Genomic DNA, 72089 nt, shown 5'->3' with positions numbered 1-72089 from the left:
AAAAATTAAATGTTAAAAATATCTTACCATAATGGAATGTTTAGACGTCTTAGAATGATGTCAAATTAAAATAAAACAAATATAATGGAATACAAATGTAAAATATAAACGAATAAACGAGTATTAAGTAAAACAGTGAGACACCAACGGAAAACGACTAACTATTAGTTTTACACAATAACGTGCTTGTGTTGATTGATCGGCAAGCCGCGAATGCAATAGTTATATCCAAAATAAACTTTGAATTCAGACAATGATATCGCCTTTATCTCAGTTATCGGGATCAGGCGACCGATTTAGAATCAACCGTTGTAGAAAACCTAAATAATATGTTCCCAAGCAAAAATTATTAAGTTATTATATTATTATGACTTGTGTTTGTGTGCAGCGAGTGTTTAATACGTTTATAGTGTTTATACAAACTATTAATATGATTTCCAAGTCAAAATTCTAAAATATAAAAATGTTAAAGATTAACCGTGTTTCACGTAAAAGTTGATTTACTATCTTAGGTTATGGGGGGGAGGGTTCTGACCCCCAAACCCCCCCATGGATACGCCACTGAGCCGCGTAATATATATATATATATATATATGATACGCAATAGCGATAATCAAGTTGTGCGATAAATATCGTTATACAATTAATGATGCGAATAGTATGTAAGTAGACGCGTGTTCGTTCGTTCTGGCCGAGATTGCGTCTGTGCGATCGCGTATTGAGCACCACGAACAATATTTGTATACGGCATTGGTTTTTGTTCAGCATTGCTCCGCGTAAAAACAAACATTATTAACTAAAGCGTTTTCGATATACAGTATCGAACGACTGGAAAACTTTAACGATTTGTTTGTTGACGTTTATTGGCGCGGTAGGCACTAAAGCACGAGAAGGGTTGACGGTTGTAGTGTTATCCCATCGGTTTACCGTGTCAGGGCGAAAATCGGTGTCCACACATTCCGATCCGCGTGAATCATTTGAACGGTTTTCGTCGTCTGTTATGTAGGTAACATTTACCGACATCACGTTTTAGCAGAATTTCTTTCGGACGTGCGCATACGATTTGCATAAAAAAATAAGCATAAAGGTAGACATGGATAATTGCGCATGGTACCTACCCAAATAAGTACGCTAAGTGTCCATTTTTTTCGTATTTCGTTTTCGTTTCCAAACAAAGTCGCACAACAATTATACAGAAAAGTCCATCATATTTAAGGTCCACTGCGTCACGGATGGAACTTCAAGCGTGTTGAATTGATGTTTTATCAAAAAACTGTAGAGGTGAAAACTTTTAGACTTTCTATTTTTCGATAAAAACGGTCTCTTCTTATAGCCACAATATGTCGCCGCACTTTTTCACCGATAATGACGGGGCTTCGCAGATCATATATATTTCACGGGTCAGGACGAGAACAGGACTGGATAAGTTATGGGGATGAATACAAGCACGGTCGATCATGTCAACCAGGACTGACGGTACGAATGTATTCGATTGCCTGCGACTAAATTTTCGTACTTTAATAGACACAACCATCGGCTTATTTACTTATATTGAATATATGCGGACACCGTATAGGTTAGGATAACATACAAATCGCATTGTAAAAGTTTTTAATTTAAATACAAAAATTAACTTTACAATAAAATAAATAAAAGAACATTTCATTAATATAATACAATTAAAAAAGGTAGATGGTGGTAGAAAAATAATTTTAATAAAAACTGAAAGTATTACATATGATTATCGAAATGGTTTAAAATAAAAATTTTGTTAGAGGGAATCGGATAAAACGACAACGAGTTTCTAGGGTCGCTTATTCCAAGACTGATCGAAGGCAGCGTGTTCGGGAAATTCAACAACGTCAGATGGCGATTTGCATAGTTGATTTTTAGTTGAGTACGATGCACTCGTTCGGGCCAATCAGTCGAGCACTTAGGGTCAAGGGCTCGCTGCAATAACCGCGTACTATTGACACGTTACTTGTCGGAGTACGATATGAATAATGTTCTGTGGTGTTCGGGTAAAGGGGGTTATGATTTTTCAACATAACTATTTGAAAATTTTCTTCAAATATTGAAATAAAGTATGAAAATAAATTTAATAATAAATATGTTTTTTCCAATACCGATTAGACAAAAAAATTTTCTTAGAAAATTTTCAAAGTTTCAAATTCATTTTTCCATAAGTGATTTACACTTATTTACTCTACCCGACCGTCACAGAATTATGCGTGCAGAAATGGCACATGGCACAGAAATGATTTATGCTACTTTTTCCGTCCGCTGAACGATACCGTTAGTATATAATGTTCATTAAATTCACCGACGTCGGTACACGTAGTTCACTGGGCGAGCAATAACTGTAATAGCATACGGTGCAGGCGGTGAACGCGTTCTACCGTCTCGCAGTTGCTGTGTTGTAAACAGCAGTTTAATTAAATATGTTTTGTTAGCAAAACACAATATGAATAAAAAAACCATTCGCGTAATAATAACATACGAAAACGCACAAAAATGTGTTGTCGTCATTTCTCCATAATAGATCCTAGTCGAAAAAAGCAATCGTTTCCAACCCTTTTACATTTGTTCGAACTAAAATGAAATCATCAATCATTCCTCATTCCGCGCGCGCGCGCGTTTTTCGTATACGCGAGTCCCCTATTTTTTTTGTAATGTCGCGTGATAGTTACTTTTGGCCGGCAGTCAATTGTCGATTAAAAAAAAAAAAAAAAGCTGACTGCTCCGCTTACAGATCCTAAGGTCAGATATGTGTATACTGCCCCCTACGTGCTATTAATCCGTTCCCCAAATAATATTAATGTATAAGTACAACAACACCATATATACCTACTATTGCGTAAAATAATAATAACAAGAAGGATAAATGACGTGAAGCGAAATCGGCAAATAAATAAAAGTTAATCCGATCGCCACCGAGTACATACTGCAGTGCGGTACAGTAATAGTGATATTATTGTCAAAGTAGTATAATATAATGTACGTATGTGTATTAATATGTTTGGTAGACATCGTGTGCACGTTGACAAGAAAAACGAACGGTTTTTGGTCGTGAGAACCGAATCCTTCCGATGGATATAACCTCTCGCGTTGTAAACCGTTCGCTGCATAGCATTCGTCGATCGTAATGATTGAAACATTTACTTACATACGACTGGGATTCAAACGTTTAAAACAAAAACTTTATACAACGTTGAATACATATATATATATATATATATATATATATATATATATATATATGATTTTTCATATTGAACATATAATGTGAATGCATTGACATTCGAAAATAAATGATTGAAAATTAATGAAAATTTAAAATTCTATAAATGTCTAACGCTTAATTCAATGTTTAAAAATGTACACGACGAATAGATGTAAAACAATTGTCAAATATTTCGATATTTATTTAGTATCGAATTAACATGTCTTTGTGCTACACGAGTCATGTTCTTTCGCGAGAAGCAAATCACATGGCATCGGTACAACTCGTCGACCGACTGGATCAAAGGATATCGTATCTCCGTGTCCGAGAACGTGCAGCGTGAAACTGTCGATAAAAAAATAGTTTGTCCTGTTGATCCATCTGCTGGCACACTGTGCGAATTTTGTACGGTGTGGATTGAAATTCTTCGAAACGCGCGCAAATTCTACCAAAATCGTTTCGACCCTTTAAAACACGGTTTTCGGAAAATACTCTCTTGATGCACTTACGCAGCAATGAGCACACTCCCTCGACATTTCACCGATACGGTAGTTTTGGCTATAAGCTGTTCGGCGAAACGACAGTGTGGTATTTGAATTTTTTACGCGAATTTTATTTAACAGCGGATTCACAGGCGCTTTCGATTCGGTCTCGACACTCCTCTACCATCCTGTTGCCCGTTGGTTCAAAATGCTTTGCGAGAAATAAAAGAGACCGTTCTCCTTTTAGTCACCGAAATAATCACACAACACGGCATTCATTTCTATACGTACGCGTTGCGTTTCGTCTGCCCGAAAACGAAATAATATTTTCAGTTCCCGCGTATATATATATAAATGCATTGGTACATTGCGCGTACAAAAAATATATAATAACTAACACAATCGTCTTGCACCTGTTCGGGGTCATTCCTTATTACGTCCCGGGTCATTAGAAACGTCGTACCCGCGCAAGGTGGGCAGCGGTGGTGGCGGCGGCGGCTGCGGGGTTAAACGAGGGAAAACGATCGATTGCCGGCCGGGAGACTCGACTGTAGATCGTAATTCGGACGAAATTACCCTACGTAATTACGATGCACGTTGCTCGACGATTTTCGATTTCGAGCGTCTCGGACGCGGTGCTTCAGACGCATAATAACGTAATATATTACGGTCTCATCGGTAATTTCGCCCCAAAACGGACGATACGGTGTGCGCGCAGTCGTCACGTCGCCGACGAAAAACAAAAAGAAAGGAAAAAAAAAACACGTCATTATTCAAACCGAAAACGTCGATAATGTAAATGTACGTAAGATATCGTCATGTGGTATCACGATTTACTCGTCGGGTTCAAGAACGATCCGTGATGTAATGATCGAAACGTCCGTGGCGATCACCGTAAATACGTGTGTGCTTGCCTCGTAGTTGTGCGTGCGCGTGCGTGAAGGATATTTTAAAAGTCGTGCGATAACGGTGTCGTCCAAAGGCTGTGCTAACGTTCTCCGCGTTATGGTTTACCGAACCACCGAAATGTTAGGGTTTAAATGTCGTTTCGAATAGACTTGCTTTTGCACTTGGGCGTAGTATTGATAGTTGTTTTGATAGTCGAATAACTGTAAAAAAATAATAGGCAGTATAAAATCATAGACACGATATGGCTGGCTTTGTTTAACGGTGTTACAATAAAAATATAGTTTCGGTTTCGTCGTCCATTGCTTGTATACGGAGGTATTGTATATCATTTGAAACAAAAAAAAAAAAAAGAAAACCAAACTTTTCCGTCGTATGCGAAGTCACCGAAAGGTGTTTTTGAATTAGAATTGAACGATTTCAAACGCCTGTTAAATGTGACGTTTTTAAATTTGTCGGTCAAAAAAAACGTATTTAAACTCAAACATTTTTCCGCCCGTGGCCTTGGTCGCACGTGTTTGAGCCGTAGACTGAGATAACACGCGCGCCCTAGGCACGTGAAACGTTCTCCAGGATGAATTCTTCGTGCGACGAACATTCATTAGTCAAATCCGAATATTGAAAACATTCGAATGTCTTTCAACTGAAATATCATTTAACGAATACGCCGTGAAAATGTTAAGATTTTCCCGTAACCGACCGCGTGAGTTAGGAATGGACGTTGAAACATTTCACTTAGGTCCTGCGTGCTTCCAACAGACGGCTTCGATGAACGCATCGCTTCGGGCGGATTCTTTTTTCCGTTATGTGTTCGTCTACTTGAACTTGTTCCTCCACGAACGGTCGCGAGCATGATGTTTTTGCCAAGCGTGTGTCGGCTCACACGTAATGATGTTATAACACTCGCTGTCAGCGCACCGAGAGCATCGTGATTCGATTATTCCGTTTAAAACGTTTAATGTGCACGACGGCAGTTTGCGTAGCCGCGAGACGACGGTGGGTCGAACTGCGACGTGATGATGCAAAAATTTGAGGGTCGGGGGTTGAATGCGGCTCTCTTCCTCGATGACGCCACTGCTGATAATAATTACTACGAACAAATTGCTGAACGCGGTTTTACTCTACGATGAGACGGCACTTTCGATTTTGACATGTTCCGTTCACCAAGGGTCGATGGGGACGTGCGCTAGAAATAGGTTGTGAATGCGTTTTCAGTGATTTTTTTTTTATTATCTTACGTTTAAAACACACTGGGTACAGTTTGTTTTGAAATTAAATCACTGAACACTATAAACTACGACGGAAGTAAACATTTGTTCGCAAGATCCCTAAGATATTACGTTGTTCTGTTAAAAAAAAATCCGGATAAATTTTAAATTACAGTATCGAGACGCGGATCTTGTTCCAACAGTCAGATTTTTCGTGTTACGTGCGGTACACAAACGAAAAACGGAAGAAATCGAATCATCGAATAGATCCGTTAAAATGAGACTTCTTATAATTTTTAAATGTGCCGACTTAAGGTCGTTGTAAATTTTAGACTGAGGTAAATGTCCAAATTTCCCCCTCCCCCCAAATTACGCCACTGAGCAGCATTCTATCCTTCGGTTGACCACGGGCGTATGGTAAATAATACATATATATAATACATAATAAATTGTATTATATATATATATATATATATTTTATTATATGATACGGTGTCCGTTTCCTGTGCCGCGTGTCGTACCCAAATTACGTGAGTTCAGTCACGGTTTCTTGTCCGACATCTGTTTCGAACAACATAAATATGTACCACACATTCGTAGTGTTTATTACGTTTTTTTTTTCTCTCGCGCACAGACGTATTTGTATACTGTGTTGTGAAACGTGTTCTGTTCGGCTTGCAACAATAATACGATGCGTGGGCGTGCGTGTTTGTTCGTGTCCGAGTTTATGACAGATAAAACGTACAGGAAACGCGTACCGAACATACGGTCGTCGGTGGAATTCGTCGACTCGCTTAACCGTGTAATAGCTGCAGGTGGATCATTACACTTGATCGAGAGGATTCGTAAATGCACGCGTTACCGCCGTTTCTATACCGCTGTGAGCGGTAAAAATGTTCTACAGTGAAAAATAATTATAGCATTAGAGTGTTTAAGTTTAGATCTTGGGAATCAAGACTTAGACAGTGGACAGAGATAGTGATTAGCAGTGAACCTTGAACGAACGATGAAACAGGAATCTAGATAGCGATCAAAGGATTAGAGTACGTGGAAGGTGATTAGCGAAAAGGTTGAATGTGTCGGAATGCTAAAGTTGAAGAAGGAGATTAATTAAGGAAAACCAACAATGTTAGAAGAAGGATTAGAAATAAAGGAAATATTTGGTTGATGTCTACGGTCAGCAGGGCTGGGGATGAGTTGGAGAGCTTGTGAACAGGAGAGTAATCGTGTGGTAAGTAGGCAGTAATGAGACGGAATACCGCTAGACGTAGACATTTTATTTGAATTATTCTTAGTTCGATGCATATATCTGTTAGTAACGATGTTTTCGTGTAACGTTCAATTTTGAAAATCTACCAACAACGCTTATGTAAATAAATATGCGAGTACGTTTGAATTAATGATTTTTAAAGATAGAATTCTGAAAAAAGTTTATGGATTATGGTTTTTTTTTTATGTATTTATTGAAATTTTATTTTATTTTGATACCTTATTAATGCATTTACTCGTGGATAAAACCACAAATAGAACAAACATAGATAATATAATAATGTAGACAACAATAGATTATAATTTTTATGGAAGTTAATCATAATAATGATTATAAAAATGTACATATAACATGTAAAGCTAATATGATTACATTTTTAATTAAATTTGAAGGATGAAATCAAGAAGTGGTTTGATTAAGATTATATTATTAGAGGAAAGAGCATTAATATATAGATGGTTGATTTAGATGTTATACTCTTAATTGTTAAATAAAGGGATAAATGAGTAGACGCCGAAAATTACCCGTGGTTCCAATGGATTATGTTCTTGATGATAAAAAGTGAACACCGAATTTTAATATTTTACCGAATCGTAATAATATTGTACGTAACAAGTTCGTAATAATGACTAGAAATGACGTTATAGTAAAAGTGTAAGACGTTAAAATATAATTTGTTTAATACCACAAAATAAAATTTAATATATGGTATAATGTACAATAGCATGGTGTCGCAGAAATTCTGTAAAGGATGTGCGTATAGAGTAAATGTGCAGCAATTTAATGATACATAACAATCAATATTAAAAAAAAAAAAAGAAAAAAATTATAAACTTAGATGAGAAAACGATCGAGATACTCGGCGGTAGTGAATCACGAGCAGAAATAGTGGCGTTGACGCACACAAGAACGAGGGTGGGTTAGCACGAACTAAACCGTTTGCTCAAGAACAGGGACTTGTAGGTACGTGACGTCGAATGTCGTTTAATGTATGATCATCTTTTGTACGGCCCGGGGAGAGGAGAGAAAGAAAGAACACCATTAAATTCATACATCATACATGAACTCCGGGAGCGCGAACCCCAGTTCCACGGAGCCGTCTACAAAAGCGTCCGTTGTACGATGTTTTTTACCGTTTTTGTGTGCGTATATTGTTTTTTTTACGGGTGCGATAAAAAATTAAATCGTCACCGAAACTTCGGCGTGACGCCCTCGCGATATACGTGTCATAAATGTACCGAGTTAAGCGCTGCTACACATGAAGACATTGCATTACGATACGCAGAATACAACGAACGTGTACAAAAGGTACGGCCGTAACGCATACGGTTTATTGTTGTTATTGTATGTCCGCAACACCGTTATCGGCGTACGCAGTGGCGTATTTGAGGGGGTTAAGGACGATTGCTCCCCCTTATTGCCCTAGTTATTTTTATATTTTATAAATCATAAAGCATATATATAAAAAAAATATTGTACTTAACAAGTGTATCATGCTCGTAAATTTAGTGACCCCTCCCACCCCATAAAATTAAGCCAAATACGCCATTGAGCATACGGTGGATTCCTACAGACAACAATTTCTCGTCCGACCAGAGTAACATTGTATCTGCGTATAAGAGATGTGTGTGCGTCGGTTGATCGTCACCAAACCGATTATAGCCACACTCATAATGATCGTTCGCAGAATAGATGAAAAATATTTAAAATATGCAATAAGAAAACCGAGAGAGAAAAACAAGAGAGTATTTAAGCGTTCGAATAGCGAGAAAATAAAACCCTAAAATATTAGATTACTATTATAATATTCTGGTACTACTCATATGACACGAATTTTATTTTCGAGTTTCGAGTGAAACGAGGAGCCCGACGCGTCGGTTTTACTATGATTTGTGCGTTCTGTTTAGTTTTATGTTTAGCGTCAAGATTCCGACCAGAAGAGTTGCTTAGATTGTCACAATCATGGGGGGGAGGTCCGGATTTCAAAATTTTGTCCAGTTGGTACTTTATTTGGGGAAAGACAGGGGGTGGTTTTACACAGATCTGACGAAAAGATTCGACAAAATCGATTTTATTTTTCCATTCACGCGCCCTATCGTATCGCTCGCCAGATTTACGTAACCCCCAACCAATCCGATGACCAATTTTTCCCCATTAACATTATTATTATTATTACTATCGTGTACCTGATTACCTACTAATAATGTTATTATGATTTTTCACAGTTGACAGTACGAAACATTTAAGATCACCGTTTTAATTTTTGTGACGGAAGTTTTTCGTTTTTAACAATGTAATATTGTACTGCACATCTCCAAAACGAACCGACCAGTGCAAATATTTTTCCATCATCACCCATTATTTTCGCACACCACCTTTCTTAAGCGGACAAGATGGAATCGCTGCGGCCGTGGAACGAAATCGACGCGCAGCGCTCCGTACGATTACTGCGACGGTTGTACAAAACGGTAAACGAGAAACAATAAAAGTGTAATGAACGGTGCACGGCAATCGTCCAAGAAGGACACGGATCTTTATGCAATCGAATATTTTTCGCATTTTCGGTTGTTTGTCGGTAGGTAATCTCTACGAATAGTAACAGTACGAAATGCTAGTGCGAAATGCATTTTCTGCGTATTCGATTGGTCATTGCATAATATTTGTGGACACTCACGTTGAAAGCGATTCCGAGCGAAAATTTGAAGAAGAAAAAAATGTATAAAAATCGAACATGTCGTCGTGTAGAAAATACAAATATAAATTATCAGTTATTTTAATGATATATGATGTCTGATGTGGTTTCGTACGATTTCAATACCGCATAAATGTGTGGTGAACACTAACGATACGACGATTATCAATCGAAAATTGAGCATTTATTTCTCACCATGTTAAACGATTCAAAACGTTGTTCTCACATATTTTAGCGATTTCGACTGCACCGCATATTGACGATAACAATACGCGTATTCGATACCCGTTCCACGCGTGAATAAATAATCGTTGCTCTAAATTTAAGATAGATAATAATTATAGATACGAATATAGATTAGACAGTAATATAGATATATGTTTGAAGTAATTAATTCCTGTGCTTTAAATGTGTGTGCAAACGCAAACAAAATTTATTTTTTTGAATAGCTGAGAATTTTAACATGTTATGTGTATCTAGTATATGGTGAAGTTGAGTAATTTTTAACAGCAGTCTATTAAAGTTAAAAAATCTAAAAAATATCTTACAAGTGCAAGAAAAAAAAATGAATTAAAATGTGAATAAATATATTTGTCACTAATTTTAAAGAGCATGAACTCTAAATTAATTATATTAAAATATTAAAAAAAAAAAAATTCAATCGAGAAAAAAATAGACGAAAAAAGTAAATATTTCAATAAAATAACGATTTTACTGTAAAAAGAGTAAAAAAAAAAGCTGTAAGTCCCTTTAATTTATACATAGGAACTTCAAATTTCGTATTAAGGTTTATAACATTCATCATAAAGAAATAAAAAAATATATGAAAAAATTAACATTTCGAACACAGGGTTTTTGCTGTCTAAATTCAGGTTTCAGACTACTGTGCGCCGCAAAAACAGGACAGGACGATGCATTGATAGTGTTGATGTAATGCACGCACACACATATTATAGCATCCCGTACAATATCATACTACGGTGTATGTGTGTGTGTGTGTGTGTGTGTGTGTGTGTGTGTGTGTGATATCACGTGGCGTATTATAGTTATGGCTCTGATGACGACGGTCGTTGCAGGTGGACATCGACCAGACTCGTGAGAATACGATGCGAAGGGACACAATGATACTACGACATTCAGCGCATAATACCGTGGGCACTCCGGCCGTATTGGGTACATTAGCGAGCGAGCGCGAGAACGTTCCGTTTGCGTACACGTATTGTTGTAGGCACACGGTTATTTTTTATGTTCGTTTTTTTTTTTTAATTTTTTTATATATTTACGTTACGAATGCGAACGATATGCGCCGGCGGTGCAGCGGTTATAATGGTGAACGTAACATATGTTTAACGCGATACGTGTGTTATGCGGACGGTGGAGTACAAGGAGGATCGAGGCGAGGAAGAAGAAAGGAAAAAAAATCGACGGGACGGCGGGAGGGGTGGAGGGAAGGACCCGTTCGTCTCAAAAAGCTCGGTTCACGGAAAGAGTTGAACGCGTCGCGTTATGGTTGGCGAGCCCTTGCAGCGAATTACGCGCCGGGGGATGTGTTCCGGTTGGAACGAAGACTGCATCGCGGGCACTTAAATGTCCGGTGGCAGGGTGTGCAGAAAGTCACATAAAAAAAAAAAAAGGGGTAAGAGTGCGAAGGACTCGGCGTTTTGTGCAGACTACGCGCACCGTCGGGACAACGACGTCGGCACCCGTGAGGATATGCGCTACGTCGTTACGAGTGTGGCCTTTTTTTCTTACCGTCAGTGTTTTGTATAGTCGTTTCGGTGATGAACGCAATCTAACGCAACGAAAGCGCACACATTATAACAACGGCTATTTAATTTAATTTTTTTATATTTCTTCCGGTAATTTTCAGTGCGCGTTTGCAAATAAATGTACGTTTCGCAGCACGTTAAAGCGTTTTGCTGTTTTTCGTGCGTATATATCAGTTGTCCAAATTTTTCCGCCGTCGTAGTGTTGGCTAAACATCGGAAAGTCACGCATTATTCTCGACCTCGGCTCGAATTACTCACGACCGCGTAAAATATACATTATATACGATATTATTATAATATTACACGTCTCGTGTGTGTGCGTAATATAATATACCTGCGCGTTGCCAACTCAATAGAATCTTACACGCATAACATGTCCATCGCTGCCGTCGACTGCACAGGGTTAGGTTATTACAACGATGATCGCGGTAGCGGTTTGACAATATTCATGTTTCAACGAACTGACGGAAACCGCGAACACATATCGTTTGTATTGCGCTCTAAAAAACCAGAAGGACCGGAAAAAAATATCTAATTATAACTAGAACATGAAGCGAAAAAGTGTCACCGGTGGGCACTACAAATCAAGTGAACCGAACGTCACATATGCTTTGCGTAAAACAATAAATAATACATTTCAATAAATAGTACATTTCCCATAAAGATAAATAAAATATAATATATATATATATATTCTACAATACATACCATTTACTAGATATGGAAGATTACATACGTTAGTATGCGTCATCGAGTATTTCGTAAACTCATTTTTCGTACGTTATGGGTTGAAGTGTTCTTTTTAGAAAATATGTACATTTCATGATAAACGTTTGTTTTAAAACGCTAACTGTGTTTACAAAATCTAAAATGAAATTCAAATGACACGGTTCTACTGCTATTGGTCAACTTTGTGTCGTCACTGATTTTTAAAATGTTCGATAATTATTTACAGATACACTGGATAAACGGTAGTGTTGGTTTGTTTAAAAACATTGAAAATCAAACAAATACTTGTCAGTGTAACGGACAAGAAGATGATTATTATTTAAAAATATTTAATTTATTTTTATCGTTCAAGTATTCAAACGTATTCAATTGTATTTGAATCGCTCGTGAAAATAATATTTTTAAATAGGTTTTTCGATAGCCAACAGAATACATCTCATAATATCCGCAGGCGTATGGTATTACAGATCGCCAACGTGGGGTTATGCATTATTTGCATTCGTTTCGTGTCGATTTCAGTTTTTCAAAATATTTTCAACGACCGCGTGATGAGTTCTGCAAACCGATCCGTCCGCCGCAGTGCGGGTGTTTATTTTTCAAGTGTACGCTTTCCATTCGAAAAAAAAAAAATAAAAATAACCGTCGCCCACGACAAATAGTTGCACGCGTACGCCACTGATCCGTCGGACCCGCTATAAAACGCGCGTCGTCGGAACACCACGTGTGTACAAGCGTAAGTGCGCGCGTCGCTGTATCCTTTGATCCTGCGCCCGGAAGGCCGCCCTAACTGCGCGACCGAGTCCATAGCATTTCTCGGATCGGCGGGCGCGTAGGCTGTGCAAACAGAACGCGGTTCGCACGAAGACTCGTATCGGGCGCGGCGACCGTTAATAATATAATCTGGTGCGCGCGCGGTCCGACGACGGGCTTACACGCGCAACTGTGCTATACACGGTTTTTCCATTTCGGGCGTTCAGAAGACGCGATCAAACACAAGTGCGAAACGCTCTCACAGTGCATTTTTAATCCCCTACCGCAGACGTGCACCGTCAACGCGCGATTCCCAACGCGTGTTCGCGGCGTCCGAAGAGAGTCCGAAGAGACGAGGGAAAAAACCGTGACCCGCACCAAACCATGGTCGTCTTCCACTGGAAGACTCGTGTTGTTAACACGCGATCGCGAAGTTCGTTTCCCGCAGGCCTGTATAATCGTTGGATTTTTGACAAAACGTTTTCGTTTGTTTCACTTCTTTCTAATTTATACGCGCACGTACGCGGTTCCGTTCGATTTCGAACTCATCGTGCGTTTCGGTATGCGTACTCCGTGTGTAACACCAGCGAGTACGTATGATGCCGTTCCTCGAAGTCAAAAATTGACAGTTGTGTGCTTCATACCGTTAGTCATATTGTTTCGCGTGACGAGCTCGCTTGTTTTTAGCAGAACGCGCTCGATATTTCGAGACCGAACCGCTGGCACGAGACTTTTGAGCGCTAAGACAATATTGCGGAGCGATTATCAATATAATTCTTAATTGATTTTCCGTAATCGACGACGATCAATGTGTCCACGTCAATATTGATTATTATCCATTCGTCACAGCGTTACAAATCCTGCCGATTATCGAGCTTACTCGTTATGAAAGGATTGACGAGATTTTTACGGTTTCTACTTTTACATTTTATTCTTCCTAAGAGTTTTCCTTTTGACTAACACCTATTGTGTCATAATAATAACACGTACGACTGTGCACCGCGCTCAAACGTTCCAATTTTCCCGGCCCGAACGTATCGCACACCGTTGTCCGTTGTATTACGTTTTGTTGTATAAATACAATAATTTCTGTACACCGGACGATCGAGACGCGAACATTTAGCGAACGACGACGATGCGTGTGTCGCGGACGGACCAACGCGTACGTAAATCTCGATGCGAATTACCGTGTACACAATAATATATGTATATTCACGTGCGAGTGTTTTATGTATCGTTCGTATGCCTATAAAAAACGTACACGGAGACGTGTAGTCATGTGTACGAGATATTTGACGCGAGAAGAGGGACTCGATACGCGCGCGCGCGTTGTTTATTATTATTATGTAACAAAGCCCCGCGATAATACCTATATCATTTGTGTTGACGCGAAACGGCGCAGAGTCCTTCTCGTATCGTATTGTCGCATGCAACGGGTCGGGGAGAAGGAGAACTGCGTTACGGCCGGACAAAGGACATCGTCGTCGCGATGACACCCTCGAAACGAAAATATTTACGCAGAACCCGTCGTCTCACTTCTTCGTCGTCGGAACACTTCTCTCCTACACACTCTGCGTCGCGCATTCACATAGGATACAGTATACATTACATAATACACGTATACAAAGCGAGTGTATCGCATTATTTGAATTTTTTTTTTTTTTGTTGATTCTTCTTTTTTTCTCGCATTATCGTCGTATTATTATTTTACGTTTTATTTCCACCGGTTTGTGTGTGTGTGTGTGTGTTAGTTAGAGTATGCTGATTGTGTGTGCGAGCGCTCGCGGGATCAGAAACCAGAGGAAAACGTATATCACCACGCGGTCTCGATATCAAACACGTATTATTATCACGCGTTATTGGTTCCCCGAAAACTCGCGTACATCTCTCAACGCCTACACATCCGAGACGAGAACAAACGCGCGGAATGACACGTCGTTGTACTATTATCCCGAACACATTGTACGAACATAATAATAATATAACAATATCGTACGACGGGTACATTCGAATCGACTTTTGCCGCCGTCGCTGCGCTACGGGGAGTCGTCCTGTCACGGCCCTGCAGAGCACCGCCGGCGGACTTGGCGTTTTGATGCGGCCGTGCGACGGGGGAAGGGTAACAGGATACTGTTCTGTCAGACCATTAGTAGTCCTTAGTAAACGAAAATCGCCTATTGAAAAGGCACCACCGACGTCCCTTTCATCGCTAAACAAGACAACTTCGTGTTTTTATATTTTAAAATCAATTATTAATTACGGTACTGTTATAATATTGTAAAACATAACATTAGTGATATTACTCGTATGTATATTAGTATAATTAGTATTAGTAATTAGTAAATTAAATTAATTTTAACTATATATTCATATCTTTTGACATTTAATATAATAACAACTATATCAAAAATAAATAATTGTCTAAAGCGGCATCAATAAACTATTGGATAGTTATATTATCATTATTTGATAAACATTTTTTCATTTATATCACCTCCATATTCTTAATTGATGTCGGTTAACATCACACAAAATAATCAAACAAATGTCAAAAGATAACACCATAAATATTACATTATAAGTATCAGGACATTTTCTGAAATGTTTTCTGACATTTTTCCCTGTTTTACTTTTGCAATTTACTAATGCTATTAGACGTTCATTTACATCTTCTGAAACATACCGAATTATTATAGACAGTTGGTCGTATACATTTATATCCTGGGTTGAGTCTATCTGAATTGTGAAAAAACTGTTTTATGTGTTTTGCAATTGGTTTTTTCATTAAACGTCCTAATTATTTATTATTTATATATATAAATGTGAGTGTAGTGTGTAAAATCCGTAGAATTAGATTAGAAGATTAGATAGTGGCAGTCGACGGACCTGTAGTTCGATCGCCGTTCGCCGTGACATGCCGTTTAACAAAAATGTTTCTTTTAAGATTTTTAATATTTGAAAAACTAAACATCATATTGAAATTCTGATACTTGTATCGTCTTAAACACATAAAACCACACAGTTATACGCAAATTAAATTTCAAAAATAAAATGTTTAGGTTGGGAAATCGTTGTGTAAAGCGAAGAACTTTTACACATATAAGATAGGCAATTACGATGAATAGGGCCCAGTGACGTCACGCGGCTATTCTACATTTCTTAATATCTCTCAGAATGATCATTTTTTTTAAATCGGATTTTAAGCAAATCATTTCATATAGCAGTAGCAACAATAGTTTAACATTTAAAAAAAATGTAAAGAATATTTTTTTTTTCATCGAGTGCTCCTTTAAGTATTCGAGATAATATTATACGTTATTTTTTCGGCTATTAATTATTGTGATATAGCCAATATATAAGTAAACCATAAAGATCGTAATGTTGCAAATTATATTATATGTACGTGCATTGAGATTTGTGGCCTTTTTCTCCTATCGGCCGTATATTTTAGGGGCCCCTCGAGATTTCTCGAACACTCGACTGGCCTATCCGGGCTTGGTTGTAAACGATAGTTCTTAGTTCACGTTGTGTCACCGTCTGACTGTCAACTATAGATTGCCGACTTCCGTGTTCTTGTAAAATGACTAAAATAACTTACCTAACCAGTATTAGTCCTTTGTATAAATCCGCAGATCTTTTAGAACGGATTTTAAATACCAGAGGACTTGGTCCTCAGGACACAAGTCAACGAATTTCCTCCTTTAACCTGACCAGACTTAGTCCGCTGGTGGATTTGATCCGTGATAAGTAGCGGACTTTTATTTTCACGTTAGTGGACACAACTGACATAACCTAGTCCGACGGACTGAATTTGTCGAGTACCTGAGGACCTAATGCCGCCGGCACTCGTTGTACACGGTCAGAACGACCCCGGATCTCTGTACGCGTGTACGTGTGCGACGAACTCTCGTTTTTGTTTGTGTCTCGACGTGACAGCGAGAAAAAAAGAGGAAAAAAGAAAAAATAAGGGCTATATTGTTATAAACATACAGGTAACACGTTTTGTGATGATATATTATTTATTTATACGTATTTATATTGTATTGGTAGGTGTTGTACAAACAATCAATAAATAATAAAAGAAAAAAAAACACGAATCTTATAATCATGATAGTAATAATATGTAATAGGTATATAATGAGTACTTATATATATTATACACGATTCGCGAATGATTAAAATAATTTTTTTTTTCTAATGCCAACGAAAATATACAACGAAAAAAAAGGAATTAAAAAATAGGAAATGCGAGTGAAAGAAAAGGAAAAACAACATGTTAAAAAAAATAATAATAATAAAAACAAAGGACTAAAAATTATTAAATCTCTTGTTGACGTCCATATCGGGCATGTTAACGCGTTCTTGGTGTCTGTACGCTCGCGACTTGTCCTGGTGGTCTTTTATGCGGTTGTTGTACCTCTCGATTTGTTCTTGCAGTATTTGATGTTCGACCTGCAGCAGATTAAAAATGTCATCGGTCAACAAGCGTTTTTTATCATTGCGTGTTCTATGGTCTCCTTAGTACCCCACCCCCTAACGCGTTTTATCGAATCGTATGCGAAATCACTCGGAACCACTGAGCTAAAATCTCCCGCTCGAACGAAAACGTATTTGTTTTTATTTGTTTGTTCGCTAGATAAAATGATAGCGGAAAGACTAAGCGCGGAACAGATTTTCGTACACCTCCCATCGGATTTGCATTTCCGTTGGAGGTGTACTTCTGGTTTGTAGCAATGGTATTTTTGCACGGCGGTCGACCGGTATAAGAATGAAAACAGATAAAATCCTAGAGAAAAATAATCGATAACATAGTAGAAACAATAGAAAATAAAAATGTGACGACAACGGCCTTCGATGCTTTTCTAAACGCGTTATGGCACACGCGTTTTATTGCGATATCGCCCTGGGACTTTGCTCGAATACATTCATCGCGTCTTCATCGCGATAAACCGTGTTCTACGTTCAAATGTCGTTGTTCACGCGCAGTCCATACGTACCATTGCCCGTTCTTCGTCGAATTCCAAGCACCCGATGCCGTCTAACTTTTCTAAACTGATCCGACCTTTCCATTGCACGCAAACTCCGTTCATTATGAACGGCGACAAAATGTGAACCTGCGAAATATAGGATACGATTAGCTGTGTGATTTTGTGCACCGGTAAAACCGGTAGTGTAAATTGTGTACGTAATCGGTAAACAAGTAAATGCTTTTAAATTGTAAACGTATGCACCGGTCATTTTTGGAAGTTTTGAACGACAGTACTAAACTGACATCTAGTATTTTTATTCAAGTCACCAAATCGCGTATGAAATAATAACCGTAAGCTACGGTTCAATTGCCATGGCACAGAGGGAATGTTTTTGTCTTGCTGGCTCGTTGTGAACCCTTATTACTAGAATGATTACGTCTACGGCCGTGATATGTACTATGATACATGTGGTATTACGCTTGTGATTATCATCGTGAAGTGAAAACACGCGCGCGTATGAGTCACACAATAAACGCAGACAAATGCTGTTACGTGGTGTACATGAGAAGTACAAGTTGCGGTGTTTCGGTCATGCAGCTGTAACGTCACCTCTTATACGGTAAGAATAAGGTCATGGTGAGGTATGCGCGATAATCGTTACACGGTTTCGCGTCCAACAACTGTTGGTCGGATAAACGTATTCGACGAGTACACTTGTGAGTAAAACGAAAAATGTTGACAAGTATTTTTCGCTACAGATGTTGTCTTCTCCGAATTGGGCGGCGACCAAATGTTGTTCGTCGGATAAAACCTATATTGATCCGTGGGAGAAGGGTACTGAATAACTTGTACGTGATTTATTTGTCGAACAACACCATATACCGACGGTTTACTTACGATCGAAACGTTGGGAAACAGAGAATCGACAAATTTTTGTTGTTCGGCAAACAAAATCGATCGATAACCCGCAGACTCCCGAAATCGGTTATTGTTATCAATTGATTTACACTGGGAGCATCCTGTAGTGTAACAGATATGGGACAGGGTGCAACGCCTGCCGTGCCGTGCAACATTTGGACGTACGCGTGTACACGGGGGTGGCGAACCGCGGGAGAAAAGAGTTATGGTTCCTTAGAGTATCGTCTAAATGTGACGTGTGCACGCGGAGCTCGAGGTTTAAGGGGACAATCCCTTTGGCGCGAGAGGTCTACAACAGGTTATTTAGGCGGTGACGTCTCCGTGCATAAACCGTTTGAAAAAAAATACGTCCCACACACGCATGTGTATAAATAGTTTCTCCCGCAGCGCGATTTCGACGTATTTATGCGTTTATATGTTCATTTACTGTTTCTGTGGCGATCATAGGCATCTAAGTGTCGTGAAACGTGGATTGTCGGCGACGAGTAACGACGACGACGAACACGCGTTTGAATGTCTACCTGTGTTGTAATGTGACGAAAAATTCAATCATTGGGAAGAGAAATTATCTATGAGAGGGAGGAGGTGAAGGCAAAACGAAAGTATTCAATACCCACCGAACGAAAAAAAATTTGTCGCTGCGCTTGGGTAATACGTAACCACGTAAGTGGTATACGTTTATCGATGTATGGTTATCGTTATGTTCGAAAATTAACCATCCACCTAACCAAAGTAAGGGGGAGCAAATTCTCCTTTTCCTCGGCTACCCTAGTTTTGCGCCTCCACGCTCAAGGTGTACCGTAAATCCTTTCGCCGAGGATAACGCACGAGTCGGACACTAAGGATCATCACGATACGTGGCAAGATCCTGTTGGTAGAAAAAATAAATCGTTATAGGGCTCGCGAAACGATATCGAATCGACGAGTCGCATCGAGAACGGTGCGTGCGAATCCGAAGGGATCCAAAGAACACACGTCACCATCCGATCGATAGTATCGTCAGAGAACTTTTCGCGGAACTGCGAAGCAAACCCGCCGCGATCCTCCCCGGGAGGTTAAGTCGGACGTATTTAATGTAAACGGACCGCTGCGCGTTGTTATAGTTGTCGCGATCAACCCCGCCGATCCACGTGTATTACGCCCAATGACAGAGGTGCTTTAAGAGACCTCTAAAACCAATATCTAAAATTTAAATCGCTTTTTTTTTTTTTTTCGCGTTCTTTTTCCACACCCGTCCGTTGTTTGTCCATTTAATAACTTTTTAAAAGGGTAAATTCTTAAATTCTAAATGTCCATACGTGCGTTCGACAGTGGCGCGCAGAAAAACGGGAAAAAGAAGTTACTCGTCACAAAAAAGAAACGTCCTCATAAAGGGCGCGTCCCGCGTGCCGTGGTCGCGCGTTCGGACGTGTACCAGGTTACCGCGGGGGACCGTTGCGAAAAGGCGCGAGCACAATGGATGGAGCCCAGCAAGGGGCAGGGGGCGGGTTGAAAAAAGGGTTCGAGCGCCGGGCGTTGGCTGGCCGCGGTGGGCAATGAAACCCTTTCCGAACGAATGTCGTCGATTTGATACATGGTCAGCCCTTATGCGCGTTGTCTGTCGCGCGATTTATGACGCGTGTAACTCGCGTGTGGTGTCGAATGCGCGTGAAATCGGTGAAACTGTGACGACTCGTTCACCAACTCGGCCCGTTAGTCCTACGAACGGTATACGACCATCGCGATGAAAACGTGTGTACTCATCGGTAAGAAAGTTTCGTCAAATGGAGTTCGATTGTACCGCACTTTCGTCTCTATATATTATACCCGTTGAAACCGTGGGCAGTTACAACTCTCTTCGACCGTTGTTTCAGGATCGCACAAAATTTCGTGTATTTGTGCACTTCGTCTTGATTTTTGTTTTTAAATTGTGTTATTTTTCAGGTTTTTAACGAAAACACGTACGCGCCGTAGGGACGGACCGACACAGGTCCTGGTAATTTGTTTGAAATCGTCCCTGTTTTTTTTTTTTTTTTTTTATTAATTAAAAGACCCGACTTCGTTCGATGCATTTATTTACCAACATACACTTAAACATCAACCTAATACCGATAACAACGCGGTCTGTAGAGCTATTATTAATAATAATATTATAAATATAATGTTAAATTAATTAAAATTAATGTAACTACAAACTTCCGAGTTCGTGCTATTATAGACGTATCAAACGGCACGGTACAATAATAGCGGTATACCTACAGCACTACAGCTGCGTATATGTCAGTATTGCTACTGTTATTATGAATATTTGTAAAAAAAAAAAAAAACACCGCATCAGCGCACACGTTTACGTTTTACGGGTGTTTCGCGGGTCGTTCAATTGGTCTTAGCGTCGCGTGGAATACACGAATTACGATGACGCACATGTCGTGGCGCGCGACGGACGCGAAAACGGAACTCGACCTACAACACAACGGGGAGAGCAGAGGAGACGATGCGAAAATGGAATTGTTTTCACGGTCAAAAACGCGTGACCGGAGTTTGTACGGACGCGATGCACCGCAGTGCAGGGTGGCCCGTTTTAAAAGCCACTCGGCCGGAAAGGAAAATATCTTATTTTTTTTTTTTTTTGCGGTTCTCAATTGAAACCGATCTCTGCGATTCGCAAGACGTGCACGACGGGTATCGCACACACTGTGCGGAGAGTGGGAAGGTTTCTTGACCAGTGACCCGTGGCGTCCTCGGGGGATCCTAATCGCGGAATGGTCGCGCCGCAGAGTTGTATTCGCAAAAACAAAACCGTCCGATCGCCAAAACGATCTGTAGTTCATTCTCGTTAACATTAACGGAAAAGTTTCTACGTCGATTTTTGGGGAAAAAATGTACACAAATAATAAATCGCATGGCTATCGTATATTCACCGAACTCTTGCGCAAAATCTGCGACGGTTCACCTCGACCCGTAATGTTTTCGAGACCAGTGGCCATCACAGAATAAGAATAAATCCGTCGATAATTATAGTGTGCTCATTGCACAAAAAAAAAAAAACCCCACGTTACGCGTTATATATTGTAATATTTTTCATATGCAATACTCGAAGGCAGTCAGGCGTATTACGTGCATCGACCATTACACTACCGGTACCGCAAGTACTACTACTACCGCTGCTGCTGTTGCTGCTGTTGCTCTTGCTGACAACGACCGACGTTATGGAAGTAATACGCTCGTTGCGGGCTAGGACCACCCAGGACACCGGTCGGCGATACCCTGCAGCCTTGACCCGAGGGAACGAGGCATGTACGTGTGTTTCGTCGTGTGACGTGTTGTGTATTATATACCTGTTGCACACGGATAAAACGGACATCGGACATCGGGCCCGCGCGTGCGTGCGCGCACTGATAATATGTCTCTTCGCTTTTACGTTACAACGTACACGGGCTACACGGGAGCGCGATACAACAATGCCCACCCGTGCGGGGTATTTACTTGCGAATGACCGGTATGGTCTTGCACCCTAAATCAGTAGTGACCGTTCGAAGGCGCGTGGGTGCCTATGTAATATGCCTCCGAATAACAATGCATAAATAAATATATGGCGAGACCTCCCATTAACGTAAACCCAAAGTAACATACCGTGTGTGTGAATCAAAACAATTTAAAATGTTCACAGAGCTATACACGAAAGTTATTCGTATTATTAATTATTATATTCGCGTATTATCTACACGCAAGGATTGAAACTATTGTACAGATAGCGATTCAGGTAGGTACACCATTGTGTAACTTATCAACTTGTCCTTCCTCTATCATAAATACATTTGTTGATAATTCGAATCGGTCACTTGGCGAGTGCGTGTTACAATATATTACGTGTGGTTTGTTTTTTTTAGCGTACGAAACATGTATAGTTATAGAACAATAATAGCGCTTATAATATACTTTAATATACTTGTCACCGAATATGATATAACGTAACGAGTACAACATCTAGGTACTTTGAATAATGAAAATACACTTTGATAATCGTTTTGTTTCCAAATGGTATAATATAATAATTAAATTATAATGTTGGTTGTAAAGACTTTGTTCGGCACATCGTTTTCATATCCTAGTCGGTCGGTGTGCGTCACACACATAACGTATATACGGACGTGTGCATTATAATAATATTATGCAATAGTGGGCGATGAAATCCGACACGTAAATTCGATATGACATCGTATTATAATAATTATTATCATAATTATTGTACGTTCGATAGCTGTTGAGTATACTCCCGGATAGCACCCGGGCAAGTTGTATGTATAGGTAGTCGGTTGACCGGAGGAATGCAGTTTTTCCATCCTAGTCGCGGCGCAGGATCATGTGTCCTCGCGCGTGTGTTATAATAAATATTGTAATGCACATCGGCCAACACGACACATGTTGTTGTAACTCGAAATGTGCATGGTAACTACGTTGTTATTGTCACGGAGTCATCGACGATGCGCTTAGAACGATGTGCGTCTAAAAATATCTCGTTGTTTATTTTATTTTTCTGGTGAGAACAATCGTTAGCGGCCACGCAAGGTCTTTTTTTATAAATAGATACATGTTTTTATTAAATATCATATTAACTCTAATACAAATAATCATTTTTTAAATGATTAATATATTATATACAATATTCGTAAGCGTAAAGTTTATACGATTAAACATCGATTCGTAAGCAGATACAATTAAATCATGAATGTGAATTCACTGTATAACATAAAGTTGGTAGATTATGCGTGAAAAAAAAAATAGTAATTCAATCAGTTCAGTATATATTTTATACTCCTTCGGATCTGAATGCGTGTATCCATATCGATTTGGTCGTCGACCATCTGAAACGCAACTGAAACTGTATAACTGCATAAGTAAATACGGTCAATGCCTTTTTTATTCTAAGGGCACGTGGAGTACGAATCCGGGGCCTCCGATCGACGGAAAATATAATTTATAATGTATAATTTACAACTTAACGTTACAACACATATTGGCGCAACCTATTTCAACAAAATATTTGACTGTATTAGGTTATAGTTAAAAAATAATATCAAATAATATTTAACTTAAAATAAGACGATTATTTCTTTAGCTATAAATTTGATTAACAAGTTATCGACGTACAGCGACAGATGACTACAAAGTTATATTTCATTATATTTCCGTGATAAAATAATAACGTTGATACGTTATTTAACAAAGAGGTTAATCTGAAAAAATCGTTTCGAATTCCAAACGTTTATTATGATTTGGAAATTCATTGATAACGTGAAATAATAATCGTATGTTTGCTTCTAAAAGGGCCTCTGCATGACCAAAGACGACTCCGAATATGGTAATCGAATCGATTTACAGCTGTATGTATTATAATATATTTATATAGGTATGTCGAATGTTATTTTAAATGAAGAGTTTTGTCAGCGCGAAGGGTCGTTAATTATCACCAGACGTCGTGCAACGGAGGGGTAAAATGTTATTAGTACACACATACGCCTATATGACAGTGGGTGGCGAAATCTGTTTTAGGCGAACAAGCAGACAGATGTCTGTTAATAAACTTATCAACAAGGGTTTGTGAGTGTAAAAAAAAAAAAAATTTAAAAAAAACACAGAGAACAATAATTGAAAAAAAAAAAATCGGTAAATTTTGCAAGTGCATGCGCTAAACATAAAGGTGTTGAAATGTGAAAAAAAAAAAACATTTTTCGGTTTCAAGCTGTGATAGTCAAAGAGTTACTAATGCTGTAACAAAACATTATTGCTATTTTTTATGGACGGGGACTGCGAGAAAGTATACGCACTGCAGAATTCTCAGTCGGGGTTGTGTAAATAAATAGGGTAAAAAAAAATAATAATAATAATGTAATTTCTCTTTTTATTTCGCCTTTTACCTCCAGCTGAGGAGTTCTTGTGCACGGCAGTGGTGACGACGACGCGCATGTTTTAATCGAATTGTTATACCGTTTCCGATGGGCGTGTGACTACGTTACGGCTTTTGGAGGGAAACGGGGTATTTTTTATACGTTTTTTTTTTCCATTGCAATTTGTTCACCGGTATTTCGATTGTAAAAAGCAATCGAAACATTATTACTATTGTAATAACGGCAGTACAGTAAAAAGAATAATAATAATAATAAACAAACGCCGGCCACTTTTGACGGACACGACTAATAACCGTAAGTGACCAGCGGCCGAATAGGCGTGAACGAGTTAACACAATAATATAACAGCCGATAATTAGGGGAAACGTCTAACGTATGGATCCGCGATACGAATGCATGTAGGTACAATTGTTACATACGTAACTAATTATTCTCTCGTCAATAACAGCACGTCATTACGATTTTTTTGATTTTTTTTTTTTTAGCTCCTTTTCACTTTTTAGCGATAACATTTCTATCCGATTCAGATAAGATATTAAATGAAACGTTTAACGCGAAGACATGGTTAAAACGCTTTTAGTTATAAAACGTTTAATTATTTAATACTAATTACGCTGTTATCCTGTAATCTGATCGTCCATCTAATCCTACACAATTTCCCACAACACTTAATATAATAACGTGTTTTAGATATTTTCAGACAAAACTATGCGTGTGAAGTAGACGTAAAACACTCGTGTGAATTAAATTTAAATGAGATCGAAAAAAGGAATTAGTGACCTATTACTAATATAGTACCATGCAATTCTAACTAAACTGCCAATTCGAATGTTATGTGAATCAACAAATATATAAAAATGTAATTGAGTAAATTGTATCTAATTGGTGTCTCATCCTTAATCAACCGCATTATGTCAATACTTACTCTTAGTATAAAATATAACCGTACTCACCATGCTTTTATAAGTATGGATTTCAAATTAAAATATTTAAAAAAAATGCTAAAAAAAAAACTTATATCACTTTTTTTATTACAACAATTTTTATGATAGACCGAAAATACGTAAACTCGTATGATCCCAAAAGCTGTCCTAATACGTTCTAGTACTTATGTTTATTATTTAGAACTTTTTAGTTGTTTTTATTTTCACCCGCGCACGATATCGTATATTGTTACCACATCTCATATAAATCAAACATTAATATTATTTCATTTTATTGTATTTATTACGCTAAGTTATAGGTACAGGAATCTTAGTTAAATAACTGAAATGTATTCTAAATGACTTAGCGTTTATATAGTCTTTACTGCACTAATGTATGACATAAGAACGTGTATTGCGAACAGGACGTTTATACACTGATAATAAATGTGTACACATTTTATGCGCTCATTATGAAGTGAAACCGTTTGGTTTTTTCACTCCATGTGAACGAGTTTTGTACACAATACACACTTAAAGATTGCGCGTGATTGTTCAGTATAGTTATTATTTTGCGGCAGGTCCTAGACCCTTTCAAATTTACAAAAAACAAACTTTGAATAATGAAAACTTAATTCTAAGGGTGAATTATTATACGCAGTAACGACCATTAATGAACCAACATCCCGGTTCATGACTTATTCTTACATCCGAGTTCAAATCTACATCGAAATAAGATGGAAGTTTTACCAATGACGATTATTAACCAAAAGTTGAAGTTATTTTTCAAAGAACGTCGAAACGGCGGAGTCAGATAAATTACCTGGTATACATATTAACAATTTTATTTTTGGTTCATTAAGTTTTATCTGATATGGATGGTTAGAGTGTTAGAATTTGAATAAATTCAAAATGTTCAGTCAGGATACGCCAGTCGTCCGGCAAAGTATTTCGTTGTCAGACTGGGGTGAACTTCGACACAGTTATTAAGAACATTTATAATAATGGAGTCAGTTATTTTTTTTTTTTATAAATATGATTTTCAAAAAGCATACAAATACAGAGTTAAATCATTAAATGGTATAACAATACATTTTCTACGAAAAAGAACATCGCACCACATGATACGACCTATTTACACAACTAAATAGCTATGTTCACAGGCACCGAGGTTAATGGTGAAAAATTATTTCAAATAGTACGTCTCAATCTCGTGATTTATAACGTATTTATTTCCGTGTTTTATTATCACCAAAACAGTCGTTTTGATAAAACTAAATAATTGGTTATGCGACGGATTATATACTTCGAAATTACACGGTGCAACGTTATTATTATAAGGTACTGAAATGACAACACTGAATTGCAGTAGTGTTAATTTTTAAACAATTCATAAGTCTGTAATAATCGCTTTTTCCCTTGTGCTAAGCAGTATATGGAGTCATCGTCGTATAATATTGAATACGCGTAATACGCACACCACTTACGTATAGGGTAGATAACCTATTATCAAACAATACAAGTACAATGTACATAATTCTATAGAAAAAGTGAAAACGTTTCTAATGCATTTCTTTATTTATTTATTATCATACGAACGCGTGCATTTTTACGGTGTCCAGTAGATCTGCAAAAAAAAAAAAAAAAAAAAGAAAGGAAAAAAAACAAACAAAAAAGTGGCTTTACTCGTACGCGTATATAATGTACAATGCCAGGTCCACAACAATAGAAGTCCATACACACTTAAGCCGGAGTACGCGCGAGGGTAAAAAAAAAAAAGAGAATATCGTCTATAGGTACGCGCGTAAACATCTGAAATCGAAACCCGGAATACACATATTGTGTTGTCAGCTCTTCAGTGAATTTGTCAGGCCTGTCAAAAACACGTACCTATACCATAAAAGAAACATAATATGTAGGTACCGCCTTTTTCACGGGTAATTTTTCAATTACATCCGACGATGTATATAAATCGTAATAGAGACGTACGCACCCGAGGGTGTATAATGCACGTTGTAATTATATTGTTGAGCAATCGGGAGGCCATCGATAGTTACGCGCAACGATACTGTATATTTTGTATGATATTATCTATACGGCTATAGATAGTGCCCCGGTTACGCGGTGTATTTTCTGTTGGGTTTTTTTTTCTTCTGCTTTCGTAAGGGATGTAAAATACGACATGCTTACACTGTGCGTTTTTAACCATTTAACCAGGTACATAAATATATATCATGTACGTTTATTTTTATAACTCTTAATATTCATACACAACCCAAAACATAACATGTGATAATTATTTTAGATCAAGTCGTGTACCGTGTAGCTGTATAGCGCTTTCGACGCGAGTCTAATCTGCCTACGATGTAAAAACTGTGTCGGTAAATATGATTGTGATTTTGTTTTTCAAACGCTTAGAACTTAAGCGATGAATAATATTATATGTTTACATGGGTAATTCTATGTCGAATCAACGTATAATAGAATGCGTATATATGATCGTGTGTTTCGAATACAGTGCGTACATTGATTTTTGTTACCAATCCGTTTTCGTTGTTCCGCGCCCGAATTGTAGTCCGATAAAATATCACGCGTGTATTGATAACAACAACATTATTCCAAAACACCTTATTAAAAACCTTATATAAAAATATACCCCGGCATAACAGTTCTCTTCCTCGCGTTATAATATGATATTTAGCCTCGTTGAAATCGTACTTATAGTACCTAACTGTATAGGCGTGTAACACGCGTATTGTTTACTTCGCATTGTGTTCACGTTGACTGTTTCCATTTTTAGTTTTGTCGCGCAAGTATTCCCAAAAGATTCCGGAGTGTTGACAAGGGGGAAAATGCGGATCAATACGCTTTCAAAAAAGAGGGTTGCATGGAAGAGGGGAGGGATTACAATTGACGCCATTTTGTTTTCACAGTTCCAATGGCACTGTTGTCATCGAATAGCGAATAGCATTTCGAAGAGTACAGGAAGTGTTTTCATTAATTCATAACATTAGTTATATTTTAAACAAGATATACTAACATTATTATTATTATTTACACATAATATTATAAGAGTATACGAGAAATACATTTGAAAAATGCACGCGAATTCATATCGTAGAGCATTTCGAAGAAAGTTTTGTTTGATTGTTCGTCTCGATTATCGTAATGGATTATAATTAATTCTGAAAACGTGTAATTTCGTAGGTATTCTACGATATGATGTACGCATTAGATTATAATTTTTTAATAAAATGTTGACCGCAAAAGAATACTGATTGCTTTTTACGATTTCCGGAAAAAATAAAAATTGTCGACATTAACGTAATAATTATAGTGCAATCCAATAATCGCTGTATTGTATACATGTACTTAAATAAAACAATAGGAAAAGAACTATAAGAATCGCGTATACCTAAGATATTATTTTCATATCGACTAATAAATATATTTATTTATCATGTACAAATGATTTTTAATTAAATTCAGTCTGTTATGTGTTATTTTAACGGTGAATATATTTATTTACTCATCTGTAAGTTACAACGCACGCGCTACTTTATAAAATAAAACAATTTTGAATCAAATACTAAATGTGTTGTAATACTATTGTAAATTCCATACCATATAGATACCAGTTTATAATACTATTGTGCAATATACTGATCAATCTGAATAAATATTACCTCTTAAGTCATAATAAAATTCCTTACAAATAAAATTACATAGTTAAAGAATAAAAAAAATAAAAAAAACTCTTACCATTCCTTGTTCTTTTTCAAAATCGCAATATCCAATTGTTGGTTGGTGATATGATGCCATCGATGGCATATTTGGCGTGAACATGAGTTGCAAATTCGTTCCTGTTGTGGCAAAAGCCTAAAAACATAAATAATAAAATGAAATAAACGCAAATGGTCCGACGACGAATCGAATGAATATCTATTAAACATACAATGTCTACATGTCCTTCGCGACACCCCATTTGAAAACGGTTTTGTCGTTCTTCGTGTGGTCTGTCCCTATAGCTTGTATATCTAACCTAAAAAAATAAAAGTTGAAATGAAATAAAAGTGTCCGATTATTTGAAATAAATTGTTTAATAGTAAAACTATAGGATATTATTATTTATAATTTTTATACACAAGAGCGCATATTAAAGGTTTATTTAACGTTAAATCTTAATATATTGAAATTTAATAAATAAACATAAAAAATATGCATATATTTATATTGACTATGTAAAACTAATATAAATGTTTATTGTTATAAGTATAGATTAACAAAAATATTACATTAATGTTTTATTTAAAAATCTTTATTTTCATAATTCAATAATAGATCTTTCCGTATTTTTTTTTATGTCTTTTTCGTACTATTCACTGAATATAAATGGATATTTAATTTGAATTATCACTAAGATATATAAAAAGAAACATTAATTGTAAACCTGCTTGGGTACACGAAACACGAAATTGCACAACAACTCGGACAACAAATGAGAAATAAAACACTCTATTGAACTTTGGATCAAATCAAAAATAAGAAGTAATTAGTCAACCGATTAAGATTTAGTGGTAGGTACCGTATTCTCTCATACGATCACCTTATGGAAAATACAGAACTACCTCTATGCCCGACATGCATTACACGGAAATTCCACCAAGCAAATGGTCATCTACTATACCTACAAAGTTTTCACGGAAGCCAGAAAGGAATTCAACGTCCCGGAAAATTAATATGAAATGTTCGGATCATTATTGGATATCGTAAACATGATTTTCTGCTTTAAAATAAAACGGAAACATATATAACCTTAAGTACAATGTAATTTTTTTCTGGACAAGCTATTAACACTACTGTAGTTGATGCCATAAATTAATAATAAAACTATAATAAACGCACCCTTGACTCAGAACGAAATTAATATAGTAAAGTCCGAATAAATAACAGGACGGCCGGATTGTACGTGTATACGACGATTACAAACAGTTTAGGTCATATTTGAAATGTATCAAAAACTCAAAGGTCGATTTGATCAGACTCAAGTCACGTAGTCATGGTACGTACAAATGCACACGTAATGAATTACAAACATTTTAATGTTTTATCAACGTTACGATAAAAGCTAAATAGGTTTTAGGAAAAGCATATAGCATTTATGCGTGGGCGCGCAGCAAATCGATGTTCAGCAGAGCAGGTACACGGGGACTGTTGACTAGGAAGATCATTGTACGTAAAAAATACATTCGGATCGGTAGCACACGTGCGAAGTTTTTACAGATATATATATAATAACCTAACCTTTTTGCATATTTCGACGTTTTTTCATTTTTAGAGCATTTTTAGTATTATTGGGTCATTTTGTTGGTTTTTAATGCATATTTGTTCGATATACTAAACAAATTTAGCTTATTCAAAATAAAATCAAAAGACAAATTATTTTCTTGATATTTAAGTAGGATTCATCGGATTTTTCCATACATATTGTCAATCTTTATTTTATGATTCAGTTTTTATCTTTTCTTTATTATTAACTATGGAACGTCACCAGTATTCGGTAAAATAACAAATAATCAGCTTGTTCGTATTGTTCGTATTACCCTGCAGAAGTTGCTCGGATTACGAGTGAATGTGATTTTAATGTATTAAATAGAATGTTAAATAATACCCAAAATAAAATAAATTATGTCATTTATAAGGTCATTTTTGTGGTAAAATGCATTTTTTAAAGACATTTTTTGGCTATTTTTTAGAGCATATTTGTATCATTTTAAGTGCATTTAAATCCGGGCCCTAATTATAATTTTGTAACACGAACAGTACATTTATGGTATTTTTTATTTTTTTACCATTCGGTCTTTGTGCAGTTTTACGTTGTACGAGCATTTGAAAACATTGTTTTGCATTAAATCGAAATATTAAACAATATTAAATAAAATATATATACAGTGCATAATATCAGGTACGTACATATAATATATTTTATTAATATTAACGTTGCATTAAAAAATCGTCAACTTGTGTACAATATTTAATATTACACCGCATTGTTCCAAAAGAACGCGAATAATAATGTTTTTTTTTCCGTACATACACACATTGTTATTCTTACATTTTTTTCATAAGAATCGCGAATTAGGTATAGTTAAACGGTTGTCGGTCCGTTGTACGTTTCGCGGATCACATAGACTGGAACCGAAATACAACGTGTAAGGGTAACGGAAACCGATACGAGCAAGTTAATTAAATAGTTAATTATTGATAATTATATCAACTTATACAGTTATATAGTGATATTATTAAAAGTTAAATATTGTTCGAATCGTACCGTGAGGTTTACTACTACTACAGCTACTACGGATTACTATGGTACTCACGTCGCTCTCGCGGCTCAGGCGCTTGAACAGGTCGTCCGTCTGGAACTTGTTCTTCTGGTCGGGCACCACACGCGGCATCTTGAACGCCAGTCTGGGCTTGGGCATCTGGTGCTCGAACAAGCCCTGGCACATGGGATTGAACGATGGCGGCATCATATTGCCCGGGGCCATCGACCCGAAATCGTTCATCATCAGCATAATCGTTACGGGGTACCGGTGCGCGCGCGCAGAGACCAAATTGCGATCCGCGGTCCGGACAAGCTTCCTACCGGTCGGTTTGGATGGTGCGAAGGGTTTCGATCCGAGTGGACGATTTCGACAGGGATCCCGACGACTGGATCGGTTCGGGAAAAGCTTTGCGGTTGGAGCGGGAACAGCGCGCGGCGGGACAGCGAGCAGAACGTGCGTGGCGGCGCGTCGTCGGTAACCGTATGCGACGGTCGCGTTCGACGAGAACGGTCGCGCGCCGCCCGCGACCGTACGTCGCTCGCCGACCAATCGCGTGCCCCGAAGGCGTGTCCGCGCTCCCTCCGCCCGCCCCCGCGCTCGCTCCCGTCCCTTCGGGTTGCGGCGGCGCACGCACGCGCACTCGAACGTGACGATGTTGACGTCGATGTTCACCCGCGGACACGTACGTTGTTCTCCCGGGAACGTTTTGCGCGTCTTCTACGGAAACCGCGATGTCTTGCCCGTCCTGCGCATGGTACGTATAAACGTGGAATATTATTTACGTGTTCGCGTCATATACAGTCGGCGATCGAATTGAAGGGAGGAACGGGTAAAGTGAAAGTTCTAAAGTACCCCCCTTCCCACACACATCAATGGCACATGGTCCTAAGGCTTTTCGGGGTCAAACCGGAACTCCCTTTTCGTCCGAGTTCGTCGCGACTCACGTGTCCCGTACACCTCGATTTCAGCACATCCCGATCGCACGTCGTACGTGAGTAATTCCTTTTTCATCGGATCAGTTCTAAACACTTAAGAGGTTACCACAAAACAAGCGTCAGACAATCATCAGCACCGAGGTTATCATCATAACCTCCGAGATTCAAACGAATTCAGAAGAAAAGTATTGCTTATAACACAATTTTTAAGTCTGATGTCGTAAACATTTGTCGGAGTTATTTTTACAACCCATTGTTGATCTATCTGATGCTATAAAATGAATTATTATCAAAATCGTTAACCGTTACACATTTTTTCGGTCGTTGTATAGTCTCGTGTGCGAAACACGGTGTTTAGTCGGTCGAACAAATCGAATTGCTATCAAACAGTTTGGAATACGTGTGCGGAGCTGATTTATTTCCCGTTCCCCATGTGTTCGGGCAGCCAGGACGTATTTTTAGTAATTTTCACTGGATGGCATTTTAATAAAATTGTCTATCATCGTAGTTCATAAATGTGGTGTTCTTCTGCAGAGGAACATACAGGGAAAATTAACTCCTGTATGGTCGTCATGAGAATGCGTTGGTTAGTGGCACGATCACCTACCGCTGGGTAGCATTCAATTATCACTGAGAGGGGGAGGGGCATTAGTGCCACGTAATTTGTATGTTAAAATATGCTCTGGTGTCCACGCCCGCAGGAGCACAAAACGGTATACTGACACGTATTTTTACCGGTAAAAAAAAATGCCAAACTTACCCGAGGTAGTGGCGAGAGTACATGCAAACACACGTTACTGCCGTACTCGACCGATACGTGGAGATTCCTATAGGTATACGTAGCTCCGTGATACCGTAGGCGATTCGGATTTGAGCGATATTACATTCAGGGGCACCATTTCAGTTTTTTTTTAAGGGGGTGCAAGCAATTAAAGAGGTCAATTTTTTCCCACCAACAGGCCAACATTCATGATTAGCAGTGATTACTGATCAGCCACGGTGCATGCGCAACATTAAAGATTAGAAAACTGAAGGCCATGTATCAGTGATGCCTAGGCCAATAATTGAAGATGAAAAAAATTCAGGGTGTACACTCGCACATCCTGCTCCCCTCCAAATGGCGCCCCTGATTACATTCATTGATATTTACAAAGGCTCAGAATTCTGCAACGTCAGTTAATCGCATTGTCGATCACTGTTGACGAAATAGCAATCTGCAGAATAGCTGCTAGTACAGGAAAGCTATACGCGCGTTCGTTTTATGAATGAGCAGCGAATCGAAATTTTCATACCGCGTAATCTTGCATGTTTATGGGGATTTAAGTTTTGATGTACCTACTGTTTTTGCGGTTTGTTTTTTTGCGTTACGTTTGATTTATCGAACGTTCTTCATATATCTCGTAGTTTACAATTAAACTGTAGAGCTTATAAATATAACTTTTTTGATTTGTAAACAAAAGAAAAAAATGTCTTGTTTTATTTTTTGCTATTTTTTCATAATTTTAGGGCGTGTTTCAGCACTTATTTTAAATCATAAAATATCGAATGGTTCAGCACCTTTTTATATGCTGAAATCCGAGCCCGGATAAAATGATTAATATATACTAGGTATATAATATATATCGCTGGGTGATATATTAGTATATACATTATTATTGTATTACACAGTGTTCTATGAACAAAATTAACATAAGTTAAATATAAATTGTAAATTATCTAGTAATATATACTTATATATATATACGTTTTTTACATTTATTTTATTCTGTTAACATATATTTACAATCTGTTGTTCAAAACAATAAGAAAGCAGTTTTCAAGTTAATACGTTTTCGCGACACGAACAGTTGGTGAAGAAAATCTTTCACTAACAACACCTCGTAACATACATACGTATTTATAATCAATTTCCTAGTAACAGTCAGTCTATTAGCTATACGGAACGCTGAGAATTATGAACGGATTAGAGTACCACCCACGTTTTTTTGCCACTTTAAACCCTGCGCGCACGTATGGTATACGGCACATACTGCGTTATTTCGATAAACTCATCGTTTAGTAAGTGAGTGTAAATTTTCAAACGCTTTGAGTTCGGATCGATGAAACGCGTCGTCGTGCTCGGAACCTTTACGTGTCGGTGCACATGTACCTACTGCATAAAATATTTTGTGCTAACTAGACTGCAATATTTCGAAGGGTTCCTTCGTATTTTCTACGTCACGTTTGGCGTCTCGGCTGTCGTTTTACCTGCAGCAGTACCGTCGAATAACCAGGGCCGCATTTAGGAGGGGGCACTGGCTTCAACTGCCTCGGGCGCCAGTTTTTTGGGGACACCAAAATGTTGTGGTCGGAAATTTGCTCACTTTTGAATTATGGAACATTTAAAATTATTTTGAAATTATTATTTTTTTTTGTTTTTAATAACAGTATCATAAATTAATGTTAATGAATTTAATTTATTAATATATATTATTAATGTATTTATAGCAATCTAGCTATCAGCATTGATTTTAGAATATCTAAAAGGTTCATGAAGATATATCTCCTATAATTTCCGTGGTCAGGCCCCTTAAAGGGGCGCCAATTTTTTTTTTTTTTTTGCGCCGGGACGCAAAATGTCTAAATACGGCACTGCGAATAACTACGTTATAACGTTCAACCAGTGCCGGATTAAACGTTTGTGTGCCTCCAGACGATTACAGTTTTGAGCCCTACAAAATTATTTTTACATACATCTTTAACATTAATATCCAATAATTAAAATAAACAGCTTTAATAATAACTAATTATTATTAACAAATAAAATAGTGTTTGTTAAATTTTTTATTCGCAAGAAAAATTAATTAATTACTATATTATTTCTATTTTTTTCAAAATTATTTTATTATTATTACTGCACATATCACCTACAACTTAATATATATTATGTTTCGGAATGACTTTTGTCCCGTAAATTCTTAAATAAAATACAGTTATTATTAAATAAAAAAAAAAATATATATAGTTTTCCGTTTTCACGGTGCCCCTTAAATGAGTGAGGACCTAAGGCGGGCGCTTACTACTCCTAATGGGTAATCCGGCACTGCTTAACATAACGACTAGTGCACGGAAAACGTTGTGCTGAATTTACGCCCGTACACAACCTATTTACCGAAACGAACCGTCGTTCGTCAACATACAGTTAGTACCGAAGTTCTAAAATGTTAAAACATCAGATATTAGTGTACACTGGTAATAATACACTTAGTACATACACATGAACACAACCCATAATAGTGGGGCTATTATCCCCCTTAGCCCCCCTTCCTTGGTCACGCCACTGCTTAATATTGATTTTTTTTTTTGTTTATGTATTCTATTCGTTGTTGTCGTTCAAACATCATATATCTAATAAACGGTGTTCGTGTCTTACCTGAGGTTTGGAGTATTTTTAAAAAAACAATGGTCGATCACAACAACACGTGTACTCACATGCGTTATGTTATTTGTATGCACTTAAAATTCACTGTACTGTTCGTTATTTCTCGTGAAATGCAACGCAATGCATTACCGTTTTCAATACGTACTTGAACGGGTTACTCTCTGTTGGAACCAGTGCCATGCCTAGGTTCTGCGAAGCCCTGGGCATCATTAGAATTCAAGGCCCTACAATATTATATCGAAATCTATAGGTACACCAGAATAGCGGTCCTCGATCCATATATCTATAATCTATTTATACATGGTATGTTGTATGTTGTATATATATAAATTATTGTATAAACACGAGGCTCTGGGCAAGTGCCCCGTTTGCCCTGCCCTCGGAACGACACTGGTTGGAACGATTGAATAAAACAGGCAAAATTGAAAAGTAAACAACATGTGTACAATAACGAGTTTAAGGGGTTTTGTGTAGTCAATTTGAGTTACACTATACGTCTTATGGCAATAATTGCACAGGTTTTCATTTGCAAAACTCAGAAGGTGCAGACAAGGACTACTGGTTTACATTCAACATTTAAAATAAACGTATGAGGTTCATAAAAGAACACAACAAAAAAAAAATTCTACTGTCTCAGTCTGAACTTCATGTTATTTCAACGAGGAAAAATCAATGTTATTGTTTTAAATGTAGTTTAATTTACAGTTCACAGAGAACTTGGTATAACAAATGAAGTTACCAAACTCAATACTTATCGATTATTGTTTAACTATTTCAATTGTATTTTGTGTAAAATATTAATTTTCTAGGCTTTTAATTTTCGAGTAATGAAAAAAATAAATAATAAATACAAATTTATAAAGTAATTTGCATATAATTCTGTGATCATTGAACGATAATAGTTCTTACTGAAAGCTCTTAAGTAAAAAAATATAAATACAATGTAATTAATTAAAACATGTATACACAATAAAATACTTTACAATATAAGAAATACTTATAACTACTTATTACTAATATGTATAATTGTATACACAGCACAGCGGTACAAAAATGATGAGCATTATATATTTAACGATTGAACATCAACCGTAAAAAGCTGATATGGCAGGATAACCATAAACAACATAGTTACGTTTTCGAACAAGAATATCATAAAAATGTATTTATTTAAAATACATTAAACACAAAATTTGTCGAAAATAATTATATGCGTTTTAAACATGGAATAAAAATATTAAATAATCAAAATTTAAATTTAGTACAGAAACAAGGTAAAAAAAAAAAAAAAAAAGTACCCCTAACATATTTATAATTTTAATTATAAAGAATTCATCTAAAATTATGATCAGGATACGGATATCGACCAGGATTATTTGATGAATTAGGAGGTCTTTGTAATTGATAATCATATCCAGGTGTCATAAAAGGAGGCGGAGGTGGTGGAGGATAAGGATAACTATGTCTTGGTGCATACATTGGATCATAATACCATGGATTATATGGTTGTAGTTGACGATAAGAATGGTTGTAGTCCATGGAACTCAATTGCTGAGCATATGTTGGAAAATTTCTAGGGCCTCGATTTAAGTTAGGAGGGTTGGGAGGACGAGGATTATATGGTTTTTGCGCCCAATTAGAGTTCTTCGTAGTTGAGCGTTGAGGAGTATTTTCAACTGCATTGCTACCCGAAGGTTTATTTTTGATATTTCGATTAGGAGGATTAGGTGGTTTATCTCCGTTTTCGGTAATATTTCCTTGGAGTTTGGCATTAAGTTTTTTCTGTTTACGGATTTTCTTAGCTTGCTGTTCTGCTTCATCATCGGAATAATCGAGATATTCACAGGGTGGTTCATTATTATGTCTCCAAGAAGCATCGCTTCCTTTCATTTTCATAAGTTGAGATACCATAACAAAATTAGCATATTCTGTCTGAGGAGCACAATATACTGGCTCTTTGATATTAATATCAAATTTTTTGATATGGTCAGAATTGTTGAAGCGGACTGCATAAAAAGGTTTATTAACAGGACCAAAAACATCAAATACTCTTCCCAATGCCCGCTGTCCACGATCCACAAATAATACTGAATCAATATCTAATGCCGGCTGGTTTAAAAATGCTTCAACAATAACTGAAACATAAATAATAACAATTATTTTTTCTATACATTTTTTTTTATAATTTTCAACATTAAAACCTTTCAGCATAAAAAATTAAAAATATCTATCTATACTTAATAAATAATAATAAATATTAAATCAATAAATTAATTTATGTGTCTATATAGCATTGTTTCAACTAAGTTACATACAGAATTATACAATATTTCAATATTTTTTAATAAAACTCAAGCCATTTGAAATATTGAACTATCCAAATCACTCAATTCAGAAAAATTATACATAAGAATCATTATCAATAATTCCTATTATTTAATAAATTAAGAATTAATATTTTATCTAATGAATATTTAATATATCACGTTAACTATAGGCAATTTTTAGTTATAATTAGTATATGAAATTTATCAATAAAACAAATTTATAGACTAGGAAGAACAAGATAAATAACTATAAATTACAATTATGAAATTCATTTTTATATAATATTTAACACATTTTTTTTTTTATTACAAGGTAAAAGAATTTAAAATATTTAAGAATTTTTCTCTAAAAAATTAATATTTATTACATTAGAGACATTGTAAGTCAAGAATAAAACAAAATAATTTATTATTAAAATAATAAGTTCTTAAAAATTGACACAACATAATTTACAAAATTTTAATTAATTTGATGTAAGACAGTAAAATAATTTCAGATTAATATTACACAATTTTCTCTTTTTCATAAATAAAGATAAGTAAATCTACTGAGCAGCCATGGAATATGGCTATATAGTACATACACCACCATTGATGACGCTACAGCTGATAAAATCTAACTGAAGATAGGTAGTTAGATATGATGTTAAATATTAAGGTTAAATATAGGTTACCAACAATTAATTTTTACCAAACTAACATAATATGTAAAATGTTTTAAATAAAATTACTATATAATTTGACTTTTGGTACTTTGTCCATTTTTCAAATATACATTTATCATAGATATATTTGTATAATATAGTAAATACATAAAATTAATTTATACTAATAATAATAATTTATTCAACTTGGGTAGAATACATAAATAATTGAACTGATTATTAATTGAAGTTTCAATTATAACTTACTATTAAAAACTAGAAAAAACCTTTTAAGTACAAGATAAACTAAAATACATAATATATACTTGCCTAAAGTGTCAACAATACTTTTTATGCAACCGATTGGTTGACATTTATCTTCATCAACTGATATTTTTAAATCTTCAATAGGCGGCAAATCAGAAATGTCTAGTTCTCCTTTAGTTCTTACATTTTCTTCTTTTACAAATGGAACGGAAATAATGCTACCTTCATTGTCAGAATTGGAAACACAACTATCTTCACTACTTGAATCTTCAGAACTATAAAAATGGAAAAATATGATAAAACATTTATACTTTAAAATAAAAAACATAAATAATATCTTATAAAAGAAATTTAATTCATTTTCAAAAGTGTTAAATTAATGTTTCAAATAAAAATTGTTGATGAATTATTAAACAAAATAAATAATTTTATTTCTTTAATAAATACTATAATTTTATTTATTAGTTTATTATTAATCATTAATATAAAATAAAAATAAATTGACAGTATTATGTATAAAGATAAATATGTGAATTAAAAGCTTCAATGATTACTTATACAAAAATATTTGGAATTATAGTCAACAAAATATATTATTACATTTTTAATTGTTAAGTTAACCTAAGTGATAATATAAATAAATATTTATAAAGCTTAAAAGTTTACATAGTTGATTAATTTGTTCCATAAAATTATTTATTTTTAATGAACAATAATTGTTATTGATAAACTTCATTATACTTACGTATATATTTAAAAGTATACTGAATTAAAGATATATTATTAATTTTTAATAACTAAAATGATTATTATTATTATTATTTTTTTTTTGTCAAAGTATTATATGAGCTATTTAACAAATATAAATCTTAGAAAAATTTGCAACTTAATATATATATGTATAATTTAATTTAAGATTAAAACATTGATTAAATTCATACCTTGAGTCTTGATAATTTGAAGAAATCAAAGAGAGAGTTGATGGTAAATTGCGTTTAGCTACAACTACTGAAGACCTTTAAACAAAAAAGCAAAAATTCAGTCAATATTTTATATTAATATATAAGATAGAATTAAAATTACTTAGAATCCAATTCGGTCTCTTGAACATTGTTTGTTTCAGATGATATAACTGATTTATTTGAAGAAATATCCTGCCTATAAAATATATCGATGAATTAAAAAACAAATTGCATGTCCAATGTATTTTCTTTAAATAAATACCTTGATTTTTCAAAACTTTCAGATATAACAGCAAATGAAGTTGGCGATTCTGAATCAATATTGGTAGATTTTGAGCTGCAAAAAAATTATAGTGAGTATTGCAATAATTTATTAACAAAACATGTGGTATTAAATACAATAAAAAAAGTTTATCAGTTAATAAAATCAACTAATTTATTGTGTACTAATAACAAGATTCTTTTAAATAAGAAAAAACATAGCATTTATTTAAAAATTGGTAAAATATTAGTTGAAAAATATAATATATGATGAAATAAAGATTTATTTACAGTGCTATTTACCAATGAAGCTTAACATTTCAACATCAATTAATATTTTTATCATATTGCAACACATCAAAAATTGTATTACAAAGAACATGTTCAATCTATCTGGGATAGTTATGTTCAGGAACCTGAGGAGATAATTATTAAGAACAATATACTTTTAACTCGGATTCAGCATGATAGACCGGTCAGTATAAATAAAAACTCTGCTCGTTATTCATAAGATAAAGTTTAATTTTCACATTAATTTATTATAGACATAGTCCTGAGCAGTGAAAATAAAACTTAACTGTATAATTAATAGTTTGATATTGGCTTACCCCAAAATATGACTTCCAAAACTACTTTTTTCGGTGCTTACCATTGGTTCATCTTTTTTTTCATTGAGATCTTCTTTTAATGCAATACTGTTCACATTATCTGGTTTTTTTGCATCATTGTCATTATTTTCTTCATGTCTAAAAATATATACAGATTATAAATTATTTTTGACTCATTTCCATAGTTATGGAAATAAATGATAAGTATAATTTTATAATTGATCATACATAAATTAGTACAATAAATTATTAAAATTCATCAACATTAAATGTAATGTTCATAGAGCACACTAAATAAAATAAAAAAATTTGTGTAGTAGTATAAAATAGTAAAACATAGCAAAGTAAAGATTATAATTTTTATTTGGCGGAGAATCAATATAACTACCCAAAACTTGCGTAAAATAATTCCATTTTAAATATATAAAATTAACAAAAATATTTATTTAATTGATTAAAACAAGAATAAACAATAAATCTCACCTATATTATTAATTAACAAAGATATTATCATAAAAACAATAGTAATATAAACAATTGAGAACCTAATTATTTTGTATGGTTATTTAATATTCTTTTATTATTTGTTTTATTATCATTACATTATCATCATTTTATAAGAATATTAAAAAAAAAAAAAAATTACTAGGGTATTAATTATATTTATATTCTTTAATATTCTTGTCTTAAAAAATTGAGATTATGATGAACTCAAAAGCTTAAAATTATAAAATTATTCTATTTATTTGTTTATCCAAAGGAAAAAATTCTGGAACTAAAAAATATAATAAAAATAAAATAATCATAATAGTATAGTGTCAGTTACAACATTGTATGAAAACTTAGTGATAAGATTACAGGATAGTTCTTTAACATGGCATAAGCACCTGATTATTAATAACTTAATAATATCTTAAATGCATTTTCATAAATGTATGTAAGTGAAATAAGTTGTTATAAAATAAATCTTTAAACAAATTATTTTTAAAAATTATTTCATACTTAAAATAAACTAAACATTTTATTTTATTTTTTATAAGTTCTACAATTGGTGTTTACGCTAAATAGTCAGGAAACCTTCATTATTGTTTTCAATAATATTTAAAAGTTTAAAAATATTTTAAATAACTTGAATAGTAAAATTTGTATTACAAATAATACCTACATTTCATAAATTGTTTACTAATAAAATAACATTTTCTAACAGAATAATCAAAATAAAAAGTTACCAAATAAATTACTTACATTATTTCCTTGTTATCTACTTCTTCCATAATAATATCATCACTGCATTCTGAATTTGAAGTACCAAAATCATCAGTAATACTTTCTTCATTGGCAATACCAAAAAGTCCACTAACAATAATGGTCCTATAGAAATAAATTAATGATATTTATTATGAGAGTAAAACAAAGGACTATTTTTCAAAAAGCATACTAAAAATCTTGTTTTTGTTTAATTTATTAATAACATATTATCATTATTTATCTTGCATTTAATATTAGAAAATATTATTTTGTTTAAAATATTCTTAATAGAAAAACATTGGACTCGATTACAATATTTATAATGAAATACAATTGAAAATTGTTCAAAAATAATAACATGTTTAGTGATATAAAAATGTCAATATTTAAATTGTTTTTTCAAATAATATTAGTAATTTATGAACGAAATTATGTTTTGCAATACGGGTTTGAAACACTTTACTTGGTAATGCAAGATTTGTATATTACAGTAAAATCCCAATGCTTAAACACTGTTGTGACATTCAGAAACGATTAATCGACTAATCAGACGCGTTTCTAAATATAAAGTAACGTTTACAGATTTACATTGGGGCAGGAAAATTGCATACAATGTACATCCACAGTTGATAGCCTGTGCGAATATTTAAGGTGTGATTCCTATAGTATGCGGCTTGGATATGAATTCCTATAACCACTCGACTACTGCGACAAATCATTTATAGCAATACTCTGTAAGCAACAAGACATATTTTACAAAAATTATCTGTTTCTTTTTCAAAATGTCTTTAAACAAAAAACAAAAGTTAACTTTAAATTTAATTCTTTGACAAGAAGTAGATAACAAACAAACAATTATTAATAGGTTAATGTTAAACAAATTCAACAAGGCACATGAGATGTTTTTAACCAGGAAGACAGGTGTTTTTAGTATTTCATTGAAAAACATTTATGGAGAGATGAGAGTAAATTTAGGGATTGATTTAGATTAGGCAGAGATCAATAAATGTACGTCTTAAATATAATAGAATACGATATTACAACTGGTCCAAGTATAAAATTTCCGGTGTCGATATCAGCAGCCGAAAAATTAGCAGTAACGTTAAGTAACAATATATATAATGTATATATGCATAAGCGTTTTGACACCTTTCGGAGCGGTCATAGGAATCGGTTCCATCTATCGACAAGTAAACTAGTGTGACGCGGCTGAAATTTGAATCGCGGCGCGTCCATAGGAATCGCACCTTTACAGTTGACTACAAACGATCGATAATGAATATCACGTCGCGCGCGTAACGATACATTTGTAAAGCGTTGCAACACCGTTACGGATCAAATAATACAATGCTATGCACTCACCCGGGATTGCCGTCGTCGGACGAGTCGCTGATTCGATCGTCGTCGTCGTCCATCGTCAAACTGCAGGTAGGTTTTCCGAATGTCCACACCGGTCGTAAATTGATGACGAACAGCGAACGGCGACACGGAAAGTGCGCGCGTACGAGTCGTTGACGAAACGTTCAACACGCGATGCAACACCGTCGGAAACTCGTGGTGGCTTATCACGATCGCGCGCACGTGAGACCGTGTGTGAGCGTCGAAAACGAAGCGTTCGTCTTATTTTTTCTAGGTTATGGCGAAACCGGAGGGAAAAAAGTAGACAAACCGACGAGAAATACGACGGGCGGTTTTGGACGGGCGCGCGCATATACGTGCCACAATACCTTGTAACCACCCTGTTACGTTTTCCAGTTGGCTGACGTGACAACGGAACAAAGAACCGGGATTTTCGTTCATCGCCATTTAGTCCATCGTCCATCGTTGAGAAGACCGAGCTCGGCGCCGCGAGTCAAGTTTGTACGAAAACTCGTCCGTTGGAACTTTGCGCGGCGAAAACGGCGTACAGTCTGCGAATGAAACATCAGCATCATTGACACCGGTAAGCAGAGTTATTCTTTCGCAAATTTATCGGTCGACAAACGCTCGTTTTAATCTTAAACAATATCAGTCCAGTCCGGAGATAGCGAACCTGTGTCGTACGTAACACGTGTACCCTTTTTTTTTTTATGTTCCTTCACTTGTAAGAGTTGTTGGATTAAAATTTGCATACCTTATTATAAAGCTAAATTTGAAATTTTCCTTTTTCCAAATATAATTACCGTCCGATGTGTTAAAATTTCAAGCTTGTTGAAACCGTGTTAATAATATTGACCCGTCATCGGTATCGGTGTTACCGTTTCGCTAATATTGAATTCAAATTAGGAACCATTCATTTAAATGAAAATATATTGTTTTGAAATTCCATATACCTCTTACCCAAATAGTATTTTACTCATATAACAATTAAAATAGGAAAACTTCTATTTTTGAATCTTATGAAGTGTTTATTTCCGCATTATCGATTTTGTTAGTGTTTTGGTCACATAATACTAATCGCATCTAAATGTTTTTCATTTTTTTTTCCCAATATGGATAATAATTGTGTAAATTGTCTGCATGGTTAAGTGAAGCTGAGAATGATCACATGATTCCAATGATAATGATGCCGATTCTAACTCTGATATTGAACTTTAGTATATACTGTAGACAGTATATATGTATAATATATATGTAAAGAATATACTATTCCTACTTGCCCAACATACAATACCAAGATAGAAAACTTGAAAATATCAAATGAAGAGTTATTATTTTAACATATTTTGTTATAAAACAGTGAATTGTTTAATTTTTATAATATATTTTGTATTCTATCAAAAAAAAAAAAAAATTGTATTTTATTATTTTTACAAGAAATTTGAATATAATTGCTATAAATATTTAAAATTTTTCAGGATATAATTAGAAAAACATTTTAATCTTTGTTTCACTATTCTAAGTTTTAGCGTAACACTAACATGATACTAATCACGATACAAAATATAGTGATAGCGATGACGGGTTAATAATCTACATCATTTGGGAAAGGCATACATTTTTTTTTATCATATTTAACAATCAACTTACCTACATTTTTTATAAATTTTATTTAATGCAGGCTAAGGAATTTTTACGATTAATGGGGCTTATCCTTACTAATATTTTTCTAACTTGTCAAAAATAATAAGTAAATCTTTTGCTTATCATCTTGTTTGCCCAAAATTTATGTACATTTTTAAATATTATGAATTATAACTTAACACATTCTATGACGATAACTATTGCTAAACGATACAATATACAATGATTTACCAATTTAAATATAATTGGTTTTATAATTTATCAGTTATCAATTCATTAAAGTGTTTTAATTATTTGATAATGATTCAATTAAAAGGTCAATTTAACCTTAATAACATGAGATTTGGTTAAAGTTTTTCTTTTTGATTCCAATTTATGGTCTATTATAAACTAGTGATCATATTAAAAATCACATTTAAAAACTTGCTGTATTATATATAATATATATTATATGTGTACCAAAATATTGTCTGCTTTACTATTTTTTTCTAATGTTTTTGCTTATTTTGATTTATATTGTCATATTAAGTTTTTTTTTACCTTTTAAGTTACAAATAATAACATGAAACTATTAAAAATATAGATATGTTTGAATTGTATTAAAAAAAAAACACTAAATAATTAAATAATAAAAAATAATTAATATTTTATTTTAATGACAAATATCTATTTGTATCAGCAAAGATAATCAAAATATCATCGCTTTTTACATTCAATATATCATTTTCAATATATAGTATTGAAAAATCGCTGAACCTTAGCCAAGTTTTTATGTTCTTCATTGCACTGAAACTTCTTTTGCAAGTAGCCAAACTAATTGGTATTGTTAATGCTATTGCAAATAGTTTTTATAATTTTTTATTTTATGATTTTCAAAAAAACCAACTGATAATTATAAAACAGCGAATAACATTACTAACAAAGTTTCGATTTTGGGGGGGCTTAGACCCCCAATGTTCACCTACGAGTAAAAGTGGTTATGAAAATGAATGTTGAAGGGAAAAGAGGAAAAGAAAGACCAAAAAAAGAGATGGTTGAATATGATTGAGATTGACATGAGATCTGTTGGTTGTATGTGTGCGTAGTACCGCAACTTAGTACATATTAGTGGGTGTATGACCAAATATATAGGGTCCATGTACAGAGGCACAACTATGGGAGGGGGTCAAAGCTCTCTTTCCAACTACGATTTAAACCCATCCAAAAAATATTTATTATTTATTTAGATATAACTTGCTTATAGTTTATTTTAAATTATTATAAACTGTATTTAACACCTCATAATTTCTGCTACAGTAAAATGTGTATACATTTTATTTTTTATTGCTGGAATAACTCATTCTATTATTCCAGCTAATAAAATTTTTATTTTTTTTTTATTTATTTAATAAATTTAAAACCTTTTTTTTTTTTTAGAATGTAATTGCATATCTATTAAGTCTGCTTGCCAAAGATCATCCTTAAATCATGTTATTAATGATTTTTCTTGCAGACTGATGCAGTTCATTTGCTATATTTTCTAATGCAGTCATTATTTTTTTTTAAATAATAATAATAATAATAATAATGCATGTTTTATTTTAGGCTAATTAATAAGTATCGATTTCTCTGATAGTATCTAACAAAAGAAAAAAAGAACTGAAATTAAGCAAATAAATGAAAAATGAAAATGTAAACATTTATATTTTAAGAATATTCTTTAAATAAAAAAAAAAAAAAAAATTGGTAATTATTAATAATTTTTTTATTTGTTTTATATATACATAGCACTTAACATATAAGGATAAATTAAATGTGGTAAGCACATCAATTAAAGAAGATGATAAAATATATACATTCAAATGTCAGACTTGACCAGGAGAGGACTACTGGGTAATACAATATTACAAAACTAGTAATATTGTAAATGTTGCTCATCAAGACAAGTAATATATTAATAATAATCATAAATAATCATTTGTGTTTATGTAATAAATAATGTATTTATATATTTTCATTTATATTTTTTTAATCTTAAATGGAAGCAGGCTGACTGTTAAATTAAATCAATAACATCTAATTTCCATGGAAATAAAGATGTTTATATTAATTGGACATAACTTTCAACTTAAGCAACTTCAGGAAGAAAGAACCAGAGTCCAGTCAACAACAACAGTTTCAACTAATTAATTAATCAAAGATGTCATGTGAATCTTCCAACGTCGCCTCGTAAGCATAGAAATAATTTAGATAATTTAGAAATAATTATTGTACGTATAAGTGGGTTCTTATTTAGAGTAGAATTGGAAATAAATAATTGGGTCAAGAGGTGCTCACACCATTGTTGGGGCAACTCGCAGAATATGAACTATTCTGGGGGGAAGTAACTCTGTCTATAACATATTTAAATAGGTATCTGTTCATTAACCATAGGAGACCTGACTTAGTATGTTGTAACAGAAACACAGATAGAACCCAGATAAACGGATTAAAATCAGAAATTTAAATTTGATGGTAAATAGTAATGATATTAATTTTAGTTTAAAATTAATAGCTATGGATGAAGAATAACAATTATATAATATGTATATAGGTAAAATAAATAAAAATGGTGGAATGCTAAACTTATTGGAGACTCATAATCTGATATAAAATATAAAGCATGAGATAACCCACTGTCACAACTCAGTAACGAATGTCGTACTGACAAAATGTATCTTTAATTTTATAGTAAGGAAAATGGGGCCAATAAAATTATATTAAGAATATAATAGGATTATAAAAATAAAAAGGATAAATTGATTAAGAAAACCAATATTAAGCTAATAACAATTAATAATAAGTAATAATACATTTGCACATGTAATTATTCACCTAGTAGTTTGAAATTAGAATATAGTCATTATTACTGAGGAAAAGAAAAAAGAAAACCAATAAAAGTAGCAACAATAATATACCATCAACACCTTCCATCAGTGGCGTACCCAGGATTTTCAAATGAGGGGGCTAAATAAAGTAAATCAAAATTTTACGTCTTAACAAACTAGTTTCAATAAAGTCTTATAGCAGTTAATTGTAATATTTTATTATTATATACTTTTAAAACATACATAATATATTAGAGATATATATATAAATAGTAGGGTGGAGTCGCCACCTATGGCCACCTTAAAAATTTTTTTCTATTGATATTTAATTTTTTCTATCTATGGTCATTGAAAAGATTTGAAAATTTAACCATACATACTTCATAAGTTCACTAATACTTGGTTTGATTTTCAAAGTTTTAAAAATATTTTTGAATTAGAAATTTGTATGAATATTTTTAAATTGCATTTTCCCCTTCTATGGCCACCGTAAAAATATTTTTTATTTTATTTAACCATGAATTATTAATACTTATATAACTGTGATAAATAATATAAGTTAATTAATGAAATTATTTCATGTAAACAAATATGACAAGAACTTTAATTTTCCAAAAAACAAACTATAAATATAAAAAAATTAGGTAGTTACCTATGAAAATAAAAACAAATAAATATAAAAAATTCTGATCTGGTTATAAATATACAAATAACATAAACGACTTTTTAAAAACATAAAACAAATATTAACACTTGGTAATCATTATAATATAAAAATATAACATAATAAACTTAAAAGAAACCTAACTAAAACATTGAAGGTTAACAATTTACAACTAGGATATTACAATAAGAATATATTGCATTATTGCATATTATAGGAACACAATATTGTCTTCAGTTTTACTTAAATTTTTCATACACTTCAACAATACTTGGGAAAACAGAAAGTTATTGTCTGTTCTTAAAACATAACTCTGGCAATGGCAATTTGTGAATCAAATCATCTAAATCTACAACAGATATATCACCTTCAACTAATACAAATTCGATATTTTCTTCATCCGAGGCTTCAAAGTATTTGACATCTACTTCAGTTTTATAAATTACCTTAACAACTGTTGCCACATATTTATAAAAAAAAATTTTTTCCTACAGGTTTAAATTTGATCATAGTACATAGTCACCAAATTTAAGGTCTTGTTTGCAAACTTATAATTTTTGGAAGTAGGTTTTTACATTTTGGCTATGCTAAAATTTCATCATCACTGGAATTAACTTTAGAATTCCAGCTCATTTTTGACTTTGTGCTTTTTGTGTCTGATTCAACTACTTTAAGTTTCCTTTTTTTGCCTTTAATTTCTGCCTTCTCAATTTTTTTTTTATTTCAGCTTGTTTTCTTTTTTCCAGTGTTGCTAGTTTTCTTTTCTCTTTTTGTTTTTCTTTCTCTAATTTTTCACGAGCTTTTAAATCATGAAACTCAATGCATTTATCAGAAGTAATTAAACTTGGAGTATATTCTTTTTTTTTCGACTTGATTTTGATTCCTGTTGTTCTGGTCACTTTATAACATCATTAAATACTGTTGCTAATGACCTTTTTGCTTGTCATGTTAGTATATTTGGTGGCTTTGTACTAAATGATGGAGTCTCTTCTGCTTGGCTGATTGATGGTATATTCGACCACATTTCTGAGTTCAAAGTGTCATTTCTATGTTCTGGTTAGGTTGGTGCTATATTGGTGCTATTGATACTTATGAAAACACTGCAACAGTATTATCAGTTTGGCTAGACTAATTTTCTTATTTATTTATGTTTTCAAACATTGATGACCATAAAGTGTACAGCAATGATGCTTCTACTTTCCCATCCTATTCATACTTTCCTTTGTATGTTCTTTTGAATTCTGTTACAAGATCAAAATCAAATTTATTTATGTTATTTTCAATAAATGTTAGGTGTGATCTTATATCATCAATATTTTTTGTAGTTTCGTGTATTGGAATGTTTCTTACAATGATTTTATTGTAGTCAACCCTATCAGTATTAAAAGGATATAAACTAGTTACATGAAAGCCAGACTGAATATTCTTTATCCAGTATCATTTATTATCTGTAATAAGGTTAGAGGTACATCTGATTTTGTGATTTCTTTTTCATTATTGAGTCATCACTGTTTTACTATTCTTTTCCATCTACCTTTAAAAGGGCTAAATATGGCGATATCTAGAGGTTGTAGTATATGTGTGAATTTGGGATATAATGAAATCAGTATTAATCCATGTTTTCGACAAAATGTACTTGTTTATTCTTTTTAGTTGGTGCTATTTTAACAACCTAAATAAAGAACTAAATTATTTCATTGTGATTTGGAACACTATTTATCATGATTTAAGATAGTAATAATATAATGTAATATAATAATAATAATAATATAATATATATAAATATTATGCTATTTATTAAAAAAAGTTATTACATGACCATAGAAGGAAACATCTATGATCTATCTATGTCCACTAGCATAGCCATAGATTGGTTTTTAAAGAAATTAAGTTTTCTCAATGGCCACCTATATTTTTGTACAGCAATTTTATACTTGAAAATAAATAAATATATTAATTCTATTGAATTTAACTTACTTGATGGTGCAGGAACAAACATAATATGAAAACATTATATTATAGTGATGGTTCCAACACAAAATTCCCAATGCTCACATATTTTAAATTCTTAAAGATTTTGATTAGAAATTCATGAAAAAGTGATTAAGAAAATATTTGAAAATATTTTTACAGTGTTCTTAACTGTTTTTGTAATAATTGTAATCACCCAGTTAATAAATTGATGTAGATGAATATAACAATAACCATATCCATTGTCGCGTCCAGTGTAGTTAAATAATAACAATGACATAATATATGAGTTCCTACAAATATCAAAACGACATCCGTGGATAAGTTAAATTATTTTATTATGAATATATTATTATAGAATCATAACTAGTCTTCATAGTCATTTTATACAGGAAATTCAAATAATAAATAGACGATTGAAACAATAATGACTACATCCTGGATCTTTGCATTGTTAAATATGGGCTGGTCTAGAGTTAGCTCACACATACAGAATTAACAAGGGATTATCATTTATATTATTGTTTTACATATACACACACATACATTTGCGTCCATCAGATTTATAAGGGACTTGGAAACAAAGGCAAATCAGACAAGTTCTTGCTATGTGGCACTGAGCACCTTCACGCTAGTGTATGTCATGGTCAGGACTTAGAAGAATTTTAGAGTTTAAATTAAATATCTGGACTTAGAATATTTTCAACAGTTTAAATATTTGAACTTAGAATACTTTTCATCACAGTTTAATATTAGGACTTTAAATTAATTTTAACAGCTAAATTAACTAATTGTACTCAGAATAATTTTTAACAGTTTAATAAATCACTTTACCACAATTAGCATTAATTATTTACTAAATCTACCTACATCCATCGGTTGAACAGACTGCATGAATCACTGAAGTTCAATCAATCGGTTGGCACGCAAAAAAATTGACGCAGTCAGTAGGATATTCAATAAGAAGGCAATTCCACATCGGAACCACCGAAAAACCAAACAATCGTGCAGTCCTTCAACTTCTCAACTTCAATTGAATAGCTGATACTCCTCCGGATTATTCAGTCACCACAATGTCTTCAATCAACACTTGTTTGTAAGCATAATTTTCTTTTTTGCAATAGTTATTTTATTTTTAAGTAACAATTTTTTTCTCTTTCTAAAATAATTCTAATATATAGAAATTATTCTATATATTATTTAGAATTAAAACAAAAAATAAAACATTCTAAGTTCATAAAAAACCATCGACACCTAAAAATTCTAACCAAGCATATCCACATTATTACTGAGAATTATTATTGAGTTATTAAAGGGGATCCTGAGGTTAATATTGATATTATATTGAGAATTATTATTGTGAAATTAATTGAGTTTATCTGGCGCTGGAGGTTCAACACGGTAGGGAAAAATATTATTTTTATTGGAGTTATTACATTAAAGGGAATAATATTGAGAATTTAAAGAGATTATTATTGTTGAATTGTTGAGATTATTATTATTGAATTATTGAGAATTTAATGTTATTGAGTAAAGAATTTTATGAGTCCGCATAGCAGTTCAAACTCGTCTCCATCAAAAGTATCTAATTCAGTATATAGAGAAAAAATTGAAAGTGAAGGTAGTATAGAAAATCTTGAAATAAATTTTATAAAAGAAGACAATAATAGTATGTATTTGTATGTTCTGTCACCATTTTTTAGAATTAGAGGAAGATTTGAAATTTCGGAGGTAGTAAAAAATAACAATTTTTGAATTTTTGATTTACACGGTAAAACCGAGATTTTGATTCATTTTTACTGCCTCAGAAATTTCAAATCTCGATTTTACCATGCTCTAAAAATGTATCATTTTTTTTTTTTTTAATTACTCTGTAAAATTGAGATTTTGACCCATTTTTAATGCCTCAAGAATTTTTCAAATCTTGATTTTTACTGCCTCAAGAAATTTTTAAATCTCCCTGTAATTCTAAAAAATGGTGACAGACTATACGGATATATCAAGTTTTTGATGTAGGAATGTTTTGTTTCGACTTTAATTTCCCTTTTTAAGATTTTATAAATTTTAAAACCTTAATACACAGAACAACCTATCAAAAATAGTAATCTAGCTCTAAATACAAAAAATTGACATTGAATTGATTTTTTATTTCATTAATTCTCATCTTCTACAGTACCCATAATGTTTCTTATTCCTTGAATATTTCAAGCATATGATACTGACAGATTGAGATTATGAGCGCTACAATGTATATACAATGCACTCGGATATTCTTTTTTAATTAAAGCTGCAACGCAATTTAATTTCCCACTCATACTTGCGGCACTGTCATAACCTTGACCCCGTAGATTTTTGATTTTAATATTTAAACCTTTTAACTCATATAACCTTTTCTCCGCTCCAACGCGAAGTATCGTTCTCATCGTCTGTGATCAGTAATATCTAATATTATGTTCTAATGTTCAACTTAGGTTTTTCTACAGTTGACAGTGCATTATAGTTTTGTTGAGATATACGTTCCAATATATACCTAGAAACAATATCATTAATCACATGTAGTTATATGCTGAAAAATGATTCACAAGTATTTAAGCAAGTAAATACTGATATTATTTAAACATATATGTCCCCATCTATTTTAACTTTTTTTTTTAAAGTTGAATTCTAGCCAATAATGCTTTCTATCAAGTATATTGTTATCAGGGGGAACAACAACCCCCTATCCTTCAATAAACACACCAGAAAACGATTATTATGTGCCGCCGAACTAATCAAATGCGTGTACTCTTTGACATAGTAGACCCGATCATACTGTTTGATTACCCGTTTGACGACTGCAAAATCGCGGTAACCGGAAGTAATGATTGTCCACGAAAAGGTAGATAGTTGTGAATAACAGAAAACCTTGTTTCAGCAAGATCGCCAAAAAATCTTACCACTGTAAGGTTTCGATTTTGGCTACCACAGCCGTTTGAAATAACACATAATTCCGCTTTATCACCTTCACCTATAGTGACCGTGAAAGTTTTCGGGGGAAATTGCTCTTTTAACTTGTGTAATTTTTCTTTCCTTGCTGTTCTGCTATTACTACGAGATCTTGATTCGGTCCCGGATTGGTTCTCTACATCAGATAGTGGTTCAGTAGTATTCTTTTTGTTTTTCTTTCTTTTATTCACTACCTCAATGAACTCTGCCTCAGATATTTGAACATCTGTGACGAGGTCGATAGTGACTCTTCTGGGGGGTTGAACAGGCATTGGATTTGGCCTCCTACCAATTCTTTCCTTGATTGGGACTCGTTAATTCCCTTCCCGGTGCATCGTCCGTCTCCATAGCTTCTGATGTATTGGGTTGGTTATTGTCTTTAACTTTCTTAGATGCCTTTATATGTTTATTGACGTTGTTTGTTTCTATATCTAGAAATAATTTCCTATGTACATTTGAGGCTTCTTCGGAGACTCTGGCCTCCAAGAGACGTATAATATTTTTCTGAGTTGAAATTATTTAGTCCTCATTGTCGTCTTCATCTTCGCTTGAACTACTTTCGTCAGTGTTTATGTTCAATAATATTGGTTCTAATATATCATCCTTTAGTCCCGCCTTGACGAAGTCCTTTTCCTGAATTTCGACGCAATGTTCTCCACATTGGGCCCAATCGTCCGTAGTTACTGCATCGATTTCTTTGTGCACAAATGTCTCGACATCTGCAATCTTGGATGTTGAATTTTTTTTAGCCACTCTGCCTTTTACTTGAATCAGTCGTATAGGATTGTACTAACTGTGATACTGGGGAATCAATTACCAGGTATCAAGTCATACCCATACACTTTGTATGAATTAATCTAATATTACACTTGTGGTTTAATTTTGATAAAAATAATAATTTTTTTTATGTATTTTATTAACATCTAAAATAGTATGTTCCATTATTCATATAATGTTCCAATATTCTTGTCCGTACCTGAACTCAAAATCCACTTTTTACGAACGTCTTCATTTGTTGGAAATTTACGAAACATTAAATCTGGATTATTACGAGCGGATTTACCACAGTCCATGTACACACATTTACTTCCACAACCGCGCGACATAATATTAATATAGGTACAGCGTACAAATAACAATAAATAAAAATAAATAATACAGTAAATAATAATTATAATATTATACAAGAACGTCAAGAACTGCACAACAACACGAGGTAAGGTAGTGTTGCGTGCCGTCGTTCAATCGTAACGATGGTTAAGTTTTTTAGGATAATACTTCAAATATAATTAAACTGTTTATTTAAGAATTTTTCTAAGTACAAAACATTAATTTAAGAAATGATATGGCGTGAAGGTGCTTGCGATTATACCTGTAAACCACATCTGCCTATTGGTCTATTCCCAACCCCCTTATATACTTAGGTCCCGTGGGAATCAAACGTACCGCGCTGTGCGAAAGTTGTTTTCTTGTATTATAAATATAAAATTTATTACCTTAGTGACCTTGTTAATATTACTATTCGCGCATCTCTCATATGCGTTTTTACTAATTGCAGTATTAAAAGATTTAGCTTTGTTCGATGATGCCTTCGACTTTTAATTATTCTTTTCTACATTGTTCACCGATGCTAATCATTTATTGGTAATTGTAAGGACCTACTTTTATGTATGTCCGAAACATTGTATTACCCTCCAATTAGATTAATAATTTCTTTTTATTATTGCGAATACTTTATTATTCATAATAATTTCCCGATCTTACTATAGTCTATTCAGAATAACCTTGCCCACTTTTGCGCATTACGATGAGCCGCCGGCAGTCGTCCGACCCCCCGGCGAGATTCAGGTGGTCTGTGATTGGTCGTTAATTGTCGACTGCTGCCGTCACCTGTCGTTATCGATAGCCGCCGCCCGTGTATACAGGCGATCATAATTACACGACCGTAATAATTATTACCTATAATGTTAAGTTATAACAAAAAACTTATAACTTATAGTTTTTTTTCTTTAATGTTTCTTGTACTTTATTTTTACCTTATTGTTCTGCACCATACACAATTCCTACGTTGTGTACAATTATTATTAAAACCAAATAAGTATCAATAAATGCAATTTAATAGGAAATTAAAACAAAAAAAATGAATACAAATTTCATATTTACAAAAATTACTCATATATTTAAACAGATCTTTACAAAAATTAAGGTCATATTTACAAAAATTTATGTCATTATTAATCACTATCTGAATCCGTTTCAGATGATGTGTCTCCAGTTAAAGTCATCAATAAATTATCTGATTTCTCCGCGGACAAGACCTCGTCTATAATATTGTCGACTTCATAAAATTGTTTTTCTAATTTGTTAGTGTGGCTTATAAAATTTTGCCACTTTTCTGCGTTGACTCGTTTTATGCCTTCTATCAGTAAATTTTTTACATCAGGAAGTTTGTATGTTGTGTTATTCATCCGGACGTGGTTCTTTACTAATGACCAAGCTGATAACCAGCTCAATGGGGTTAAGCTCACAGTGGTATGGCGGGAGTCGTAATATAGTATGATTATTGGCTTTTACCAGTTCATCAATAACATACTTTTTATGTAGCGGCTTCAAACGTTTGACCCTAAGTAGAAGTTGAGGGATAACCATTGAGTGATTTATCACTTCTCCTTTATTTTCCAACCATTTGATGATATCCGCCTTTAGGGTATGGGATGATGGGGCTTTGTCGATTGTGACGGAATGGTAGGACGCATTGTCCACAACAATTACGGAATTGGGTTTTAATAGAGGTAGAATGCCCTCCATCCACTCACGAAATGTGTCCCCATTCATTTCGTCATGGTAATCACTTGTGTTTTTTTTTGATTCGAAACACAATAAACCTCCGGGTAGAAAACCATCTTCTGAGCCGATATGGAGTACAATGAGACGTTTGCCCTTACCCGAGGGATTAACAGCACCTGTCGATAGACCTTTTAGGAATGCGTCCCGGTGAGATCCTACTATTGTGTCGACCCATGTTTTCGATGTACAATCGCCAGCATTCACCCATGTTTCGTCGAGGAAATAAATATGTCGACCATCTTCTCGGTACTTTTTAATGTTCTCCAAATACATTCTACGCCAATCAACAATTTCATTTTTTTCAGCCATAGCACTGTTTCTACTGCGTTTACAGTATCGGAAATCTAAATCTTTCAACAGATGAAATAAATTGGTTCGCGATATTGATGGCAAATTGTCATCAGCGGATACGGCTTGGTGAATTTTATCTATTGTTGGAATTTCACGACGAAACCAAATGCTATGAACGTGTCTGCGTACTGCGTTTTTTGCAAATTCGTCAAAAAGATCGCGAAATGATTTTTTTTTTACGTTTTTGTTTTGGAGCAACCACCTTGTGTGTCTCCTTGTATGTTGTAATAATTGTCTGGATCGAACGTTCGCCAACACCCAATACTTCCGATATTTGTTTTCGTATTTATCTCACGGATATGTTAGGTTCATTCATTGTAATACTTTTGTACATATTTACAATTCGGATTCTTACTTCCCCACTTATAGCCTTAAATAAGAATATTTTAAAAAAATAAGTCTTAATAAAAATACTGTCTTGAAGGACGTATTTGTAATTGAGAATCAAATATTACTTTATTTAAATAATTTTAAAATTTAAAAAAAGTTATTCGTCACATTTTGAATTGTTTTTATGAATGCAATTTATGATAACTTATTTATATTATATATAATACTCACTTTTCCCATTTTATGCTTTTTAATTGGTGATGGGACATATTGAGCATCTTCATCACTAGAACTGCTTGCCATGCTCATGTTGAATAAAAAATAATATAAAAAAATAGCAAATAACGGTGGGTGTGCGGTGTTTTGACGTGTTGCGGAATGAACGCTTGTGGTAATGTAGAATCGTGAACACATGTGATATTATTGTCCACTACGTATACAACAGCGGCGCGTCGGCGGCGGCAACTCGCCAAACATCAGCGCTCACCGTGGCAACTGACATGCGCGAACCAGACGAGTTTTCGTCGGTCGAGTGGGCAAGGTTATTCTGAATAGACTATAATTACAGTTTATGTGGTCCCGCTCATATTGTAAGAGTCGTAAGGACCTACATTTATGTATGTCCGCAACAGTAGGTTGAGAGCAAGGTTTATAGATAATATTATCTATAAACCTTGAACCTAAATACTATCATCAACTACTAAAGACTACCATCGCGGTAGTGATAGTGCTGAAAATTATTCTAGCGCTACCTGAATTAGGCTCCCATACTATTTTTTGTGTCTCGCGTATTTAACACAAATAAAACAACTATGTTTTAGTATAAGAACCTTTATTGTACTTTATTTTAAAAAATATCATAATATGTAAAAACGTTTTCCATTCATGTGCTTGCGTTTTGTTCGGTTATTGTTACCGCAGCACAATCACAGTGTCGCCAACATCACACCTCTCTCTACTTAATTTGATAATATAATTTTTATAATAATAATATTAATAACAAAATAATAATATAAAATAGTTCAATGACAAACTCTTAAAAAAATAAATAACAAATAATAATAATACAAATTATACTAGAAAAGAAAATTAATACATTTTTTTTCTTTTTTCTTAAGGTGATCAATCGGGTCGAATTAAATTACTTAATGATTCAATTAAAACCGAACATTTAAATACGGAGGAAAAACAAAACATAATAAGTATTTGTAATAACTATTCTGATATTTTCTATTTAGAGGGGGACCGTTTAACAGCAACAGACATTGTAACGCATAAAATTAATACACCACGTATTACGAAACCAATTAACATTAGACCTTATCGTATTCCGTGGGCTTATCAAGTAGAGATCGAAGAACAAATTAAAAATATGAAACAAGACAATATTATCCGTAATTCCGTATCACCGTTTAATTTTCCCTTAGTAGTAGTGAAAAAGAAAACTGGGGAGGATGGACAACAAAAACTTCGTGTATGTGTCGATTTTCGTAAACTTAATGAGGTAACTGAAAACGAAGCTTATTGCTTACCCAATCTACTAGACATTTTAGAATCACTGGGAGCATCTAAATACTTTTCCACGTTAGATTTAGCTAGTGGGTATCATCAAATTAAAATTGATGAAGCTGATATTCATAAAACTGCGTTTTCTACAAAATCTGGTCATTATGAATTTTTACGAATGCCTTTCGGGTTAAGTTCCGCACCAGCCACGTTTACGCGTGCTATGAAATCAATTTTAATGGGATTAGAAGAGATGTGCACAGCATATCTCGATGATATCGTAGTACACGGGTCAAGTTTAATAGATCATGGTGATAAATTAATAAAAGTTTTTAATAGATTACGTATTCACAATCTAAAATTACAACCGAGCAAATGTATGTTTCTACGAAAGGAGGTTCTATATTTAGGTCACATTATCAGTGAAACTGGAGTTTCACCAGATCCAAATAAATTAAAATGTATACGCGATTACCCAAAGTTAAAAAATGCGAAGGATATTAAATCTTTTTTAGGCTTACTTAACTATTATCGTCGTTTCGTCGACAATTTCGCAAAAATAGCAAAACCACTAACCAATTTATTAAAAAAAGACGTACCTTTTGTTTGGACTGATATGTGCGAAAACGCATTTGAAGAATTAAAACGTGTACTCACCAATCCACCTCTATTAATATATCCTGATTGGGAAAAAGGAAATTTTAATTTAACGACTGATGCCAGTCAATACGCGATAGGAGCTGTATTATCTCAGGGGGAGCTACCTGCTGATAAACCAATTGCTTACGCAAGTCGTACCTTGAGTAAAGCCGAAATAAATTATAGTGTTATCCAAAAGGAACTATTAGCGATAGTATGGGCTGTTAAACATTTCAGACCATATCTATACGGTCAAAAATTTAAGATCATAACAGATCATAGGCCACTTACTTATTTATTTAATCTAAAAGACGCATCTTCACAATTAATGAGATGGCGATTGCAATTAGAAGAATATGATTATGAGATTGTTTATAGGGCAGGTTCTCTTAATGCAAATGCCGACTGTTTATCGCGTATAAATATGATAACCGATAGCACTTACGACAAAGATTATGAATTATTTTTGAAAGCCAAAGAAAAACCTATATTAAATAAAAGAATTATAGAAATTCCAAATAGTATTCGGAACGCCACCACTAATGAAAATATTTTATTTCCGATATCCGGTGATTTAATAATCACGCATTTAGGAATACGAGAATATATCGAAAAAAATAAAATTTTATCTCCAATTAGTTTCTCTGATACGAATTTCTTTCATATTTTTAAAGAAAACGATCGTTTAATAATATTTTATAAATTAAGAGAAACATATTTGAGTGAATTAAGGGCAGAACAGTTTCTTAAAGCAATTATAGAAATAAAAACATTTTGTGTTTTGAACGAAATAAAGAATTTCTCCACTATTCGGTTAGAAGGGCTAACTACGATTACAAATTTCGAACATATTAGGACTATGTTTAGATATGTTTTTAAGGACACTGAGATACAAGTTTCTATTTATACTGAACAAAGTTGGACTTATGAGGAAAAAGAGTGTATAATTTATGAGTACCATAATACTCCTTTAGGAGGACATGGGGGAGTATCTCGAACAATAAAAAGATTAAAGATGAATCATAACTGGAAAAATTTAAAAAAAAGATGTGAAAAAATATATTAAAAATTGCGAAATCTGTCAAAAGAATAAAACTCATATAAAAACAAAGCAACCCATGTTAATTACCTCCACGGTAACGAAACCATTCGAAAGAATATGTATGGACATAGTAGGACCTCTTCCACCTACAGTAGGAGGGGACTCATATATTTTAACGATTCAGGATGAACTTTCGCGCTATGCATTGGCCTTAGCACTAAACTAGAAAAAGAGAAAAGGAAATAACAATAGGAGTAGCGACAATTATTCATTAACAATCCCCTCCAATACTATCAATCAATTCCATTACCTCCGAAGAATCCAAACAGAAAATTAAGGGGTGTCAAAGAAAAAATTAAATGGTTGAGAGGGATTGATATCCAAGTGATACGAATTCCGAACGAGCTAAATTAGAAGAGAAATGGGATAAACATATGTTGTGTTTAAGACACTTGTATGTACTTGAGAAGGAGAGTTAGTAAAACTTATGTTAACTTTAGATTTATTTTAAAAAAAAAAAAGTAAAATTTTAATAATAATAATTCTCATGGGTAATTTATATATTAAGTCATATTATCGTGAAAGCACTAACAAGCATTAACTATTTTATATATATATATATATATATATAAAATGTTTAAATATCAACACATATGTAACACTAACCTATTTATCTGACATTAAACTAATTAACCATAATTTATTTTGTAATGTTCCTATTATGGGAATAATTATTGTTGTAATATTTCCTATATGGAAATAATAGTATTAATATATTTATATAAATATGTAATCAAAAAATATTTAATCATAACATTATTATTATGTTAATTTTTCATATTATAAATTATTGTAACACTATCAAATTGTAAAATTTTAAGTCCATTGTAAAATTTCTGTTAACATTGTAAACTTGTAATAATTTTTTTTGAATTGTAAAATTGCTGTTATAATTTTAAACTTGTAAACATGTACCTAACTGATTGTAAAACTATAACTGTAAAGAATTAATTTCTGTTTTACAAACATAAATTAATTTTTAGGTGGGGAGGTGTGTCCCACGTATTTAGATAACAATAATACCATAATCACCCCGCATTGCATATTGATATGCATTAGTATATAATGATACATATAATAAATAAACTCTTATAAATATTATACCACATCTATCAAATGCCATACGCCACACAAAGTTCAAGCAAGGTAATAATTAAATGATTATTGATTATTAACCACATCCACATTTCACACAAATATGATCTAACGAGGAAACATTATTCAAATAATCACATCTCACGGGGTTGGCCAACTAACTTACTTTTATGGTCAAAACTATATTTTTAATTAAATAATTTAATTTTAGTTTTGTGTGTTAATTTAATACATAAATTAGTATTGTAATTTGTTTTTGATATTCTTTTTTAAAAAATACTTACATAATATGATATATTTTATTACACAAGTTTTGTTTCCTGTAATACATTTTTTTTTGTTATAAATATTTTTACATATTTTTTTTGAAAAAGTATTATCATATTAAAGACTGACACTTATTGAATATTGAATTATTTTTTACACTAAAGAAGTCAATTTTTAATTTATTTATTAAAATTAAAAATTACAATTTGAAATAAAGTACACTGTAAATTATTAATACTGAACATAAAAATATATAAAATATATCAATGATATTTGTATTAATTTTCATCACTTGCACTTAAACTATTTTCTTTCAAATCATTTATTGGTTGTGCTGCAATTAGTAATTGTAATACTTCTTGTGAGAAAGATGAAATTTTTTTGCTTGGTAACTTTCTTAGGCTAGAAATGACTGGAACTGATGACACTAACCGTCCATATAACAATTCTTCGTTTGTTTCAATCCTAGAATATTTTCTAGAATATTTTTCGCGAATATTTTTTAGGTCTTTATTGCGTGCTTCTTGTGCTTCTTTGGAGATTTGGCCAATGGGAAGTAAAGCAGCAGAAATGACTAATGAGCCATGTAATAATATCTTGTGTACTGAGGATGGCATATAGTACCAAGGATATTCTTTTACTAAAAATGTAACTGTTTCAATTGCGTATTTACTGAATGGTTCTTTATTTATTTCATAACCAAATGACATAGCTTTAAGAATTGTTGAACAACGTTTAATAAGGATTTCTTTTATTACCGTTATTTCAGCTGCTTTTTGAGGGTTATCAAAAAATCGTCGAGAAGTGTTCCCATCATTGGATGTTCCTTCATCTCCTGATCTTACATAATCTACTTTTAACCCCATAATGGTTTTAAATTTTTCTTGAATTTTTTTTTCCTAGATAAAAATTAGTCTTTATCTTCATCCCTTAAGGTATGGTCTGCAAAACGCGACATGTCGCGGCGACCGACGATCAAGATCAGTCGCCGCGACCACTTATTTGAAATGTTGTCTGCAATACGTGATCACGACATGTCGCGATGATACCATCATGTCAGTTTAGAATATATAGTTAGAAAAAATAAAAATTAAACTTCTAAAATAAATGTAGTTGTGACATTTAGGTACAGTAAGATTAAAAAAATCAACATTTTAATAAAATTAATAAAATACTCAGCAATTAAATGAATAGTTGAAAGAAACAAAATCAAATATATTATTATACATAGAAAACTGTGAGTCTGAAGATCTAGAGTAAATACTACCCGACGGGGAAGGTTGATTGGAATCTAATGTTTGAAAATGTTGTAATGGGATAAGTGGAGCATGAATATTTGACAAACAGCATTTGGATTTACAGGTTGTTCTTCTAAAAAATACTTTTCTTCAAGTTGTGTCATCAATGAAAATATCTTTTTTTTTAGCTTCAAGTTTTCCTTTAAGTGGTAATTTCTTAGCTGTTATAGCCATAGATTTAAAAAATAAATCAAGTTCATCCAAGTCGTCATCTTTTTTATCCAAAATTTTTTTATTTTGCTCCACCATTTTCTGAATGATGGAATACCATTCTTCTGAATTATTCATTAACAAATCAGCAACACTTAGAACTTAGCACCTAACCTGCTACAACGTATACAGTAGATAGCTGGTCCTTGCTGGTCCCCCCTCCCCCTCACTACCTGCTACAACGTTATCGTTATCAAATTTTTTCTCTATATAATGGTGTTGATAAATAGAAATGATAGTAATAAATGTAACGAATATAGTAAAATTATAAGATATATTTAAAAAAAAATAAAAATATTATCAGGGTATGATGTATTGATAACAAATAATTTTAGCGGGTAATGAGAAGTTTAAATATATTGTACATACGTTAGACATGATAAAAATTCCAAGCACAAACGCCCGCAGTTTAATAAATGATGATGTTGTCTAGACGAATGGTAAGTTACAACCCTTATGTAAACAAAATTGGAGAAGTTTAAATATATTGTACATATGTTAAGATTTATTTGTCCTTGAAATCTAACGTAATAATTTCGAATAAATGATGATGTTGTATAGACGAATGGTAAGTTACAACCCTTATGTATACAAAATTGTTATACGTATTCATAACATCGTCCTAAGATATACAATAAAAATAATGCTAACAACAGTGAAATTACTAATGTGATGAAATCTCTGAAAATAAAAATATATTGAATCGGAAAACACTCGGCTTGACAAATGCTTATGGTCAGTCAGTGTGTGTCCAGAGTATTCGTTGTACACACATGTTCTGCGTATTCATCTATGTTTGTACGATATTTATACTCCGTGTTTTTCTCAGTTTTTCTCTTTTTTTTTGCAGTGTTTAATTTTTAAACATCTTTATCTTTTTATATTTATTACGCTTTTATCTTATAAATTTCTAAAATGTTTAATTGCGAACAATGTTCATCAGTGTTTACGCTGAAACGTAATTTACTTGAACACCAAAAAAAGCATAACTGTGTCACGTCCCGCGTAGTCACACGGTAAAACACATCACAACATCACAAGGAGGTTCCCATGTACATCAAAAACCACAACTATGGATAAGTTAGATTATTGTGTTCACGTGGTTATTACACTAGAGATTACAATAAGGAATTAGAATATCGAAATCACAAGCGTGGACAAGTGAAAGGGTTCACATAAACGTTTTTCTGGGAAATTGAAATAAAATAGTTTATCGGAATGATGTGGTGACCATATCCTGGGCATTTGCGTCAATAATTATGTCACGGTCTGGAGATAACGCACACACACTCACAATTTATAGGAAATTATCTTATTTTATTATCTTATTCATTTACACACACACATTTGGGATTTTACACACACACATACAATATCACATATAAAAGGGACCCGAAAACAAGGGCAAATCAGACGAGTCTTGTCTATGCTGCACTGAGCACCTTCACGTCAGTGTATGTTATGGTCTGGACTTAGAAATATTTCCAATTATTTTATAAGTTTAATTGTTAGGACTTGAATAATTTCTATCACTAGAATATTACAAAATTTGTAGTTAGAATAATTTTTATAAGTTAAATAAATTTAATCATTTTTAAAAATAAGAAGTCTTATTTATTCCTGGCTACACTTCCACACAAGCGTTGACTGAGACGTTGTAACTGAGTTAACGGATCAAACGGTTGGCACGTAAAAAAAATTGGCGCAGTCGGTAGGATATTCAATAGAAGGCAATTCCACATCGGAACCATCGAGGAGCTGAACAACTTGCAGTCCTTCAACTTCTCAACTTCCATTGAATAGCTGATACTCCACCGGATCATTCAGTCAACAACATGTCTTCAATCAACAATTGTTTGTAAGCATATATTTTGTAATAACCATATTATTTTAAGATACAATTTTATAAAAGAAACGAAAACATTCTATGTTCATAAAAAAAAAACCATTGACACCTAAAAATTCTAACTAAATACCCAAATTATTATTGAGAATTATTATTGAGAATTATTATTGAATTATTATTGAGTTATTATTGAATTATTGAATTATTAAAGGGGATCCCGAGATTATATTGAGATTATATTGAAATTATATTGTGATTATATTGAAGTTATATTGAAATTATATTGAGTTTATATTGAGTTTATATTGAAGTTATATTGAGAATTATTATTGTGAAATTTATTGAGTTTATCTGGCCAGAGGCTCAATACTGTAGGGAAAAATATTATTTTGTTGGAGTTACTATAAAAAGGAATAATATTAAAAATTATTTAAAGAGATTATTATTGTTGAATTATTGAGATTATTATTATTGAATTTATTGAAAATATTATTGAATTATTGAGAATTAAAAGTTAATGGGTAAAGAATTTTTATGAGTAAGCATAGCAGTCCGGACTCGTCTCCATCGAAAGTAGCTAATTCGGTGTATAGGGAAAAAAGTGAAAGTGAAGGTAGTGTGGAAGATCTTGACAAAAGTTTTGTAAAAGAGGAAAATATTGATGAACACACTAAAAAATTATTAAACGTAGGAACACAAGCGTTGACTGAGACGTTGTAACTGAATTAACGGATCAAACGGTTGGCACGTAACAACTGCGTGATTTACCCGTGTACTTTGTGCAAATCAACATTCAACGACAAATCCAATATCATCAGACACATGAAGAACATACATGGTGAATATTTATTATTTTATATACATGATATTTATTTAATTTATTACCTTTTTTATTTACAAAGGAATCGTCAATGTTCCCGCAAACCGCAGACCGAACGTCGAATCCAAGATCGTATCCGTCGTCCAACCCGCTCATCAAACCAATATACAGATATCGCCTCAGATTTTTGTTCCAAATATTTCGGCTGGTACATCAAATGCGAAATCCATCAATTCTCAGCCTGATGATGAAATTTGTATGGCTGTATTGGATGAGTTTCAAAAACAAGATTTAGCAGATACTATAAGAGGTAACGCTTTAATTTTTTAATTTAAATTTCCCTACCACATTGAACGATATTAAAAAATTTGAAAAAAAAATGAAGTATCAGTCAATGTTTATAGCATAAAACAGGGAGAACCAACCTATAAAAATAACGTAAAAAAAATTTCGAAAAAAAATTTTGCCGAATCAAAATTCAATAAATATGTCATATACCCATTAAAAGTTTGCGATGACGAATTAAACGATCATCATGATTTATTGTTATTCGATGACGGAAATGGCAGACAACATTATTGTTGTATAACTAACTTGGCAAAATTAGTTGGTGCCCAAATATCGCGGCATGGACATACCACATTGTTATGTAAGCGGTGTTTCAAATCATACTGGGGGATCAGCCGTTGGGGTGTTACCGCTGAACAACGGCTTAAAAATCATAAAATGAATTGTAATAAAAATAAACCAACAGTACCGTTATTACCAAATCCTAATACATTTCTAAAATTTGAAAATTGGGGTCATTCACAAAAGCATCCATTTGCAATTTATGCAGATTTCGAATCAATACTTGAAAAACAAACTGATACCAATATTACAAGCAATACTAATATTATTCACCACCATGACGTCATGAGCTATTGCTATTTTGTTAAGCCTAATGATGATATACCTACATATTTATTGAAGGAATTCAATATAGAAACGGACCCAGTTATATTTAGAGGAAATTCTAGTTTTGGTAGAGGTGACGTTGCTAAAAAGTTTATAGAAGAAATAGTTAAAGTTGCTTTAAAAATTGAAAATATACTTAACTTAAATATACCAATTATAATGAGCGAAGAAAATAAAATATATCATGATAATATCATCACCAGAGGAACATGTCCACTGTGCAAGGTGAAATTTGTACAAAGTTTAAACAATGCTGTCGCAGATCACGATCATTTAACAGGAAAATATAGAGGAACCGTATTTAACCAATGCAATATGAAAATGATAATACCTAATTTCGTGCCAATTTTTTTTCATAACCTATTTGGTTATGATTCACATTTCATCGTGACACAGTTGGGTTTTGATACAAAGACAATTAATGTAATACCTAATACAGAGGAAAAATTTATATCTTTCTCAAAATACGTTACAAACAAATTTCAAATCCGTTTTGTAGATACTTTTCGCTTCATGTCAGACAGTCTAGAAAAACTAGTTAGTAATTTAGCTACATATGATAAATTGAAATTTAAAGAAACTTTAAAAGTTTTCAATTCAAATGATATAGAACTGGTGACCAGAAAAGGTATATATTGCTATGAATACACTGATGGATGGGAAAAATTGAACGAAAAATGCTTGCCGGAAAAAAAAAACTTTTATAATACATTAACCGAAACGCATATTGACACCGAGGATTATGAGCATGCAAAACGAGTATGGGAACATTATAATTTTAAGTGTCTTGGAGAATATAGTGACTGGTATATGAAAGTGGACGTCATGCTTCTTTGCGATGTTTTCGAAAATTTCAGAAATTTATGTATGGTTACGTATGGTTTGGATCCCAACTATTACTATACTGCACCTGGGTACAGCTTCGATGCCATGTTAAAACTTACGGAAGTTGAGTTAGAGCTTTTGTCAGACTACGACCAAATATTAATGATGGAAGCTGGAATTCGTGGTGGACTTACACAAGCAAGCAAGCGATATGCTCAAGCCAATAACAGCGAAATTCCTGACTATGACCCATCCAAACCGGATTCGTGGATTACGTACTTAGATGCAACAAATCTGTATGTATTTTCTAATATAATTATGTTAATATATATTATAACTATACATTTGTTTACTATTTTTTTTTTTTTTTTTTTTTAGTTACGGTTGGGCAATGAGTAAGGCAATGCCTAAAGATGGATTTTTATGGTATGAAGGTGATCTTAATACTGAAAATATTTTAAATATTTTGGATGGTATGAATGAAACATCTAAGGTGGGGTGGGCGTTAGAAGTTGATGTTACATATCCTCAATCATTACATGATGATCACAATGATTTACCGTATCTACCTGAGAGGATAATCCCACCTGGATCAAAAATCAAAAAACTTGTCGCTAATTTATATTCGAAAAGGAATTATGTTATACATTACATGGCTTTGAAGCAGGCTCTGAAAGCGGGGTTGATTTTAGAAAAGGTAACAATTGTATTTATTAGTATTAAAATTATATTTAATTACATTTTTTATGTAGGTGCATAGGATTTTAAAATTCAACCAATCACCGTGGCTCGCAAAATATATTGAATTGAATACGAATATGAGAAAGAATGCATTAAATGACTTCGAGAGAGATTTTTTTAAATTAATGAACAATGCAGTATTCGGTATGAGATAAATTTTTAAGCTCTTATTTTCTTGAATATTTTTAAACTCTTAAAATTATAGGAAAAACAATGGAAAACGTCAGAAACAGAATGAAGATGCAACTTGTTTCTGATGAAAAAAAATGTGCCAAATTAATTAATCGAAATACGTTTAAGGATATTACAATAAATTAGCAGCAATACATTTGAACATGGATGTATTACAGTTTGATAAGCCGATATATGTAGGGTTTTCGATTTTAGATTTATCAAAAACATTAATTTATGATTTCCATTATAACTCTATGGTTGAGAACTATGGTTCAAACATTCAACTGATGTATACGGATACTGGTGCGTATCATATATATTATTTTTATAATTATTTACTAATAAAATATAATTTTTTTTCCAGATTCGTTAATATATTACATAAAGACCGTTAACTTTTACACGGATTTGATAAATAAACCTAATATTTTAAATCGTATGGATACTTCAAACTTATCACCCAATCATCCATGCTATTGTGTCGACAGAAAAAAATTACCCGGAACATTCACTGATGAGACGAAAGGACAAGCTATTAGGGAATTTGTAGCACTACGAGCTAAATCTTATGCATATAATCTAGCAGGCGAAGAAAAACTCAAAGCAAAAGGTGTTAGGCGGCACGTCGTTAAAAATCACATGACTATAGAGGATTATAAACAATGTTTGTTTTGGGATGGTTCAATGGCTAGGAATGCCAGAGAATTGGCTATTAATCAGTTCAACGCTTTTAAATGTACCGGTCAAAAATCTTTAACCAACCAATACACTCCATATCGAGTAAATATATCATTAAGATCGTTCAAACATCAGATGAAATCAATTTCCACAGTTAAATTGGCTTTAAACCGATCCGATGATAAGAGGCTTGTGCTCGAGAACCAAATTAATACCAGGGCTCATGGGCACTATCGCAACGAGTGAGTTTTTAAAAAAATAATTAAATTATTTTACTTTTAATATTTTTTATTTGATTTTTTTTTTTTTTTTTTTATAGGGAAACTCCAACGTTTGATGAAACAGAATTAGATAGATTTAACGATTCTGAAAAAGAGTTGATGGATTTATTGGTAGCTGAAATACTTATTTAAGTTATTTTGCACGTATTGAATTTTCAAACTACTGTCACCTTCAATTGTTTGCATAAATTCAAAAAGATCGCGACGAGTTTCCATAGTTCAGATATATCTACAAAACGTATACTACAACTTTAAAAATGGATAATTCATAAATAGGAAACTATAGGCATAAACAGTTTTATCTCGTAACTCGTAATATTGTGGAGTTTTTTAACAAATACTAACCATTATTATATTTGTAAAAAAAAAAAAATTTAATCAACATTACATATATAGCACTAACCATTTTAATTAATCTAAATTATTATTGTAATATTTCTACTATGGAAATAATAGTGTTAAGATTGTAATCCCATTTATATATTGTATACAGTATGTTAAAAAAAAAAAAAAAAACCAATTGCATTCGAAAATATCTGTATCATGTAATCATATTATTATTATGTTATTATGTCATATTTATAAATCATTATAAAATTATCAAATTGTAAAATTTTAAGTCTGTTAACATAGTGAACTTGTAAAAATGTAACATTTGTAGCTTGTGAACTGATTGTAAAATTGTAACTGTAAAAAATCGATTTCTGTTCTACAAACATAAATCAATTTTTGGTGGTGAGGTACAATAATCACCCTGCATTGCATATATGTATGAGTGTGTGACGATACATATAATAAACGAACTGTTTTTCGTATTAATAACCACATTCGTTAAACGTTATACATCTACACAAAGTTCAAACAAGAAAATAAAACAGCGACTTACAATATATACCTAATTGCTGAAATATGTACAAGTTGAACGATTAATGCTTACTACATATTTTAAGCTATTGAATAGAACTTGATGATAACTCGTTAAAAATAATAAAATATTTTAGTTCTTATATGATTTTATTTGTTTATCTATTACTTACATTATTATCATTATTCGATAAATACATCATAGATTAGTATTATAACGTAGACAGCTATATACAATATGAAATATTTTAATATTGGCAAATAATATAAAACACAATCCCTTCGAATATTCATTTTCGTCGATAATTTAAAAATTAAATCAGTTGTCTTGTTTATAAAATGAGACAACATGTACTTACGATATTCATAATAATCTTCATCAATTAGATAGTTAATTAGATTAAACTAAAATAGACTAATCATTTTTAAAAAATAATAAATCGACACAAAATACAAAATTCCCAATCCTCTTGGCAAATACTTGTTCATACTTGAAAATAATACTTTTTTTAACTTTCATAGAGACACAAAGACACAAAGATGCACAGTGCATTAGTCATAAGTTGAGACATACAATAACCTTATTCTGTAACAATACCAATATCATACTGTTGGTCTTATATTTACATAGATTTTTTTATTTTTGAAATTATATTTTCGATGTACACTATATTTTGTGGTAAAACTAATTTATATGATATTATAACTAAAAAAATATGGGCTTCGTGAAAAAAAGGCTCACAGTAAATATTTATATGGTAAAACTATTATTGTTTTGCATAAAACATGATCCCTACCGTCTGAAATGACTGATAAACTATAAAGTGTGTGTAATTCTAAATTAATATAACATTATCAACAAAAACTAAAGCTTCGAATACATTATTTGTTGTAGCTTAATATATTATTAATTAAAATATTATATTTGTGTTTTAATATTATAAATATCAACTACCCCTTCTGCGTATACTCCCCAGTAAATAATATTAATATTACATCCTAATGACTATCAATATTATTTAATTATAATAATCTAATAAAATATATTAATTATAAAAT

At 33.3% G+C, this 72089-nt stretch overlaps 5 protein-coding genes across 8 annotated transcripts; 2 read left to right on the top strand and 3 right to left on the bottom strand.

Moving 5' to 3' along the window:
* Positions 1–17298: 17298 nt before the first annotated feature.
* Positions 17299–32566, bottom strand: LOC112685232 (protein big brother-like). Its single transcript, XM_025557060.1, has 5 exons — positions 32109–32566; positions 29684–29770; positions 29491–29607; positions 18027–18143; positions 17299–17481 (listed from the first exon to the last, which is right to left on the bottom strand). Exons 1-5 carry the CDS (start codon positions 32304–32306, stop codon positions 17338–17340), a joined length of 663 nt encoding a protein of 220 aa, XP_025412845.1. The 5' UTR covers positions 32307–32566; the 3' UTR covers positions 17299–17337.
* Positions 32567–37680: 5114 nt separating this feature from the next.
* LOC112685239 (H/ACA ribonucleoprotein complex non-core subunit NAF1) lies at positions 37681–44299 on the bottom strand. Of its 2 annotated transcripts, XM_025557071.1 has the most exons (8): positions 44093–44298; positions 42728–42853; positions 41483–41620; positions 40876–40950; positions 40735–40809; positions 40593–40667; positions 39715–39926; positions 37681–38548 (listed from the first exon to the last, which is right to left on the bottom strand). In XM_025557071.1, the coding sequence occupies exons 1-8, from the start codon at positions 44143–44145 to the stop codon at positions 37746–37748; spliced, it is 1557 nt and encodes a 518-aa protein (XP_025412856.1). In that variant the 5' UTR covers positions 44146–44298; the 3' UTR covers positions 37681–37745. The 2 variants fall into 2 exon arrangements, with proteins under 2 accessions (XP_025412856.1, XP_025412858.1); XM_025557073.1 differs by lacking the exon at positions 42728–42853 and having other exon boundaries at positions 44093–44299.
* A 142-nt stretch (positions 44300–44441) lies between these two features.
* On the top strand, positions 44442–69373 carry LOC112685238. 3 transcript variants are annotated; one of them, XM_025557069.1, is made up of 11 exons: positions 44442–44672; positions 47318–47404; positions 47501–47658; positions 47761–47941; positions 52102–52310; positions 66382–66528; positions 66593–66820; positions 68078–68588; positions 68671–68989; positions 69045–69177; positions 69239–69373. In XM_025557069.1, the coding sequence occupies exons 6-11, from the start codon at positions 66513–66515 to the stop codon at positions 69349–69351; spliced, it is 1320 nt and encodes a 439-aa protein (XP_025412854.1). In that variant the 5' UTR covers positions 44442–44672; positions 47318–47404; positions 47501–47658; positions 47761–47941; positions 52102–52310; positions 66382–66512; the 3' UTR covers positions 69352–69373. The 3 variants fall into 3 exon arrangements, with proteins under 3 accessions (XP_025412854.1, XP_025412855.1, XP_025412853.1); XM_025557070.1 differs by lacking the exons at positions 44442–44672; positions 47318–47404; positions 47501–47658; positions 47761–47941; positions 52102–52310 and adding an exon at positions 65385–65702; XM_025557068.1 differs by lacking the exons at positions 44442–44672; positions 47318–47404; positions 47501–47658; ... (2 more) ...; positions 66382–66528; positions 66593–66820 and having other exon boundaries at positions 66827–68588.
* On the bottom strand, positions 56434–58036 carry LOC112685246. The gene is made up of 4 exons (XM_025557078.1): positions 57959–58036; positions 57753–57767; positions 56686–57661; positions 56434–56618 (listed from the first exon to the last, which is right to left on the bottom strand). Exons 1-4 carry the CDS (start codon positions 58034–58036, stop codon positions 56434–56436), a joined length of 1254 nt encoding a protein of 417 aa, XP_025412863.1.
* LOC112685240 lies at positions 69343–70559 on the top strand. Its single transcript, XM_025557074.1, has 3 exons — positions 69343–69510; positions 69572–70127; positions 70205–70559. The coding sequence occupies exons 1-3, from the start codon at positions 69369–69371 to the stop codon at positions 70296–70298; spliced, it is 792 nt and encodes a 263-aa protein (XP_025412859.1). The 5' UTR covers positions 69343–69368; the 3' UTR covers positions 70299–70559.
* The last annotated feature ends 1530 nt before the right edge of the window (positions 70560–72089 follow it).

Source organism: Sipha flava, unplaced genomic scaffold (assembly GCF_003268045.1).
Source record: "Sipha flava isolate LNK unplaced genomic scaffold, YSA_version1 270_pilon_pilon, whole genome shotgun sequence".
Lineage (NCBI taxonomy): Eukaryota > Metazoa > Arthropoda > Insecta > Hemiptera > Aphididae > Sipha > Sipha flava.
This window is presented reverse-complemented; position numbering and strand designations above follow the sequence as displayed.

Excerpts from the sequence above, each read along its gene's own strand:
- LOC112685240 (XM_025557074.1), top strand. The coding sequence starts at position 69,369 with ATGGATGTATTACAGTTTGATAAGCCGATATATGTAGGGTTTTCGATT. Across the intron at positions 69,511-69,571 it reads ACTGATGTATACGGATACTG|ATTCGTTAATATATTACATA; the intron begins GTGCGTATCATA and ends TTTTTTTTCCAG. Across the intron at positions 70,128-70,204 it reads CATGGGCACTATCGCAACGA|GGAAACTCCAACGTTTGATG; the intron begins GTGAGTTTTTAA and ends TTTTTTTTATAG.
- LOC112685239 (XM_025557071.1), bottom strand. The coding sequence starts at position 44,145 with ATGGACGACGACGACGATCGAATCAGCGACTCGTCCGACGACGGCAAT. Across the intron at positions 40,951-41,482 it reads TTTGGAAGTCATATTTTGGG|CTCAAAATCTACCAATATTG; the intron begins GTAAGCCAATAT and ends ATTTTTTTGCAG. Across the intron at positions 38,549-39,714 it reads AAGTATTGTTGACACTTTAG|TTATTGTTGAAGCATTTTTA; the intron begins GCAAGTATATAT and ends TTTATGTTTCAG.
- LOC112685238 (XM_025557068.1), top strand. The coding sequence starts at position 67,237 with ATGAATTGTAATAAAAATAAACCAACAGTACCGTTATTACCAAATCCT. Across the intron at positions 68,990-69,044 it reads CGGGGTTGATTTTAGAAAAG|GTGCATAGGATTTTAAAATT; the intron begins GTAACAATTGTA and ends TTTTTTATGTAG. Across the intron at positions 69,178-69,238 it reads AATGAACAATGCAGTATTCG|GAAAAACAATGGAAAACGTC; the intron begins GTATGAGATAAA and ends TTAAAATTATAG.
- LOC112685246 (XM_025557078.1), bottom strand. The coding sequence starts at position 58,036 with ATGAGCATGGCAAGCAGTTCTAGTGATGAAGATGCTCAATATGTCCCA. Across the intron at positions 56,619-56,685 it reads GGTTATCAGCTTGGTCATTA|AAGGCATAAAACGAGTCAAC; the intron begins GTAAAGAACCAC and ends ATTTACTGATAG.
- LOC112685232 (XM_025557060.1), bottom strand. The coding sequence starts at position 32,306 with ATGCTGATGATGAACGATTTCGGGTCGATGGCCCCGGGCAATATGATG. Across the intron at positions 29,771-32,108 it reads GCCTGAGCCGCGAGAGCGAC|GTTAGATATACAAGCTATAG; the intron begins GTGAGTACCATA and ends TTATTTTTTTAG. Across the intron at positions 18,144-29,490 it reads TTGAAAAAGAACAAGGAATG|GTTCACATTTTGTCGCCGTT; the intron begins GTAAGAGTTTTT and ends TATATTTCGCAG.